At 39.4% G+C, this 72,089-nt stretch overlaps 1 protein-coding gene across 2 annotated transcripts; it reads left to right on the top strand.

Moving 5' to 3' along the window:
• The first annotated feature begins 20,532 nt into the window (after positions 1 to 20,532).
• ICOS (inducible T cell costimulator) lies at positions 20,533 to 58,344 on the top strand. 2 transcript variants are annotated; one of them, XM_047873336.1, is made up of 6 exons: positions 20,533 to 20,607; positions 35,467 to 35,602; positions 51,340 to 51,678; positions 52,742 to 52,848; positions 53,813 to 53,897; positions 56,110 to 58,344. In XM_047873336.1, the coding sequence occupies exons 2-6, from the start codon at positions 35,545 to 35,547 to the stop codon at positions 56,148 to 56,150; spliced, it is 630 nt and encodes a 209-aa protein (XP_047729292.1). In that variant the 5' UTR covers positions 20,533 to 20,607; positions 35,467 to 35,544; the 3' UTR covers positions 56,151 to 58,344. The 2 variants fall into 2 exon arrangements, with proteins under 2 accessions (XP_047729292.1, XP_047729293.1); XM_047873337.1 differs by lacking the exons at positions 20,533 to 20,607; positions 35,467 to 35,602; positions 56,110 to 58,344 and adding an exon at positions 39,173 to 39,591 and having other exon boundaries at positions 53,813 to 54,058.
• Positions 58,345 to 72,089: the final 13,745 nt, after the last annotated feature.

Genomic DNA, 72,089 nt, shown 5'->3' with positions numbered 1-72,089 from the left:
AGCATTTGACAAAAACCTAACATTCTTTCATGATAAAAACACTCAACAACAAAGTAGTAATAAAAGGGAACTTCTTCAACCTGAAAAATGTTATCTACAAAAAACCTTAGCTAACGTGATACTTAATAGTGAAAGACTGAAAGCTTTTCTCTTCAGAACAGGAACAAGACAAGGATGTCTTTTCTAGCCCCTTCTAATCAACATCGTACTAGAGGTTTTAGTCAGGGAAATTAAGCAAGAAAGAGAAATAAAAGCACCCAGATTGGGAAGAAAGAAAGAAAGCTCACTGGCATAGGACATGACCATATATACAGTAAAACCTAAAGAATCCACAAAAAACAATTAGTCTTAATACACAAGTTCAGTGGGGTTGAAGAATACAAGAGCAATATGTGAAAATGGATTGTATCTACTCGAAACAAGATGGAGGTGGGTAGTTTGCCTCTTTTGGAAAATACAATCACTTTCTGATAGGGGTTCAAACTAAGAAGGCTCTGAAGTTGCACATGCCAGGTGTTTGCTACATAAGTGCTATGAAACTACCCTGTGCTTGCAGTATCTTGGGCTTTTCTGTTCAATTTCATGTTCACAATGGAGTCGTCTAGAGGTTTTCAAATGCCAGGGCCTACAGGAGGAGTGTTTTTCTTTGACAAAGTTTCATTTGTCTGCAGTGAGATGAGAAAAACACAAGTGATGTAGTGCACTTTTAATTCCATTTAAAGAACTGTCATTATTTTGCGAATGTATGTTCTTCCTTACATTTCAGTGTCAAACATGCTTACTTCGTATGACTTTGTTATGGTAGTTTACAGTAGGATCTTTGTTGTTTTAAAGTGTATTTAAACTTAATGTTATTACTTGGTTAAGTGAAAAGCTAACAAAGTTCCCTGCTAATTGATCAATTTAGCTTTGAACATTTACTTTGTGAAACTCAAGAGTCTGGGAACCACAGGTGGATGCTACACTAGCTTATCTTTATCCTTCCTGGACTCTTCTTCCTCTTTCTCTTCATCTTTTTAGTTACTCTAACAGGTTTTTCTCTTCAATTATTTTGTCTGTTATGAACTAGAAAATCCTTGAAGGATTTGAGGTTGCTTAACTTGGAGTCTTTTTTTTTATTCTTTTTTTTTTTTTTTTTTAGTATTTATTTATTATTTTGAGAGAGAGACAGAGTGTGAGTCGGGGAGGGCCAGCGAGAGGAAGACACAGAATCTGAAGCAGGCTCCAGGCTCTGAGCTGTCAGTATAAACTCCCATGTGGGGCTCACGGACCTCGAGATCATGACCTGAGCCGGACTCGGACCCTTAACTGACTGAGCCACCCAGGCGACGCTTAGCTTGGAGTGTTAATATCATTCCTCAGAAATAGAGAAGTTGTAATGCAGAAGACATGGACCTTAAATATTTTTAGACAATAAAATAGGAAGAATTGGGTTAAAACTGTTGATCACATGCTTGAGCAATACAAAGGAATTCGTGAAATGGGGCCATTATTAGCCTTGGAACAGCCTAACAAGTTCCAGCTTGGAGTTTTTGTCCCTTTGGAACGCTGGCCACGTCAGTTCACATCTGCCCAAGTCTCGGACACTGGAGCTGGACCTGGTAACCCCTAAAGAATCATTCCAGCTATTTGATTACAAAACATTTTGATGACCTATGCAAAATTTCTGTATGATTTTTACATTATAAAATACATAACTTTCCATCATAAAGAATTTTCTAAGTTCTTTATGTAAGTTCTACAAATCAGCACTGACCCACAAGCTTAAGAAATGTGCTTTGGCAAATGAAGTGACAAAAACAACCAAGCAAACAAAAACAAAAACCAAAAAAGTACTCATAGTTTGAACTACTTCATTTTTAATGTTCTAGTGACTTCACTTATTTCATGATTACCTCATTCATAAAGATAAAAGCTGGTAAACCTTCTGCAGGCAAGCCAATAAATTTTTGGAGAGCCTGGAGTGTTCTTTCTACTCTACAAAGTTATGTATTTTTTCAACACCGGACTTAGAATCACAGAAATGTTTCCCTTACTCTGAATGGCACTCTGCTTTGTTTTTTTTTTTAACTAAAAAATGTTCTTCAACTCTCTATTATTCATGCAGGAAAGGAACATAGACCCACAAAGGTTAACCATCTTGCTTAAAGCAAGGCAATTAGGTTTAGAAGCCAGATTTCCCGATTCCTAGCTAATTGTTCTTTTTCCACAGCATCGCATTGTCTTTCTCAGGATTTCTGCTCTGAAAAAGTAGACTGTAAAGGGAAAGATTTAAGCAGGGTGAGAGAAATTATGGCTTTTCATTTTTGATGGATGCTCTGATTTAGTTTGCAGAAAGGGAGCCCTGGCACTGTACATTTCAACAAGCGGTGTTATTTGATCAAACCGGACTGTGCTCACAGATCTGTGGGGTGTTGAAGCCTGGGGGACTTCGGAGATTGTCCAGTCTAGGAGCTTCCAAATGATTCAAAGCTGCGGAACTCTTTCTTTAAATAAAGCCTTCCATAAAAACCCACCATAAGAAGCAGTTCTGAGTGAAACTTCTCTCACTGAGGTAGGGGCAAAAGTTGCGATCTGTCCCTGGTACCCATGTTGTCCCTGGTGCCCCTGTTGGAACATTGTGCTCTGTGGTGAGCCGTTTCAAGACCAAAGGCCTGGTCTTTGCTCTCATTTTGCCTCTGAGGAAATTGAAGACATACCTTTGCTTTCTTAAGTTATGTCCTCAAGTAAATTTTTTTTTTTTTTTTAGTTTTTTTTTTTTTAATTTTTTTTTTTCCAACGTTTATTTATTTTTGGGACAGAGAGAGACAGAGCATGAACGGGGGAGGGGCAGAGAGAGAGGGAGACACAGAATCGGAAACAGGCTCCAGGCTCTGAGCCATCAGCCCAGAGCCTGACGCGGGGCTCGAACTCACGGACCGCGAGATCGTGACCTGGCTGAAGTCGGACACTTAACCGACTGCGCCACCCAGGCGCCCCTTTTTTTAGTTTTTTAATGTTTATTTATTTTTGAGAGAGAGAGACAGAGACAGAGCATGAGTGGGGGAGGGACAGAGAGAGACGGAGACACAGAATCCAAAGCAGGCTCCAGGCTCTGAGCTGTCAGCACAAAGTTTGATGTGGGGCTTGAACTCATGAACTGTGAGATCGTGACTTGAGCTGAAGTCAGACGTTTAACTGACTGAGCCCCCCAGGTGCCCCTGTCCTCAAGTAAATTCTTAAGAAAGGGTGTGTGGAAGGCACAAATTTGATCCCGTGCAAGTTTGGAAATGTTTTTCTTTTGCCCTCACATTTGCTTAAGGATATGCGAGTTGAAAATTTTGCTTCAGAACTTCAAAAGTGTATCTTCGTTGGCACAGGAGTCTGATGCCATCTGATTTTCTCATTTCTTATGTGGGAAATATATTTTTTCCCTCTCTCTAAACAGAATCTGATTTTAATTTTTAAATTTTCTTAGCTACATTTGGCCTTTACTATCTGTAATTATTTGTATTACGTGTAACCCACAAATATAAGTGTGTGTATGCGCATGAATATGTGCATTCTTTATTACCCTTAACATGTTAGCATTCCAAGTAGTCCTTACTTTTTGGATCTTATCTCACCTATATGTTTCTGCAGAGAAATTATTCACTCCCATAGCAGCCAGTGTTGTTAATCCCTCCCCTGTTTCTAGAGATGAGAGGTCCCTGCTGTTACTGTCCTAGAACCCACTTTAAAAAGCTACCTGGACTTTTTAAACGATCTATAGGTTCAGAGATAAAGGAAGGGCAGATGCTATGAAAACAGAATGATCTAGAGCTAATTTTGAAGCTAGATTCTTAGCAAGATCAATTCTTCCTATTCCCATGTGGCTGTAATGGTAATTTTATGTGTCAACTTGGCTGGACCATAGGGTGTGGAATATTGGACAAACATTATTTTGGGTGTGCCTGTGAGGGTATTTTTGGATGAATTAACATTTAAATTGTTAAACCAGGTAAAGCAGATTACCGTCCCTGATGTGAGACTCAGTCAGTCAGTTGACCTGAATGGAACCAAAGGGCTGACCTTCCCCTGAGTAAGAGAGAATTCCTCCTGCCTGACTGCTTTTGAATTAGGACATCTGCTTCTTCCTGACTTCAGACTTGAATTAAAACATCTTCCTGGGTATAGAGACTGCTGGCCTTCAGACTAGAATTACACTGTCAGCTCTCCTGGTTCTCAGGTCTTTGGACTTGGCTAAAGCTATACCATTAGCTCTCCTGGATCTCCAGCTTGTTGACTGTAGATCTTGGGGCTCGTCAACCTTTATTGTTGCATGAGCCAATTCCATATAATGTGTACACATACATATATTGCATGCACGTGCGCACACGTGCACGCACACACACACACACACACACACACACACACTCTATTGGTTCTGTTTATATGGAGAACACTGACTGATGAGGGAGCAGAGGGCAAGCTGACACCATGTAACCCCCACCCCCCACCGGGATATGTGGGATATTCCTCAGGCACCCCTGACTGCCCAAAAACAAAAGGAAGGGAAAAACAAATTGTTAACTGATAGAGATCACAGTCATGAAGGTCATGAGTCTCCATCAGTTTACAAATGTCTTGGTAAATTACATGAAAAAGGCAATCTTATCAAGACCCCAGCCTCCAGAAACTCATAGACTCAGTTTCCTGGAGCACTAACATCACCCTCTCCTCCCTAGAGATGTGAGAACAAAGGCAAGAAAGAAATGGTAGGTAAAATTAAATTTCCTTGTAACCTGCAGACCACTGACAGGCAGATAGGCAGAGTGAAACATTCCTCCAGGTACTCCCTACTGTCTTCAGTGTCAATGCCTTACTAGAGGGAAAAATAATCTTAGCTTGACAATAGCTAGACCTCCAGTATTTCGTGAGTCTTCTTCAGCATATGAAGTCTTTTAGAAACCTCCTTTTGCTTGTACCTCTGAAATACTTAAGTATAAACCTAATAAAATATGTTTAAGATCTATGTGAAAAAAAACTACAAAATCCTGATAAACAAAATTAAAGAATTAAATAGCAAGTCTTTTTTAGTGTTTATTTATTTAGAGAGATTATGAGGGAGGGGCAGAGAAAGAAGGAAAGAGAAACCCAAGCAGGCTCCACACTGTGAGTGCAGAGCCCTATGTGGGGCTTGATCTTAGGACCATGAGATCATGACCTGAGCCAAAATCAAGAGTTGGACACATAACTGATTGAGCCACCCAGGCACCGCAAGAACTAAAGAGGTATTCATTGATAGACTCAATATTGTCAATATATCAGTTCTTCCTAACCTTGATCTATAGATTCATTCATATCCCAATGAATAGCTCAGAAAGTTATTTTGTGAATATGGACAAACTGGTCCCAGAGTTTATATGGAGAAGCAAAAGATGTAAAATAGCCAACTCAGTATTGAAGGAGAACAAAGTTTCAGGACTGACAATACCTGACTTTAAGACTTATAAAGCCAGAATAATCAGGACAGTGTCTTATTGCTGAAAGAATAAACAAATAGATCAAGGAAGCAAAACAGAGAGCCGAGAAATAGACCCATATAAATGTAGTTACTCGGTTTTTGGCAAAGGAGCAAAGGCAGTATAATGGAACAAAGATAATTTCTTCTATAAATTATGTTGGCACAACTGGTCATCCATAGGAAAAAAAAAGTGAATCTAGACACAGATCTTCAACTCTTCACAAAAATTAACTCAAAATGGAAAACAGACCTAAGCGTTAAACCCAAAACTTTATAAAACTTTTTTTTGGTATATTGAAAATATTTTTTTATACTAAACGTAATTTATTGTCACATTGGTTCCCATACAACACCCAGTGCTCATCCCAACAAGTGCTCTCTTCAATGCCCATCACCCACTTTCCCCTCCTCCCACCCCCCATCAACCCTCAGTGTGTTCTCAGTATTTAAGAGTCTCTTATGGTTTGCCTCCCTCCCTGTCTGTAACTTTTTTTTCCTCCCTTCCCCTCCCCATGGTCTTCTGTTAAGCTTCTCATGATCCACATAAGAGTGAAAACATATGGTACTTGTCTTTCTCTGCCTGACTTATTTCACTTAGCATAATACCCTCCAGTTCCATCCATGTTGCTACAAAGGGCCAGATTTCATTCTTTCTCATTGCCAAGTAGTATTCCATTGTATATGGAATCTTCTTCATCTTCTTCATCCATATCTTCTTCATCCATTCATCAGTTGATGGACATTTAGGCTCTGTCCGCAATTTGCCTATTGTTGAAAGTGCTGCTATAAACATTGGGGTACAAGTGCCCCTATGCATCAGCACTCCTGTATCCCTTGGGTCAATTCCTAGCAGTGCTATTGCTGGGTCATAGGGTAGGTCTATTTTTAATTTTTTGAGGAACCTCCACACTGTTGCATTCCACCAACAATCCAAGAGGGTTCCTGTTTCTCCACATCCTCTGCAGCATCTATAGCCTCCTGATTTGTTCATTTTAGCCACTCTGACCCGTGTGAGGTGGTATCTCAGTGCGGTTTTGATTTGTATTTCCCTGATGAGGAGTGATGTTGAAACTCTTAAAAGATAACAGGAGAGAAACCTAGATGGTTTTGGGTATGGCAGTAACTTTTTAGATAAAACATCAAAGGCATGATTCATGAAAGAAATAATTGATAAGGTAGAATTCATTAAAGTTAAAACATCTGCTCTGTGAAAGACAATGTCAAGGGAATGAGGGGACAAGCCACGAACTGGGAGAGATTATTTGCAAAAAACACATCTGATAAAGAACTATTATCAGAAATATACAAAGAATTCTTAAAATTCAACAAGAAAACAGCCTGATTTTAAAAACGTGCAAAGACTTGTACAGACACCTCACCAAAGAAAATACACAGATGGGAAATAAACATGAAAAGATGCTCCACATCATATGTCGTCAGGACATTGCAAATTCAAACAGCAATGAGATACCATCAGACACCTATTAAAATGGCCAAAATGTGCAACACTGGCAACACCAAATGCTAGCAACAACGTGGAGCAACTCTTACTCTTTGCTGATGGACATGCAGAATGGTACCACCACTTTGGAAGACACGTTGACATTTTCATATAAAACTAGACATAGGTATACCATATAAACCAGCAATTGGACTCCTTGATATTTACCCAAATGAATTGAAGACCAATGTCTACACAAGAGCCTGCACATAGATATTTATAGCAGTTTTATGTATGCTTGCCAAAACATGAAAGCAACCAAGATGTCTTTCAGTAAGTGAATGAACAAACTGGTACATCTAAATAATGGAAGATTATTCACTGTTAAAAAGAAATGAATTATTAAGCCATGAAAAGATATGAAGGAAACTTAAATGAATATTACAAAGTAAAAGACGCCCATCTGAAAGGGCTACATACTACATGATTTCAACAATATGACGTTGGAAAAGGAAAAACTATGGAGACAGTAAAAAGGTTACTAGTGGCCAGGGTTATGAGAGGGGGGTAATGAATAGGCATAGCACAGAGGATTTATAGGGCCTTGAAACTATTCTATATGATTCTATGATGATAGATACATGTCATTATACATTTGTCAAACTGCATAGAAAGTATAGCACCAAGAGTGAATCCTATTATAAACTACAAACTTTGGGTGATAATGATATGTCAGTGTAGGTTTGTCAACTATAACAAGTGTATCGCTCTGGTATGAGATTTTGATAGTAGGGGAGGTTGTGCATTCATGGGGACATGCGGTATATGGAAACTTTCTTTATTTTCCACTCAATTCTCTTGTGAACTTAAAAAACTGCTCTAAAATATAAGGTGTATTAATAAAAAATATGTGTAAAGAAATATATTTGGTATAATATGGGAATTTTAGTGATTATTCACATTTTAGTATGAATTAGTTTTGGGAGGTCTTTTTTCTTCTACAAAGGGGAAAGTAAGCTTTGATAATGAGTAAGAAAAGAAAGATGGTAATTTTAAGACTTAGAGAAACATAATAGCGTCGAACCTTGGAAGGCTAGAAATTAGTAGGTGGTAGGTAGTAGAGGAATTAAAATGCACCAGTGTTAATTTTTTCTAGTTAAAATTTGCTATCTAGGTTTGTTCCTATGTTGTGTGAAGTCATTGTTATGTTTACATGTTTGTTTTTCTTTTATAACTCGATTACTTGCATGTGTCATTTTGTGTCTTCCTTTTCAAGGCTCTCACCCCTTAATTCCTTTTCTTGTCTTATTGCATAAACCAGAACTTCTAGAATAATGTTGAGTAACCATAGAATGATAGTTGAATCCCTGGCCTTCTTTCTGACTTTAATTTGAATGTGTACAGAATTTTAATCTTAAATGCAATGCTCACTTTTGATTTCTGTGAATAATCCAGGATTAGAAAGATACATCCATAACAGTAAAGCGTACTAATACATTAGAAATGGCTATTGAATATTGTCAAATTTTAATTAAATTATTTCATTTTTAGTTTTTTAACTTTTGTTTAAATTTCTTAAATATTTTTATATATACACATGCGTAATTTTCATAGATGTTAAGTGTGTGATGTCTGTACTTTTTACATTTTTACCACACTTTCTGCTATAACTTAGATTAACAACCGAACATGTATCCTTTTTTTTTTTCCAAAATGATATAATTCTTTACACATGTTCATTGCATGCACTCTTTTGGGTTTGGCTTTTCTTATTCAACAATATTTCAGTGGAAATGCCTCCAAGTTAAACAGATGTTACATTTTAGTCTTGCCTCTGGTATTTATTAATTGCATGTCCTTGGGTAGGTTAAGTAACCTTTCTGGCACAGATTTTCCCACCTAAACATGAGGATAATTATTCTTTTCTCTAAGGACTATTGTGAGAACCAAATTATATCATATATATAGCTCTAAACCAGTGTTACTTGATTTCATGCCCAATACAGGGAGAGCAATCCCTTTTCCTTTTTTGGCAGTCATGACCTTTGGTCCAGGAATATGTAACTCAGCAAATGCCTGAGCACCTGCTGAGGGGCCATGAGGGGCCATGGGGGAACCCTGCTTTGGTTCAGAGCAACAGTTTGGGAGCCCCATTTGTCTGCTTCTGAATCCATGCACCATCACTTTGTAGTTACGTTCATTACTTTGGACAGGCTTCTTAGCCTCTCTGTGCATCAGTCGCCTCATCTTCAAAATGGACATAATAACAGTACCTGTTACACCTATCATGGGTGTAAATGACATGATGCATGTGGCGCACTTGGAAGAGTGACAAGCACACTGAAATAGGGACAGGCAAGTAAGGTCTGGGCGTGGGTCTCGAAGTCAATAGGCTTATCTTTGCCATTTGCTGGCTGTGTGACTTTGGGGGTTATTCTGAGCTGTTTAATTCCCATCTTCATCTGGAAAATGAGGATACTGACACCCACCTTAAAGCATTGTTTGAGAGAAATATAAGGTAAGGAGTGGTCAGTGGTGGCAGCCTGTGCATTGTGTATTCAGTGCAGGATGCTTCCCTCCACCCTTGCTGCATATGGTCCAGCCTATGACTGCATGTGCTTTGGTCACCCGAGAATTCTAATCATCCTTCATAGTTCTCACAGTTCCAGACTTGAGTCTGCCAGTGAACTTCCAGAGGGCATGCTCTCCATGAGTTGGCGCATGCCTGTGTCCTGACTGTTCTCTTCAAGTGTTCCATGAGCTATCCCGGGGGTGCTGGGGTCATGGTCTGTTCTCAGTAGCTTTTGTTTCCTTGTTTTGTTTCCTTCCCGCGTGTGCAAACATGCATTTTGTTTTAAATTTCTAGAATTTTCAAGGGCAAGTTTATCTTTCTCTGTACATTACAGATTTACTGCTGGTCAGGCAAGCACAGGAGGGACACTATGAAGTGCGTTTGTGGTTAGAAAACAGAGAACTTGGACCAAGATGAGCCTTGCAGATGCATATTGATATCAACTGGCTTTCTTGCCTTCATTGAATGTTGCAATTCTCCAAGGACATCTCACTTTCCTTCTCAGAGCTCTGAGGGGGAGCTCTCCCACCATTCCCCAAAGCAAAGCAAGACAAAAAGTGCATAGGTTTTCAGGCAGTCATCTCTTTCAACATAATGATTCAAGGGAAGGTATCACTACATGGATTTGCCCATCTCTTCATGCTGAGATTTGCTTGCTTCTGTTAGCAATACAGGGATTTACTGAGTTATCTTTATGAGCCTATACTGCAAACTGTTAAAAAAACCAACAAACAAAAAAACCCCACCCCCAAACCTTTCCTCTTACACTGCATTGCACACAGGCCTATGGAATTGGTGGGTGTTTTTTATTTTGTGAGTTAAGTATGATTCCGCAGCACCCCCTAGTGTCTATATTTGGAAACTGAGATGTAAATGATTCTTGGGACTTCAAAGCAGGAAACCCATAGAAATACATATTCACATATTTTTTCTTTTTAGTACCTAATAATATGAACCACCCTGATACTCCCAAGTATGTTAATTATATACAACTCTTTAATCACCCCATTACTTTGATTTTTCTTTGGGCAATCCAACTGAACAAATAGAAACAACCGGACCTCTCTGCTTTGGCCTCAGGTGTCACTGGAATGTTTCATCTGGGCCACACTTCTGCCTGTCTCCACTGAAGCAGCACAGCACCAAGAAGAGGTGCCCAGTTCTACTCTTTCATTAAAGAAGATTCTGCCATTCAGCCACTGGAGTGAGTAGCGATGAACACAATGGATTCTGTATTCGACCACAGGCAGCTCCATTTTGGTATCACTTTCTGTGCTATGGATGCCACTTTTTTAATTTTTTAATTTTTATTTTTTTTTAATTTTTTTTAACGTTTATTTATTTTTGAGACAGAGAGAGACAGAGCATGATCGGGGGAGGGTCAGAGAGAGGGAGACACAGAATCTGAAACAGAGCTGTCAGCACAGAGCCCGACGCGGGGCTCAAACTCACGGACCGCGAGATCGTGACCTGAGTGAAGTCGGCCGCTCAACCGACTGAGCCACCCAGGCGCCCCTGGATGCCACTTTTTTTTACTGCTTGTAAAAGGAATGATCCTAGCTATCTACAAACAGGTCAAATGGTTCGGTTTCTCCCTCAGACATTCTATAAGGTAACATTAGAGTTACCTTATGTATTCCTTACATAGGTGATTAGGTTTCCCATACTTGGAACCTAACTACTCTTGTACTTTGTCCTAAAGTGATACCATTTTTCTTCCTTTGGTAAATGAGAAGACACACCAGGGTCATCATCCATTATCATGAAACCTGATGGATAGGATCTCTATAGTATAGTACTGGCTTTTACAAAATTATTAAACCTTAACAAGCTGATAAAACGAAACACTTATGCAGTTGAGCCAACTGGAGAATATAGAAGTATAATGGGAAAAAAGAGCGGACTATGTGAATCCCAGCCTCTGCCAGTTGGGATTTTCTTAAGGCTCTCAGTTTTTGTATTTGTAACATGGAACTGCCATGAGCATCACATAAGATAACGTGTGTTAAGTTCTTAGCATGGTGTAGAAACTTACATACATGTCAATTCTCCCATTTGGTGTTATATAGAAAAGGAGAGAATTAAAACAGAGTTTACAGTTGGTGAAGCTTGAGTTGTGGATTTGAATTAACTGATGCTGTGACTTTTAAAAAAGGTCATGCTTACAGGCCTGGACTCTGGAATTCTCTCCCTGGGTTCAGATTCTGGATCTGCCACTTAACAAGCTGAAGGGCGTTGTACAACCTACAACCTCTTTGTCGCTCAGGTTCCTTGGTTGCAAGGCAGGGATAATAGAGCAGCATCTACCTTATCAGATTTCGTAGGGATTACATTATTTAATACAAGTAAGTGTTCACAAAAGAATCTGGCATAGAATAAGCTCTCAATGAACATTAGTTGTTATCAGTATCAAAAAGCGAAATACGTCAAAAGAGCCTAGAAAATGTAGATGATTAAATCCATACATTTCTGCTATGAACATGCTCTTTTAGTAAGTCACATACGTATTTTCTTATGTATGGTGTCAACCGGCACTGCCCAATAGAACAATATTGTAGGCCACTTATATAATTACAATTTTTGTAGTAGCCACATTAAATAAAAGTCAGAAGGAATAAGCCACAGTACCATCACATACTCCTTGATGGGATGCACGGAAAAGGACAATTCTCATCTGCAATTTTCTTGCCCTAAAGCAATAGCCTCAACCCAATCATGAGAAAACATCAGATACACCTAAACTGTGGGGCATTCTGCAAAATAAAATATAAGTACTCTTCAACAGCATCAGGATCATGAAGGACAAGAAAACACTGAGGAAAATGTGACAGGTTGGAGGAGACTAAAGGAATATGACAACTAAATTCTCTATGGTGCCTTGGATTGGGTCCTGGAAACGAAGCAAAACCAGTAGGACAAAGTGGTGGAATGTGAGTATATTTGTAGTTAATCATATTGAATCAATGTTAATTTTCTGGTTTTGACAAGGGATACAGGAGTGCTGATGCATAGGGGCACTTGTACCCCAATGTTTATAGCAGTACTCTCAACAATAGCCAAATTATGGAAAGAGCCTAAATGTCCATCAACTGATGAATGGATAAAGAAATTGTGGCTTATATACACAATGGAGTACTACATGGCAATGAGAAAGAATGAAATACGGCCCTTTGTAGCAACGTGGATGGAACTGGAGAGTGTGATGCCAAGTGAAATAAGCCATACGGAGAAAGACAGATACCATATGTTTTCACTCTTATGTGGATCCTGAGAAACTTAACAGGAACCCATGGGGGAGGGGAAGGAAGAAAGAGAGAGAGAGAGAGAGAGAGAGGTAGGTTAGAGTGGGAGAGAGCCAAAGCATAAGAGACTCTTAAAAACTGAGAGCTGAGGGGGGTGGGAGGGGGGGGAGGGGGGGTGATGGGTATTGAGGAGGGCACCTTTTGGGATGAGCACTGGGTGTTGTATGGAAACCAATTTGACAATAAATTTCATATATTAAAATTTTTTTTTCTGGTTTTGAGAATTACACTATGGTTGTGTGAGATATTAACTTGAGAGGAAGCTAGGTGAAGATTATATGGGAACTCTGTACAGCTGTGCAACTTCTCTGTGAGGCTAAAACTGGCTCAAATATTTTAAAAATTAAAAAGAAACAAGCAAACTTAGCTTTAATGTCTTATTAAACCCAATACATCCACACGTTATTTCAACACATAATCAGTATAAAATTATCCATGAGGTTTTATGGTTTTTTGTTTTTTGTTTTTTGATTTTTTGCACGGTCTTAAAAACTCTGCTGTGCATTTTACCCCATCAACACATCTCAGTGTTTACTAGCGATTTTTAAGTGTTCAGTAGCCACGTGTATCTGTAGGCTGCTATACTGGACAGCACAGGAATAGATGCAGTGATAGGATGTTATTCAAGGGCTCAGTGACTCCTTGGCAGCCTTTCTCTGGGGTGACACCTCTTCCAGCTCTGGTCTTAGGCTTTGCCCTGAGAGACTCCAGAGGTGATTAGTCCCTAGAAGGGGGCTCAGGTTAACTAAGTCTGGTAACATTGTTGTCTGGTCTAATGAGAAAACGTATACTTTGTAAAGAGCATGGTCTTTTCTAAGGAATGAAATGCTCATAGCCCCAGTGCTCTCTAAAGCATGGAATGGATACCACTAGTCTTAACAGGTATCAGAAAATAATGACTTTGGGTGGTATTTCGACATTGAGTAACATTGATTCACAAAGTGAGAATATATTTTCCCATTTCAATTTTCACTTTTTTGGATTACATCAAAGAACAAATCTCATAGTTCTCTATATCTTTAGCACATTACTAACATTTGTTCATCTTAAACTCTTTCTTTCTGGCTAGAATTTAATGCATTATTTGTTCCATTTTATTATTATTATTATTATTATTGTCATTGCCTTTTATTCTTGGCAAGTAATACTGGCTTTCCATTTAATTACTGATATGAAAAATTTTAAAGTTTTTTTTTTTAAATAAAAGGCTTCCTTTTAATATTTTATTTATTTAGTCATTCATCTCTGCCCAACATGTCTTAAACTCAGGACCCCAAGAGTCACATGCTCTTCCAACTGAGGCAGACAGGCTCCCCTCTTTAAGTTTTAAATAAAAACATAGAAGGACAAATTTAGTAAAAACACAAATATTAAGATAGATAATCACAGCCCAAGTGGCATTGGGAAATAACAAAAACATAAACTGAAGCAAAACCCAAGAACAGCAGCAACAAAATCATCCCGTGACTACAAGAATGTTTCAAATTTGGGGAACTTGTAGATCAAGCCTCTGTTTCCGAGGCACCCCCTTTTGTAGAAGCCTCTCAGAAAATACTTAAGCCTAGAAAGGCGGAATGGGGTGTTCTCAATAAATCAGTTCCTTTGTTAAACCCTTCCCTAGAAAGAGGAGTTTCCTTCTCACAGTCTTCTCTTCCTCTGGCTAGTATCTCTTCTTTCCTTTTTTACTTTCTCATCCCCCAAGTCCTTTCTCTGTCCCATCTCACTGTTTCCTCTTTCTTCTCCTATTCATTGGCCAAAGTTCCCTCCTCATCCACCAATGGCTGCTGCCTCTGCCTTTATGTGTTCTGCCATCTGACCAATCAGGGTGCTACATTTTACATTTCATGCTTTCTAGCTTCCTCTGATGTCTTCAGAAGAAAACTCCTGTACACAAAGGCCTCTCCTTGGACATTCTGAATCCCTTTAAGGCTACTTTAAGAATTTCTGGGTTCAAATTCTGGACAACTGTAGGGTGCTATTATCCATAGAGAGTAACCCCCTCCCCCTCCCCCCAAGATGCTTTCACTCTTGACTTCCCTTGGACACAACATGTGGGTTTTCCAGGCTGTAGTGCACACTAGTTTGCTTTACGCACTGCTGGGACAGCACAATGGAACTTCTAGAATTTGGCTTGGATAACTTATGTCCTTGAAGGATTGATATTATTACATTAAATTCTGGGAATTAGGGAAAGCACCACCAACATGAAACTAAACATATCCAACGGGATCGTCAATTTGGAAACTAATTAGGGGAAAGTAATTACTATTTTCCTCTCTCCCACCATAATCACGGATGGAGTTTGATAGGAAGGAAAGAGGCAAGGAAATTTTTCCTACTATGAGACAATATGAGAAAACTCTCCCCCCCCGACCTGAAAATAATGTCGAGTGTTGCATTTAGCATCTTTGACATTTCTCCTTTCTCATGTGTCACATTAGTTGTCTTCTCCCTACATTCAGCTTTTGAACACACATAATACGGAATACCTTTAACTTTTTGTTAAATCTTACAGGCCAGAGTAGAGAAAGTTTAAAGTAATTAAAAAAAAAAAAAAAGATAAACAACTCCTGCATCTTCAAAACAAAAGCCTACTGAGAAAGCTGGTGCCACATAAACCTCACCACCACCAAAGGCCCAGCTCAGAGGCCCTAAAAGACAGCCTGCGGTATTGACCAGTTAACCACGGGGGGCCACCGCGGAGAGGTGTGAATACGTGGGGAGAGTCACGTGTTGTTTCTCTGCTGCTTTAACACCGGCGGCAGCTAACACTTACCTAGCAAATAGAACATGTTCCATACCAGTGGGAGTACTTGACTTGTGAAAACTTGCTCAATTCCCCCAAGAAGCTAACGAGGCAGGTATTGCCACGGTCTTCGTGTTACAGGCGAGAAAACTGAACTCAGAAGTTTAGGCACTTGCCTGTGGGCCTGCAGCTTAGGAAGTCGGTGACCTTTGGGCTGAAGCCCAGAAGATGGCTCCAGAAGCCCAGCTCTCAACCTCTGCACCAGGAGCAGCCCTCTCTGAGTGAGGTACTTAGGCTTCCATGGAGTTTGTCGCCAAGAGTCTGTGAAGGGAATCCAGTTTTCCCATTTGGGAATCCAGTTGTACTCCTCAGGAAAAATTACTAGGCACTGGGGGCAATATATACCACATTTAAGAAGGAGACAAAACTTCTAATTTTATATGTTTGAAGGAAAAACTTGCTCATACAAACTATTGTTCTCATGAAGCCTCACTGAAGTAAATAAAAATGAACAGCTCTGGAACATGAAACTAAAATGAGACAGGATGAAACAAATGACTCCACCAACAGGGCTTCTGTCACATATGACATTCCATTTTTGAGACTGAGATCTTTAAAGCCTTAGCAATTTAGTTTTGATTTTCTTTGAGTTTGTTTTTTAATCAGCCCCAAACCTACTCGATGCTTTTACATTTATTTCTAAGGCAATGTTCCCAGGCACAAATTTCAAAGGGGAATTCTATTGCTTTTTTTTTTTTTTTTTTAAATCAAGTATAGCTGGCATACAATATCCTGTTAGTTTCAGGTGTACATCATAGTGATTCAATATTTTTATACATTACAAAATGATCCCCATGATAAGTGTAGTTACCATCTGTTGGTATACAAAGTTATTGCAATATTATTGAATACATCTCTTATACTGTACATTACATCCCCATGACTTATTACTTTTTAATAATTGCAATAGAAGCCGGAGGTATCCTGGTAGTATTTATGCCTACAGAGAGAGAAAAAAATAAATGTGATTGCCTGGGGCTCTTTCTTTGCTTTGTTCTCAATTGCTGTTTCGACCTCCCTTCTTCATCTCGGGCACTAACCACCCACAAACTGAATAGACCACTAATTCTTAGCAAGCAAATCCTGCAAATTAAGAGGGTTGGGTTAGGTCAGGGTACGGGCATAAGGAGACCCAGCAGTCTCAGAGAAGGCACTATGTGCCTTTGTAATCTTTGTTGGAGTAGCAACACCTAGGGGTTGGGTAGGCAACTGACCTTGACAATCCAAGAATCTTATCTTACCTTATTTTATTATTTTATTGCTTACTGGTCACATCAATTGAATTCTCACATCATTGTGTGAGAAGAGATAACAGACAAAGTCCCAAAATGCCAAGTCCCTGTTTAGAAATGGATGTTTGTCCCAATATTTGGTAGGATGGGTAAGAGCCCAACCATGGGGTTAATTCCCTCAAATGGCTGGCAAATAAATACACTGACAATTTCATTGCCCCAAATGCTGGATCTGATGGCATACATTGATGAATAGATGGGTAACAAAATGGCTTGCCCTAGGGTTTATATCTAGAAGTTGCAGCTACATTATGCTAAAACAATGGATTGACTTTTTGTTTTTTGGGTTTTTTGTTTTATTTTTTTGGTCTTGTGGATAGGGCTTTTTTTTAAATTTTTTTTTTCCAACGTTTATTTATTTTTGGGACAGAGAGAGACAGAGCGTGAACGGGGGAGGGGCAGAGAGAGAGGGAGACACAGAATCGGAAACAGGCTCCAGGCTCTGAGCCATCAGCCCAGAGCCTGACGCGGGGCTCGAACTCACGGACTGTGAGATCGTGACCTGGCTGAAGTCGGACGCTTAACTGACTGCGCCACCCAGGCGTAGGGCTTTTTTTTAATACCCCCCCAGAAGATAAGTCTTTACTTTAGGAGCCTTGGGTATATTCGTTTTCTAGGGCTGTCATAACAAATTGCTGTGGTCTGTGTGGCTTAAACAACAGAAATTTCTCACAATTTTGGAGACTAGAAGTACAAGATCTACGTGTTGGCAGGATTGGTTTCATTTAAAGGTCATGAGGGAAGGATGTGTTCCAGGCTTCTCTCCTTGGCTGATAGATGGTTGTTTTGTTCTATGTTTTCACACAGTCTTTCCTTTCTTCCCATCTGTCCTAATCTCCTCTTCTTTTAAGGACACCAGTCATTTTGGATTAGGGCTCACCCACCTGACTTCATTTTACCTTAATTACTTCTTTAAAAGTTGTATCTCCAAATAGAGTCACTTTCTGAGGGATTGGAGGTAGGACTTCAACATATACATTTTGGGGGAGACACAGTTCAGCTCCCAACTATGGGTAACCTCATTTGTTCTAGGCTGATAGAGAGGTTTAGCTCTAGAGCTAGACTTCAAAATTACAAGTTGAAAAAGTCTGTCTTTGGTACACACAGTCTTTCCCCTGCCAGGATATTGTCTTCATGCTGATGTCACCATCTTCTTTATCCTTTACAGACTCTGTGCCTCTCACTGTTCTATCTTCCTCTATCATAAATGCTCTCTCAAGAGAGAATCTGATATCAGTCATGTATATAGAGGAGCAATTTTAACTTAGGGCAATTTACAGGCTATGTCTTCCTCATAATAGTGTAATGAAATGCTTTGTCTCCATTTAAAGGAAATTCACCCAGTAGTTTGTAGATCAATAGGTGAGGGGGCAAGTGAGACGAAGGACTTTTCCTTGCCCCATCCCTGAAGTAACAAGATGTAACCAGACACGAAATTCATCTCTTTACAAAATTGATCCTTGGGATCAATCCACTGTCACCACCCCCCCCCCCCAAAAAAAAGGGAAATAGGCAGTAAACACAGGTAGGAGTAACTGAGAAAAGATGAATAAAGAGATTATTTGTAAAGGTGTGAGCAGAGTCAAGGAAAGCCAGTAAGGGATGGATAGATATCCCAGGGCAAGCAACAACAAGCCATTACCACCTCTAGATCTGAAGGTCAAGGAGAGGGAATATTTATCAGAACGGAGACAGAGCTATAGCAGTAGCTACTAGCTGAGCTGTTGCTATGAGAAGGCTCCAGGACAGAAGTTACAGTTTTAAAAGGAGGACAGAAGTTACGGTTTTAAAAGGAGGTAGCTTAGGGAATAGTGAACCTCACTTTCCTCCTGCCCTACCGTCTCTTGCCAGAGCTTCGCCAGCTGAAAGCAAATGGAAACCAGAGGTTGAGGAAGTGGATGTGGTCTGTGAGGGCAGCCTCCCAAAGCACAGGGCAGGGTGGGCACAGTCCTTGTCACTCCATGTGATTCACCTCTTGGGAACGGTCCAACAGTGAGAACTAACTTCGGGCTCCTGTTTTCTCCTCCTCTGTTTTTAATGATGAAATGATTTAAAAAAGGCTTCCATTTATCACTGTCACTTATTTAGTCTAAAAGTCTTGTTATACATCCTTCTGCAATGAGTTTTCACACTGTGCCTTGAACACTTAGTTTATCAGCAGTATAAGATGAAGGAAGCATTTTCCTCTCTTTGCAGACTTCTGCGGTTTTTGTCTGTTCAATATTCCTTTTCCTCCTTTCCGGTAACAGCACCTTGGTTTTCCTTTAGGGGCCATTTTCCTCAGACTCTTAGTTAATGTGGTTGGCGTAGGGCTGACCTGGCTTCTGGACTCCAGGGCTAAGCACACGAGCAGGCCCAGCCAATCACAGGCCTGCATGTCCTTTGTCACGGGGATTATTATTATTATTATTTTTAAAAGGCATGTGCTCTGTCAGTGCATCAAACTCATGACTTCTGTTAGTGCTATCTACTCTTTACAAGCTGTCACTTTTGTAAAGCTGGCAGGAGGTAAGCCCAGAGTTCTTTAAGGTCAGGATGAAGCCAATACAGAAAAGAGCAGAAAGGAGATACAAATGAAGACAGAGCCCTGGATCTAGCTGTACCCGAAGTTCTCTTAAACTTACTTTTAATTTCATGAACCATTATTCCTTTTCTTTCCTTAGGCCAATTTGGGTTTCTGTCACTTGTAATAGAAATGCCTGACTAATACCTTCTCTGTGATCTTAAAAATCAATATTGCTTTATGTTGGTTTCTATACATATTGTTTATCATCCAATGGTCTGGGTTTAGTCCTGTGCTTCACTGTTATATTACAGGGATCGTGGATAAGCACTGTTGAAAGTACTTCCAGCAGCAGAAAAGTAAAATGCTGTGCAAGCTGTCAGCCGACATGTTTTGTGGGAATAGAGCCACCTATCCATTGTGAGGAATATCACTTGTTTGATGAAATACTGCAAAATGAAGACATGGGCCATCCATAGGAATATGTAACATTAATTTTTAGTTTTTTAAAGAAAATTTTTAATGTTTTTATTTATTTTTGGGAAAGAGAGAGAGACACAGAGACAGAGACAGAGCATGAGCAGAGGAGGGGCAGAGAGAGAGGGAGACACAGAATCTGAAGCAGGCTCCAGGCTCTCAGGTATCAGCACAGAGCCCGATGTGGGGCTCGAACTCACAAACTGTGAGATCATGACCTGAGTTCAAGTCGGATGCTTAACCGACTGAGCCACTCAGGCGCCCCAATTTTTAGTTTTTTTTTTAATACAATAGCAACCAGTCTACTGAAGCAATGAACATATAGCACATTTAGAAGTTGCTTATTTCTTATTGATCTTCAAGTTACATTAACCTTATTCCAAAGCCTCCTTCCCTCAGTCTGGGAAGGAGCAGAATAGTTCCTATTATGCTTTCTATTTGTTTGATATTATTTTCTTTCTGACCATACATATGTTTCAGCTATTTCCAGAGCAAGTTTTCTTTTTCTGTCCTTCTTTCTTTTTTTTAGAGAGAGAGCGCAAGTGGGGTAGATGGGCAGAGGGAGAGAGAGACAGAATCTCAAGCAGGTTCCACACTCAGCGTGGAGCCGGCTGCAGGGCTTGATCCTACGACCCTGGATCATGACCTGAGACAAAATCAAGAGTTGGATGCTCAACCACCTGAGCCACCCAGGTGTCCCTCCGGGGCAAGTTTTCAAAGCTGGAATAGGTATGTACTCTGTTTGTACTCCTCACATTACTGTTTTGGCTTTATCTGTTCAACACTAAACAATTAAAATAATATAATCCAATCTTTCGTATGATTCTAATGGCTATAAAGAAGATAAAACAACATCTAGATGGTTGGAGTTTGTGTAGACATAGCTTCACTTATAATGGTGGATACACATCTGCGTATGGGTTTGGGGTCTACTGGAGCTTCAACAGGGGCCCTGGTCTGTTTGGAAATATCTGAAAAAAGTGGAGCAGGAGCAGGCTTCCTGGGAAGATACCACTTGATTGGGAGACTGTGTGATGTGCTGTAAGAGTTCTGGTATTTATTATCAAATTGCCCTTAGAAGGCTGTATCAGTATTCACTCCTACCAGCTGTGGATAACAGTGTCCGTTACTTATTTCCTGCACTAAAGCTGAATATTAGGTTTTGTTTAAAATCTTTTAGATATCATTTAATATCCTTTATTTTTATTTATTTTTTTTTAATTATTGAACGTTTATTTATTTTTGAGACAGAGAGAGACAGAGCATGAATGGGGGAGGGTCAGAGAGAGAGGGAGACACAGAATCCGAAACAGGCTCCAGGCTCTGAGCGGTCAGCACAGAGCCCGACACGACACGGGGCTTGAACTCACGGACCACGAGATCATGACCTGAGCTGAAGTCGGACGCTTAACCGACTGAGCCACCCAGGCGCCCCCATTTAATATCCTTTAAATATCACTTAAATATCTTTGCCAACTTGGTAGGACAAAAATGTATGTCATGCTTTCCGTTTCACTTCTGTCTGCTTACTAGTGAGCTTGAACTTTTTCTTTTTAAAAAATTTTAAGTTTATTTTTGAGAGAGAGAGAGAGAGACAGCGAGCGCATGAGCAGGAGAGGGGCAGAGAGAGAGAGGGAGACAAAGAATCTGAAGCAGGCTCCAGACTCTGAGCTGTCAGCACAGAGCCCAATGCAGGGCTGAAACTCACTAACTGTCAGGTCATGACCTGAGCCAAAGTCCGACACTTAATCAATTGAGTCACCCAGGCACCCCTTGAACTTTTTTTTTCTTAATGTGGGTTTGAACTTTTGACTTTCTTCTTTTGTGAATTGCCTACTCAGGCCCTTTATCTACTTTTTAAAGTTAGAGTGTTCTTATAACGACATGTAAGAAGTTTTATATATTGATCATATTGGCCTTTTGCTGTCAGAGTTACAAATATCTTTTCTGCTTTCACCATTTGACCTTTATTTTTAGATTTTTGATGCATGAAAATTTGTGAGTTTTTATAAATTGTATTTATCAAGGTTTTTCCTTTATGTCATTTTCCCTTTGTTTTTAGGCTTACAATACTTTTTTCACCCTGAGATTAAGTCGTGTATATATGTTTCCAAAAATATTTTTTTTTTCTAACACGGTTGTTGATTTAAAAAAAAGATATAAAAGATAGTACACATGAGGAAAATATCCAAGAAATAACCAGGAAGGAATTTATCCTTCTATCTAAGCAGTTAAAATATACTTTTCTCATCCAAATTTTCTCCAAATTCTTTTTATGATTTTTTAAAATTTAATTTTGACTCAGGAATTTTGCCATTTTATATGAGGTTAGAGCCCTACTCTAATTTTTAAAAATAGTTGGCTAATTATTCCTATGTAATAAAAATACATATTTCCTCCACTGCCTTGAAATTTATGTGTCTATCATTTTTTAAATTCCTGTGTTATGTGGATTTGCTTCTGGATTTTATATTCAGTTTAGCTAATTCTTATACCCGTTCTTGGGGCTCAACCACTTTGACACTTCACATTATAGTCCGTTAATTGTTTTGGTTATTTTCAACTTTTTTCCCCCCCAAAAGAATTCTGAAATCATTTGGTAAAAAATTTGAAACTTGAAAAATCCAGTGGGTTTTTTGTTGGAAAAACATTATAAATTTATTTAGAGAAACGGATACTTAAAATCAGATGGAGTCTTCCCAATCAGAAACATTGTGTGCCTCTCCATGTGTTCACACCTTTTGTTATGTCCCTTAGTAAGTTTCATAGCTTTGATATAGACATGTATACTTGTTATTTTCCCCTTATAGTTTTCTAACTACTCATTTTTTCCCTGTCATAGAGAAAGTTACTGGCTTTTCTTGGATTTATTTTGTTTGTGGCTACCTGACTAAACTTATTAATCATAAGACCTTTTCGGTTCATTCTCTTGGATTTTCTTGGTAATCAACTACATAAAAACAAATATCTGATAACTGTTTCTCCTCTTGTAAAAAAATGTATAGCACTTGCTTCTTTTAAATATCTTTCTGAATAATGAAAAACGGTGGGGGTAGTACCTTCCTCCAACCCTTAGAGGATCCCTTCATAATTAAGCATGATTCTGTCTAGTGATATGAGGTAGAAACTTTATCAGGTTAAGAAGTATCCTTCTAGTTATGATACATTAGTAGAGTTTTTAAAATCATGCACGGATTCTGCATTTATTGAAGGTCTTTTCAGCATCCATTAAGATGATTGTATATTTTTCCCCTTTAAGTTTGTGAGAGATAGATTTTCTTATTATGCAATTCTTGCATTTTTGGGAGTAAATCCTATTTGGTACATTATTCCCTTGATAAACCATTGAATTGGATCTAAAAAATGTTTTATTTATTTTTGAAGGAGGGAGGGAGAGAGAGAGGGAGAGAGAGAAAGGGAAAGAGAAAGAGGGAGAGGGAGAGAGAGAAAGGGAGTGAGGGAGAAGGAGAGGGAGAGAGGGAGAGAGGGAGAGAGAGATAAAGAATGGGGAGGGGCAGGAGGAGAGGGAGATACAGAATCTGAAACAGGCTCCAGGCTATGAGCTGTCAGCACATGAGCAGGGAGATCATGACCGGAGCCAAAGTCAGACGCCTAACCTACTGAGCCACCCAGGCATCCCCAAATTAGATTTTTTAGCTTAATTAATATATTCATAAATGAGACTGGTCTGTGGATCTTCTTTGGGTTAACTTTGTTATTTTTTAGCATTGTCAGTTTTGCAAAATAAGCTAACATGTTTTCAGTCTTTACTTCTAGTGGTCCAGATTGAAGCACTCACTTGTAGAATATTTTGGGTTTAGCCCTTTTGTATGGGCTAGTTTCTTGGTTCCATTTTTATTTTCTTCCAAGGTTATTAGTCTGTTCAGTTTCCTATTTGTTTCAATTTTTCTAGATCCCAGAAAATTAGCAGTTTCAACCATATTGTGAAAATGGTACATGGTACTGGATGTTCTATTTTCTTTAAAATTAAAAAAAAAAAATCTTGGTGTTTGGGTGGCTCAGTCTGTTAAGTGTCTGACTCTTGATCTTGGCTCAGGTCATGATCTCATGGTTTGTCAGTAAGAACCCCATGTCAGGCTCTGTGCTGGCAGCGTGGGGCCTGCTTGGGATATTGTCTGTCCCTCTCTCTGCCCCTTGCTGTGCTCGTGCGTGGTCACATTCTCTCTCTCCCCAAATAAATAAAGAAACTTAAAAAAATCTCATCAGGATCTGTGTTTTCTTCGAACATTGTGCTTATATATTATCTTTCCCTCAAAGATAGTCTTGCTCCAGTTAATGATTTTTAAAATAAAAACATATCTTTTATTATGTATAATTTGTTTCCTAATTCAGTATTTTTTGTTTGTAAATATATATTAATTCTATGTCTCTACTTTTTAAAGGCTTAGTTTTTCTTTTGTATCTCTTGATCTAAATGATTAACTCATTAGTATTATTTCATCCTTACTTAATAAAATACTAAAGTTATATGATTATATTTTTGCCAGGTATAGCTTTGGTCATATCTAATATGTTTTGGCAAGTTGTGTTTTGTCATGTTTCCTAAGTTGTCTACAATTGCATTTTACTATTTACTCTTTGACCAAAGAGTTATTGTAGAGAGTGATTTTTGAAATTTTTAAGCAGACATCGTTTTAACACTTAAACTTTTCTTACTAATTTTTAATTTCATAGTGATCAAAGAAAGTGTACATCTTCTGCCTTGAATTATATTGAGGGTTTCTTTGAGTGAATCAATAACAATAATTTTTTTTATAAATATTCCAGATGTGTTAGAAAAGCAGATATATTCTCTAATAGACTAAAAGTTTAATATATATCTAATAAAACAACCTTTATAATTTGTTACTCAACTTTTATCTTTAAACTTTTTGCTTATTTGAACTCTCAAAGACTAAGAATAATCTCTTAGCTTTTCTGTTTCTATTAATTTTCCATATATTTCTGGCAGTTTTCATTTCTATATTTCAATGATAAGTCTTTATATTTGTATAAGAGTACTAAAGCTTTATTGTGATTTTACTTTTTAATAAATATAAAACAACTTCTTTGTCCTGAGTTTTTCTTTGATGATATTTTGACTCCATTTTTTATTTGTTACTGTTTATCATACTTAGACACATCTTTTTACATTTTCCCTCATTTGTCAATTTTATATTCAAGTGCTTTGCCTAACCTATCTGTGGCGGCTTAGTGTTTTCCTGCCAATTTGCATGAGCATTTTACATATAAAAAATATTAATTCTTTGCCTCTTTCTTATGAATATTGTTTCTAATCTGTTTGAATTATAATCCTTGATTTCTATGTGGAGAATTCTTTTTGAATCCAATCTATTAGTGTTTATGCGATTTCTTTTGTTGCTTTTATCCTTGGAATATACTTCTCCATAGTTTTTGTTTTTTATGTAAATTTTATAACTTTGCAATTTATATGCAGTTTATTTTGATGTATGCTAAGCTATAGATCTAAACAGATTTTTTCCAACTAGGTATCTAAATATTTTGGTGGCATCATTTATTAAATAACTGTTTCCTTTGAGCTGATACGAAATGCTGTTTTTGGTGAATACTAAGGATTGGCTTGCTCAAATCGCAGTCTAGCCTCCAAGTGTGCTTTCCTATAATGCAGAAGTGGGAAATCTGGGCTTTCTTGGGCTTTCTGGGCTTTCTTGCAGCTAAGGTTCAGATGTGCCATCACAGGACTTGTGGAATGGCATCAATAGAAAGACATGTGTTTTGCTAGCACAAATTATGGCAGAGGCAGGATAGGCTTAAGTGAGTTGATTCCTGAGCTGATAGCCTCCAACAGTGTCCATGGAAGCTTTTATGATCATGATTGGAACTGTGTAAGGTAGGGTCGGGGAATTGTTTTTAGAAGTCAAAATCTGCTTCTCCAACCCTTCTAAAGATTTTGTAATATCTGGTGACAAATCATTTTCTGGTCAAACTAGAGAGAATGGTTTCTGTTATCTGCAGCTGAACCCTACCTAGTATATTGCTTTTATCAAACATTAAATTTCTATATATCCAAGGGCCTCATTCTAGATACATATTCCTTTCCACTGAATTTTTTATCTTTGGACTGGTATAAAATGATCTAATTATTTTAACCTTACAATATGTTTTAATATATGGCAGGTCAGGAATAAAAAATATTTATTCTTCTGGATGAACTTTTGTATCACTGACAATTTCCTCATAGTCCTCAGCCCTGTTCCTTGGGGATATTGATTCAATCAGCCGTTTGAAGAAACTGCTCATCTTCTGGTCTGAGGTTCCGGGCTGGGCTCACAGTTTCTTGATAACTCTACTATAATGGGTACAAAATAATTCTAAGATTTAAGGTGAAGATTTTGATAATAAAGTGGAACTTGGGGCGCCTGGGTGGCGCAGTCGGTTAAGCGTCCGACTTCAGCCAGGTCACGATCTCGCGGTCCGGGAGTTCGAGCCCCGCGTCGGGCTCTGGGCTGATGGCTCAGAGCCTGGAGCCTGTTTCCGATTCTGTGTCTCCCTCTCTCTCTGCCCCTCCCCCGTTCATGCTCTGTCTCTCTCTGTCCCAAGAATAAAATAAAAAACGTTGAAAAAAAAATTAAAAAAAAAATAAAGTGGAACTTAATTTTCTTTTGGGGGGGCATTAATTTTCATTACTTTATAACTGCACCCAACAAAACTTTGTTTATATTTTTATATCAAATAACTTATGAAAAGCTAACATCAAAGAGTTATGGGGGCACCTGGGTGGCTCAGTTAGTTAAGTGTCCAACTTCAGCTCAGGTCATGATCTCGCAGTTCTGTGAGTTCGAGCCTCACATTGGGCTGTGGGCTGTCAGCGAATAGCCCGCTTCGGATCCTGTGTTCACCCCTCTCTTTCTGCCCCTCTCCCGTTGGTTCTCTCTCTCTCTGAAAATAAATAAACTTAAAAAAAAAAAGTCTCGACACTTCAACACATCTATAATCCGGAAAATGATCAAAGATTATGTGAGGAGAGGCTGGGTCTAAGATTCTTTGTATTTGCAATCTTTAGGCATAGGAAAATGTAAACTCTCAGAGAATGACATAAAACAAAGCCTCCAAGATAATTTTCTACAAGCCTTTGTTCGTTTGTTTCTTTCTAGACACTTATAAGAGCACTAATCTAGAAGCATATATGAGTTCTGATTTTGACTCTGGCATAGCTACTTTGAACAAAATACTCCACTTCTCTGGGACTTACTTAGGTTTCCATCCCTAAAATATGGGAATGGTAACTCTTCTGGGCAAATCATTGGTTTTCAACCTAACATGTAGGCATAGGCATCGTCTAACCTGTACCATGCCGTACAAATGTGAATTAACACATTATCTGTCTTTTACCTACCTTAGTTATCAAGACCTTCTGCTCTTCTTCATCTAACTTTTCAGCCATCTCTGATTTTTCTTGACCTATCATGAATCTAAAACAGTCACTCATTTGCCTTAGTTATCATCACTCATTTAATTTCCTGGTGAACACCACTAACCTTTGCAAGATCATGGCCCTTCTTTTCTTAAGTGGTTCAGCACTCAAGACTGGGGAAAACTCTCGTTATATGTAAATTTTCTATAGCCATTAAAGTCTCCTCAGGATACAACATAGTGATTAAGAAATAAAAATGGACATTGATTAAAAAATATGAGATTAATTTTATATGTCTTAAACTTTCACTGGACTTTTAAAATAAAATGGTTAATGAAAGCTATGAATTACTAGGCTGTCAAATGCTCCTGGGATTAGAAGTAGTAACAGATGTCTGGGCACTCAATACTGTATTGACTCCAAATCCCAGTGGAATTTGAGGCATGGGGATGTTGAACAGAAAGAACTTGTGAAAATTTGACAATGATTCTCAGGTTCATTTGGAAAAACAATTAGGTACCAATGGATATTTTTTAAAAAGAAAAACAAATCAGAAGCCTTGCCTGGCCAAAATTTCAAGTTTATTATTAAACTATTTAATCACTTTTGTCCTTTGTGCTTTAGGTATTTTGCTTCGTCATGCATAAGATAATTTCATAAAACCTTTGCTAAAGAAAAAATGTATTTTACATGCGCACACACACACACACACACACAGTATTTAGTTATTCCAGTGAGGAGAATGATACATGGTCATAGGAAGAGACTTCAAAAGTGCAGAAAAAGACAAAGGAAAACAATGCATCCTTTTAATTTTTTAGATATATATAATTTATTTATTTATTTATTTCAAGAGAGGGAGAGGGTGATCGGGGTAGGAACAGGGAGATAGGGGAGAGAGAATCCCAAGCAGGCTCTGCACTTGTCAGCGCAGAACCCAGTGCAGGGCTTGAACCCACAAACTGTGAGATCATGACCTGAGCAGAGAGAACAAGCGTTGGGCGCTTAACTGACTGAGCCACCCAGTGGCCCCAAAGTTTCTATATATTTTTTATTTATACATTAAAAAATTTTTTATGTTTATTTATTTGAGAGAGAGAGAGAGAGAGAGAGAGAGAGAGAGAGAGAATCCAAAGCAGGCTCCAGGCTCTGAGCTGTCAGCACAGAGCCCGATGAGGGGCTCAAACCCACCAACCGTGATATCATGACCTGACCTGAAGTTGGGTGCTTAACTGACTGAGTCACCCAGATGCCCCTTATACATTTTTATATAAATATTTAAACATTAATCTCATATACGTGTAATACATATAACTTGCCTTTTGCACTAATTATATCCTAAACATTTTCTCATGATTCCATAGAATCTTTGACTTGTACCTCTAGCAATTGCACTTTGATAGTGCTAGGCTCTACTAGAAGTGTTTTTTTTTTTTTTTTTGGCTTAAAAGATGAACATTTATTTTTCTTCTTAAAAACAAAACGCAGATTTTTGTTTTATGCCAGTAGGTGTCATCCGTTCACACAAAGCACAACCCAAGAAACCTAATATAATCTGACTTAACCTCCATAATTTCTAGCAAATTCCAGTGTTGTGTTTTAGCTTATCTGAGCCTTTTGCATGAAAGGCATTAGGTTCTAAATAGAAACTGGAGAAGACGCTACCTTTGCCCTTAGGGTGCTTGCAGAAAAGGAAAGAAGGAAAGAAAGAACAGGGTTTTTTTTTGTTTTTTTGTTTTTTTTTATATTTTTTCAACGTTTTTATTTATTTTTGGGACAGAGAGAGACAGAGCATGAACGGGGGAGGGGCAGAGAGAGAGGGAGACACAGAATCGGAAACAGGCTCCAGGCTCCGAGCCATCAGCCCAGAGCCTGACGCGGGGCTCGAACCCACGGACTGCGAGATCGTGACCTGGCTGAAGTCAGACGCTTAACCGACTGCGCCACCCAGGCGCCCCAGAAAGAACAGTTTTAAAATGGAATAAATTTCATAAACTTGAAGTTATTTTACATCCTAAAAAATATATCAATTACTGGGAGATGGGATTAAAACCTTACTCTGAGTAGCTGCCCAAAAACGGTCAATGATATTGTCATGTTTTTCTGAAAGAGGGTCACCAATCTCGATCCCGTGTGTAAAATTTGAGATGTGTCAAATATAATGAACTATTTTTAAAATATTAGAAATTTATGGAAAATGTGAAATTTAAACATTATAATTACTAGAATTTTTGGCAACATGTAATAATTTTTAAGAGCTTTCGTATCCATTAGATTTTGGTCCTCACACAAATCTTCTGAGGTTATAAATAAGTAAACTTCTGTTCAGAGAAGGTAGACATCTTGCTTAGGGCCACACAGCTGGTAAACAATGAAGTGAGGTCTAGAACAAGAATCTTCTGACTTTATATGGATATTTATATGTATTTATTGCCAAGTGAAAGTTGTCCTTTAAAGCAGAGGTTAAAAATTGATAGCCCCTGGGCCAAACTAGATCTTTAAGTGTTTTGTCTGCCTCCTATAGTACAGGATGAAAAAACTTAAATTTTTAAAATAAGTTGAAAAATTTAAAAATTGGAATATTTTTCATCCAGATGGAGCTTTAAATCTATCTGGAGAAATTCAGAAGATATTGTTCAATTGGACTCCTATTCCATTGTAGCACTGTACAGCTGGATCTAGTCAGCTGCTTCTCCTGTGTGCTCTCCAGTTTGTCCCAGTTTCCACGACTCCCTATTGCCTTATACCAGGTCCGCTTCATTCATTTGTTCCATCTGCCGGGCCCCTGTATGCATATGGGCTTGAGAGTCTTTTGAGTTTCAGTCTTTTGGGAAAGATTATGTACTCATTACAACAGTGCTATTATGCTTCAAACATTTGTTTTGATAGCCTTCACAATCAGGTTAAGAGTCACATAAGAGAAATTGGGGTGGGTATTTCAACCCACATAATATTTTAATTGACTGGGCATTATCTGCTTTATCATTTGGGTAGTAGAGTGTATAGAATGAGGGAAGCAAGAGACTGAAGCTTCAATTCTGGGAAGTATCAACATCAACATTTAGGAGGAGAGAGACATGAGAAGAACTGGCAAAGAAGCCCAAGCTGGAAGGGGTCTGAGAGATGGGTGTTAAGAAGAAGATAGCAATGTTTCTGACCATATATGGGGACCGTAGAGGGGCCTTGATGAAATGTTTTAATTAGGAGGCTAAATGTTTCCTTCTGAGAGTTAGACTTTATTCAAGACAGAATAGATCAGAGTAAAGGTATACAAAGTTGTAGCCTAAAAGAACATAATGGCCCTTGGTTCCGATAACTTAATCAGGAATGGGTGGTACTGTTTCAAGATAACGTATGTATAATATCAACATAAAATACTGTAGCACCAAATGATTCAGAGAGGTCACAGAAGGGAAGGATAGAGCATGTTGGTTGGAGTTGGCATTGTGGAGCTCAGAGATGGGAAAAACAGTTTCAATGGAATGATAAAGACAGAAATCAATCTACAGTAGAAGATCTGGAAGAAGATCTGGAAAGAAGTGAAGGGTAGAGACTGAGTGTGGACATCTCCTTCCTAAGCAAGAGAGTAAGAGATGGCAGAGGTTACAGGGTCTGAGAAAATGTGTTTGTATTTGTGAATGAAGAGATCCTAGCATGTTTATCAACCATAGGAGCCATAGGAAGGTGGTCCAGGGGCAAAGGATGGGACTGGGGACTGGAACCCTGGAAAGACTGAAAGGAAGGAGATACAGGGAGGTGCTTTATGGATGTTTTGAGCAATTACACCATCATCAGAATGAAGGCCTTGTTTGCCAAGGTGACTAAGTTGGGGTATTTTTGTTAAAAATATCAATAATAACACTTTATAGTCACATCTCACACTGACTGTTTTCACCCTTCCTGGAAATGTGCAGTTAGTTTGCTGGGCTTCATGAATTAGTAACTCTTAAATGAGAAATTATTTGGCTGTTAAAATGGAATGTTCTTTTGTTTGCTAGTTAGAGATGGACAAATGATTGGATGAGAGATATATCAGGATAATTATTATATGTATTGAATCAATTTCAGGGTGAAATACAAACATCTTGATATTTTTCTGCCCTCAAATTACGACTCAAAGAGCAAAGTGTTAATTGGTGATTCTTTCTGAGGTCATATTATCCCTTCAAAAGTCCAGAACTATTCACTCATTCATTCAACAAATAGTAATGGAGCTTCTACTATGCCCCAGGCAATCTGTTCAACATTGCAGGTATGGATGCGAAGAAGGCATCTTCTTTGGAATCTAGTTATGGAAGTGGTTGGTAGCGAATGGATCAAGAAAGGCTTCTTTGATGAACTGATGAGTGTGTAAGCAAAGGCCTGAAGAATGGTAGGATGATTTCTTCAGGAGAAGGGAGGTTGGGGTGCTGGGGAGGGGAAGTAGAGATGTGAAAAGAGCTCCTGGCAGTTGAAGGAAGAGTAGCTTGAGAAATTTGAGAAACACCATGTTATTCAATAAGGCTGAAGTGTTCAACGCAGAAGGAAGAAAGAGCAAATATGGCACGAGAGGAGGCCGAACTGGTGCCCTATTGCAACGGGTCTTGTAAGGAGTTTGGGCCGGATCTCAGACTAACAGGAAGCCAGTGGAGAGTGCCAAGCAGAGGAGCAAGGTGAATTAGATTTACATTTTACAAAGATTATTTAGTGCTTGTAATGTGGAGACAGATTGATATGGGGCCAGTGTGGGGACAGGAAGGTGCAGAGAGAGATGCTGGAGGCCTGACCTAAGGCAGTGACCCTGGCAAGAAAAGAAGAAAAACAACACGGCAGACAGCCAGGAAGTAGAACGTGGGGCTCATTGGTGAATTCACGAGGAGCAGAGGGGGCTGACACACAGGCTTCTGGCTAAATAAGGGCCAGGATGGTGGTGCCACTCGGAGGAGAAACCATCTTGATTAGGGACAACACTTCTCTTTCACTGCTTTTCTACTTTAGATTGGCACACCCAGTTTAGGTGTAGCACAGATAACCTTGCAAGTGCTTTTTAACCCCGTTGTTTGAACTCAAAGGTTCTGGTGTGTGGGCTCCTGTGCACATGCAAATATTGCCTTCAGTAAGTTTCAAGCAAAGCAAAAAAAAGACATTCACCTGTGGAACTTCAAAAAAGTAAGCACACAGACAGCATTACCAACCCTGGTGCCCACAAGTCGAGTAATAATAAACATTCCACTTTTAATGCAACAGACTTTCCACTCCCCACCCTCACTGCTGGCATCTGTACACACAAATCAAAACCGTCTTAAGTCATGGAATAAAAAATGAAAAAAAAAAAAAAGCAAACAGAAAGTGCTTCCTGTGGGGTGAAGGGAAATTTTTGCCCAGTTTATTTCCAGGCACATGAAAAGTAGTTCTGTATATTTAAAACCACAAGTAATTGTATTCTTAACTGAGATTTTTGAGAAGAGGCAGCACGGACAGGATCTCTCACAGCGGGTCTCTGACATAAGGCACATTTACATCGAGGCAAGGCCTGCTCACCTTTAACGTCAGTTACCTCCAAGTGTCTTACAAACAGAGATTGTGTTGGTTGGGAAAAAGCAGATTTAGAATAAAAGTGTGCATATCCAGTTGAAATGAGCTGAGCCACACCATGACGTGTGTTAACTTTTCTCCCCTTAAGCTATAGAAACATTGCACCTGATTTTTTTTTTTTTAGGAAATCTCTTTTGCGTTAAAATATTTTCAAACTTCATCTAGGACCTAAGCACCCTAGTCCCGCCAAAATATGAGGCCCCCAAATCATGTTATCAGTGATTTATGGGCAGATAAATGAAGACTGGCATGTGATTAGGGTGTGGTAATTAAGAGTGTGGGATTCAGTTTCGTTGGCTGGGTTTGATTGGACTCCATTACTTACTGGCTGTGTGAGCCTGCACTAATTACTTACTGTCTAACCCTCAGTTTCCTCATCTGAGAAATGGGAATAATAATGAGATCTACGTCACAAAGAGGCTGTGAGCACTGAATGAGATCACTCATGTGAAGTGCAATGTCTGGCACATGGGTAGGTACTGAGTTAAGGTTCATTATTAGATTTCTGCCCTGTTTCCCTCTGCGTAACTGCAGCTGAGTGCTAGAATTTGCGATAGCTTTCATCAGATGAAGCAAGAGCTTTCCAAACTCAGTTCCAGAGCTAGGCCACAACAAGGTTAGAAAAAGTCAATTATTCTCCACTGCCTCCTCTTTGCTGGAAAAGGACTCCAGTACAATGACGGCGGGTCTGGAGGCATTTCCACTTGATGCGTCAGGGAGCACGTGGAAGGGAAAGGAAGGACATCAGGGTAACAGGTTCCCAGTCGCCCAGTGTTTCCCGCTCAGGCTGGCTCAACACCTCAGATAGCTTCTTTCACACCCACTACTGAAGCTGAGGAGCCCTAGAAAAAAGTCTCTCGGGAAATCCGAGATTTAGGTGTGTCACTGTAGGATCAGCCTCGTACCTTACCCTTGGAATCCCTTGGGTCTGGCCGGGTATCCCTAGTTGCTCCTCTGTAGCACCAAACCTGGGTTCTGCTTCAAAGCCTGGACATTGGACTGAAATCTTGGTTGCCCTGACCTACTGACTTCAGCCTTTCACCTGGCTGTCACCTCTGCAGGCTGAGAGTGGATCCTGCCCCATTCATTACTCCCCAGAAACCCAGCCTGGATCCAGCATCTTGGAAGCTGGTTCAGACTTCTGGATGGTTCAGCAGGCTGTGGCCTGGATGGCTCTACTTGCACTGGTCAAGAGTGAGGACTCTGAGCCAGACTCTCCGAATCCTAGCATTGCCACTTCCTATCTGACTTGTGCCGGTACTTTATAACTCTGTGCCTCAGTTTTTCTCATCTGTAAAATGGCAGATTAGTAGTCCCCATCTCACAGAAGGATTAGGAGGATTAAATGAACTAATACACGTATAAAACATAATATAGGGGCGCCTGGGTGACTCACTTAGTTAAGCACCTAACTCTTGATTTCAGCTCAGGTCTTGATCTCATGGTTCGTGAAATCAAGCCCTGCATCAGGCTCTGCACTGTTGGGATACTCTCTTTCTCCCTCTGCCCCTTCCCCCTGCTTGTGCTTTCTCTCTCTCTCAAAATAAACAAACATTAAAAACACATAATATAAACACACATACATAAATAATCCAGATTAATGTAATGTTAGCTATATTCTATGTTTTATACATATTACATCTGTATTATTTTACATTTAGTTTTGTACATGTTTTGTGTTAAGAGAAGTATTCCATATAAACACTTACATACGTAAAAATCTCCTTATTTAGACAATAATTATTATTGTTGTTGTTATTGTCTGTTCTATCTCCCCACAGGGATGGAGAGACTACGGGTGGGCTTTTCAACTTTCTTGCTTTCATTTGGGGCTATCGATACAGAATTTCTGGTTTCTACAGACTGCTGTAATATGCAGAGCAGGGTTTAAGTTGGATTAACATGTGATCCATCATTTGGGGAATTACAATCTACAGTGAATGTGATATAAGTATTTGTCAGACCCTTCTGTCGCTCCTCTTCCAGATATATCTTCTATTTCAATTTCTGTAATAATTTCCTTTATTATTTGTCGTGTTTCAAAGGCTTTCTATCTCTGGAGCAAATAACACAAGACAGAAAGGTGTCAAAAAATAGGCTATTTATCATGTGGCTATTTTCACATCCTGTTATCCCTAATAACTATTTTTTTTAAATTTTTTTTAACGTTTATTTATTTTTGAGACAGGGAGAGACAGAGCATGAACAGGGGAGGGGCAGAGAGAGAGGGAGACACAGAATCTGAAACAGGCTCCAGGCTCTGAGCAGTCAGCACAGAGCCCAACGCGGGGCTCGAACTCACGGACCGCGAGATCACGACCTGAGCCGAAGTGGGACGCTTAACCGACCGAGCCACCCAGGCGCCCCGCCTAATAACTATTGATCAGTGGAGTAGGGTGGTTCTGAGAATAAGCATGGCCTCTGTCTCTGGTTTTATTGGAGCCAGGATGAGGGGAAAGTCTGTTCTCAAAATTATCAGCAATCCATGGATTAAGCTGAACCCCATAAGCAGCAATGCCTCTCAAATAGCCATTGACATCAATCGAGAGAGACACCTCCTTGCCTTGATGGTAAGTGTGACACTACATAAACCCTCACAAAACCCACTTCCTTTCCAGCAAATAGAAAACAGTTGAGAACATGAATTCACTGTCAGCTTTGAACACCGGGGAGGATTGTATCTGTTTCTGGCAAACATGAAGTTAGACCTCTGCTATTTCCTTCTCTTCTGCTTTCAAGTTGAAGTCCTAACAGGTAAGTGGCCCATTTAATATTTCTCATTAAGTTATGATTCAAATGAACATGAAGAGAAACCAAAGGTAGGAAAAGTCAGGCGCCAAATAGAAGGGGTTTCTGTTTGTTTTTTGTGTTTTTGTGTTGTGTTGTTTTTGTTTTGAAAGCAGCAACAATTACAGAAGAGCCCCAAGCACTTGGGCTCAGGGTGTCTGTGGCGGTGCAGCTGCTGAGAGCGTGGAGTTTGTACCGCTTCCTTTGATATTGTGTTTTAAGATGAAGAAAAAGGTTTCATCCGACCATTAAAATTTTAAATTACCTGCTTGGAGTTACCTGTGAGTGGATCAAGTCGAAGAGTGGCTTACTGTTCTCAGAGAAAGATGAAAGGCAAAATGACTTGTGTCAACTGAATGAAAATAAAATAGTCTTGGCATTTGGACTGGGAATTCTTTTTGAAGGAGGAAATAAAATGGAAGGGCTTTGGAAAAAAAAAAGGATTTTGATTTTCATCTTATCTGGGTGATCTTGTGTCAGATATGCCACAGGCTGCCACAGAGGTTTTATTTGACGCTAAGTGTCAGGGTCCCTCGAAAAGGCCAAGGAGTAGTGGATGATGTAAAAAGACTCCCTAGCCTCTGGAGACATTAAGGAAAAACAAGCGACCATTCTAAAGTCCTCAATTCTCTCTCTTAGATGGCGTATGTCAGACTGTTTGAACGATTTAAATAATGCTACCTACAACTAAATTAATAAACGGGTTTCTGCTGCTTTTAACTTGGTACATTTTTGTAATACTTTTATCCTTCACTCTGATCCATGTTCTTGAGGTTGGCAAAAGCAAAGTGAAATGACATTAAGTTGGAAAGTTCTATGAACACTGAAAGTGAAAGCAGAAATTTAGTAGGTATAATCTTATCTAGCTAGACATAAATTTTGCAGTTGTACAAAGAAATAGATTTTACTTTTCTCTCCAAAAAACTAAAAAGCAAAAGCGGATTGGTCAAATGTTTCATCCTGTGGTAGTTCAAGGTGGCCCAAATGCTCTTAAGTAACGAGGACTGAGGAGTGAACGATCAAAGTCTACTTACAAGTTCCGAAGCCAGCTTGGGACTACTTGCTTGTTTTTAAGGCCTTTTCCACAACCCAGTGAAATCTTTTATTGAACAACAAATGAATAGCTTTGGAATGGATATTTATCCATTCATTCATTCACTCATCTATTCATTCATGCAGCATCAAGCACTTGCCAGGCAGGAGGTACTGTGCAAGCTGCTGTTGAACAATGATGAGCAAACCCTTATCATCAGCCCCTGCTCTCATGATGCTAACTGAATGACTGAGACGTTAATCCAGTAATCCCATGAATTAGTGATCACTATAGCCAGAATTCAGAGGATGTCACAAAGAATCCTCTCTAGACTGAGTAGATACGGAGGTGGAGTTTGGAAGCGATATTCAAGTCTTTTCTGTGGACGTGGCACTTGAATTAAGATTGGAAGGATAAGAATAAATGGGGAGGATCGTATGAGAGTGAGGAAGAAGATTCCATACCAGGAAAAGAAGAAGTGCAAAGGAGCTGTAGCAACAGGAAATGAATTAAGGTCAGGAAACTGGAATAAGGTAGATGTGCCTGAAGGAGAGGGGTTTGGGAAGGTATAAGATGATGCTGGAAAGGAGAGCAGAGAGCGGACCATTGAGACTATATGGGCCATTTAAAGAATTTTGGATTTTTTCCAAGAACATTGGCTCAAGTCGTTGAAAGGTTTGTTCTGCCCAAATGAACCCCAGTATGTTAAACCCACTTGGGCCCTTAGAGTTGTTGATAATGTGCTTATTATCAGTCTGATACTTGAATTAATAATCGTGTTATTTCTATGGAAGGATGAATCCAACCTAGGTAGAGTTATTTCGAGTTGTTAGACTAAGCTGGTAAAGAAATTGTGCTTCTAGAACGATGTTCATCTTAAGCTCTAGTGGAATAATACCAGAATTCACTCTTACCACACAGAACACTATGCCATGTGACAGCCATTTTTTGGTTTGACAGGCGGCAAAACAGGCGTAAATGACTAAATGGAGATTCTAAGTTGCTAACAGTCTCCATGTTCAAAATTCCATCACGCTGCATATATCTAGCACCAAACGGTTCTTAAGAGCCTAAAAGAAGTATGTCAAGCACTCGCAGGTCTTTTCTTTTGGCATATTTTTAATCCTCCCAACTAAGTAGACTCTCTCATCCCACAAAAAGGGGGAGTATCTTATCTTCAGGTGATGTTTGAAGAATCTCAGACCAGGAAAGGCTGAGTTATTTGTTACATAGTAATTAGTGGCAGAACCAAGATTACAACACAAAATATACCTGACTCCAGATTTCACATTCTTTCCTCATTGTGTTGAAGTAGCAAGAGCTATAACAAATTTTAAAAGGAGAGAAATTCTCAGGTTTGCATTTGGTTGATGAGTTAATAGGTTGGAAACCTTGGTGATTTCTAGTCTTTAAAAAAATATTTTAATATTTATTTTTGAGAAAGAGAGAAAGAGACAGAGAGAGAGACAGAATACGAGCCGGGGAGGGGCAGAAAGAGAAGAAGACACAGAATTCCAAACAGACTCCAGGCTCTGAGCTGTCAGCACAGAGCCCGAGGTGGGGCTCGAACCCATGAACCGCAAGATCATGACCTGGGCCAAAGTTGGACGCTCCACCGACGGAACCACCAAGGTGCCCCAGTGATTTCTAGTCTTAACCATTGATCTCAGTGTAAAATTTAACAAAGTCATCATCTTGTGACTCTGGAGTAATAGGAAGCTCCTTGTTGTAAAAGGGTCTGGAAAAAACATGAACCTCTACCTGGGTTTGGAAGACCCTCTTTCTACACCTTATGGGCAGTGAGAACCATGTGGGTGACCTTATGAATTCTGATTTCAGAAAGACAACTCTGAAAGCAGCGTGGATGCTGTACCTGAGTGGGAATGATGGATGTGAGATGGTGCCTAATAAATGTGCATGTCTCACGATGTGTTCTGGGAAGTGGCTGGGAGGATAACCCTCAGGTGCAAGTTGAGCCTTGCTGTTGATTCCAAAGCATCCAATCTGTGACCCCTGAATTCCATCACCTCAGGAAAAACAGCCCTTTGCTGCCTGCAGACGGGCTCCCCCCTGAGATTAGAGAGAAGCCTGCTGATCCGAGCTGACCTTCAGCCCCTCCCACAACCCCCTCAAGTAGTCATGTTGGAGTGTTAAAAACCCAGATTGTTGACTTTTTTCCCCATTGATGAATTCAGGCCATTCCCAGTCAGTGTGATGAGCCTGAAAATCTGATACACTTGATTTTATCCCTTCATTGTCATATTTATTTCTATTTCTTTTCCTTTGCTGTTGTATCCTTTTAACTAAGTTTCTTTTAACTTCCTTCTTTGCTTCTGTAATTTGGAAGGTTCACTACAGTTCTTAACTGAGTAGTCATTATGTTTAGAGCATCTTGAGTGCCTATTATTGGATTAAAATAATGACAATGGCCTTGCCTGATGTGCTGACTCCACACTCCCCACTGATCTGAGAATTCCTGAAGGTTCTTCCCGTCCCACTCTCACGCTGTCCAGTTAGCACAACCCCGCCCCAATCTTGGGCTTTGAAATAATAATTGCAGATCATTGCCAGGTTTCCTCTTACAGTATTTCTTGTCTGTTTTAAGGATCTCTTCTTCACACTTCCCTCACCTATTTTCAGTGCCAGCACCCCTCTTGCCATCTGCTCCTGTCTTGTGATCTCTGTTTTGATACAGTGATTAGAAGACTTCTATCATTTTCTGCAGATACCTCGAACTCTGTGAATTCCAGCACGGGTAAAGAAGTCTTTCTTTAACTCTGATGGGTGACCAGTATCTTTTCTGGGAATAGGATTCCTGGACTGAAGTCTTTTCTCTGAATTCTCTGTGGACCCCCATCCACTGTCCGCTGGCTTCTAGGGTTACAGGTGAACAGTTCCATGCTACTCTGATTCTCGCTCATTTGTAAGTAACTTTAAAAAAACCTCTAGGATCTTGTATGCTATTTATTTCAATATTGGAATTCAGGAATTCTGCCAGGGCATGCCTAGCTCTGAGTATTTTCATTAATATTGCTTGGGACTGAGTGAGCCTTTTCAATCTGTAGACTTGAGGGTTTTGTTTTGTTTTTTTTTTTTTTTTTTTTTTTAAATTTTCAGGGCTATTTTTCTCCCCATAGTTTAATCATATCTTTTTCTTTGTCTTTTTCTCTTCTTTCTAGGAATATCTATTATTCTCATGTACGATCTTGAGTGCTGTGTTTTTTCAGCCATAGTGAACACAGTGGCTTTCCTAATTTCTCATTGTTATTGGCAACCCCCTCAGATGAAGTGGAATAGCATAGTTTTTAAATTGCTAACAGCATATTCCCATTTCTTGGTAGAAACAGAATGTAGGTGTGTAGACAGGGCCCGATTCTCATTTTGGTTTTGCTCACTGTAAAGTGTATAAACTTGTTTGACTTAAAAAAAAAATGGCCTCAATATTCGCAGTTGTAAACTGAGCAAAACCCACAACTTATGCTACCTTCTTAGCTTAAGGATAGGAAATTTCTATGCAAAAGGATTTATTAAACTTTGTAAATAAAAATCATCTGTAGCCTTTTAATACCCAAGGAAAGGGCCACATTTACTCATTAAAGGCTCGTCTGTGCTATTGCTATTCTAATAAATTGAGTCCTTCAAATGGCACTTTTTGGTCATCCTAAGTAAAATAGGACCTTTGGCATTTGAAGACTTCTTATGAAAATTCAAAACTAGGGGCACCTGGGTGGCTCAGGCGGTTAAGCATCTGACTTTGGCTCAGGTCATGATCTTGCAGTTCGTGAGTTCAAGCCCCACATTGGGCTCTGTGTTGCCAGTTCAGAGCCCTCTGAGCCTGGAGCCTGCTTCTTTGTCTCCCTCTCTCTTTGCCCCTCCCCTGTTCTCTCTCTCAAAATCTGAACATTAAAAAATTTAAAAAAATTCAAAACTATATTTTAGAAAGTAGAACTTAAGTATTTAGAAAGTATACAACACAAATGAAAACTGTTAGTCAAAACATGATTTTTTTCATTGCTTTAGCCTGTAAGGTTGATCAAAACAGACCAAGATTTCCAAGTTTAAAGAGAGTCAGATGTTGGGGATATGGTCCTCCTCTGGGTCACGTATGACATATTGATGCCTGTTTCTACTTTGCGTGAGACAACGCTAAGAAAAATCGAGTTGACTCTAGGGACAGTGACAGACTCACGAATTTTGGTTCTGTCAACCACTAGTTCTGATAGTAGCTTTTGTTTGTCGGAGCTGTGTTGACATAGGCATGGCACTTTCAACAAGCAATTAGAGATCATTTTAATATAGCTGTTTTGAATTTGAGAAATCAAACTTTTTACAGCCAACGTTTATATTTTCCTAGGACTCATCACCAAAATGCCCATTCATGGAAAACAACAACAAACAAATCCTCTAGTTCACTCACAAGAAAAGTTGTGTCTATGTTGTATTATGTCTAAAACAAAAATCTCCCATTATTTCCTGTTTGTACCTGTTGAATGATAACGAAAGTTTGTATGTGTGAATCCATGTTTTTACATGTCTACAGGCAGAGAAGTTACAGAATAAAAGAAGTTTGTCAGAGCAAAGAGCTAGACTTTGTTGCAGATTCAAATACACAGGGTAGCTCATAGCTTAACACGTGGTTGTTGAATGAGCATATCTAAAGAAATGTGTTCAGCACAAAGTAATTTTATATCTAAGAAATTATTTTAGGTATTTTTGGTATATGATAACTTTTTAAATCACAGAATACATATGTGGCATCAATGTAAATAGTACTTAAAGTACTTGGGATGATAATATACCCAATACATCTGGAAGGAAAAGAAATATCCAAACATAACTTCCCAATCAAGTTTAATGTTAAAAGCTTCTTTTTTTGTTTCTTTTTTTTTTTTTTCAGCAAGTCTCTTTAGCTTCTGGGCTTCAGGTTCTGTGGCATTAGGGGGTTGGACTAGATTACTGGACTAAGAGGCTCCTTAAGAATGCGGGCTCTGGTCTCAGATTGTCTAGGTTCATATTATGGTTCCACCACATATTGGCTCAATAACTTTGGGCCAGTGATTCAAGCCTCTGTTTCCTCAAAATATGAAAGTTTCCTTAAAATAGAAAATCCAACATAAAAGACTGTTATGAACATCAAATTATGTATTGCATGTAATGCATTTAACAGTATTCAAGAAACTCTCAATGCTTATAAATTGTTGTTGTATTATTATTTGGAAACTTTTGAAAGCTGAAATATTTATTTAACTTCCAGACCTATTAGGCTTCAGAGAATTGGCCAGGTAGAATTCAGTTTGAGTCTTTGTCTTTGGACTGGGAAACAAGTATTCTCCAGTAAACAGAATCTCTTGCTCTGCTTTTCTCGTTCTTCTCCTCAGTCCATTGCAGGACATTTGCCAAACATGCTCAGCCTCCATATTTTTCTATGCATTCATTTATTTTATTGAGCTTATAAAATGTTCTAGCTCCTTGGATGGTTTAGGTGACCATACTACGGTTCTTATCCTTGTGAAGCTCATGGTTAAATGAGGAAGACAGACAAAATAATTATGATCTAAGATGATATGCATTGTAAATACATTGGTGTAAACAAAGTATTATTGAGAGCATAGAGATAGGTGTCTTTGTCTGGGGTCTCAGGGACCAATTTAAAATGGTTCTTAAAGAATGCATGGGGGTTTCTAAGAAGACAAAGAAGTACCGGGATATTCTAGTTTATGGGAATAGTTTAAGGATGTGAGAAGAACGGCCAAAAATTTAGTATAGGTGGACCATATATGGTCCACAGATTGTGAAAAGAGCTGGTGTCATGCTAAGAAAATTGATTTTTTACCTCATAAGTAACAATATCATAGAGACTTTAGGCTGGGGAGTGAAATGCTTTTTAGGAACACAAATTTGGAAGCAGCATGGAGGATGGATTTGGAAACGGAGAGACTGCTGCTGAGGCCAGTCAAGAAGCTTCCACAGAGGAGGGAAGACACAAAAATGCCTTGGATTGGCAACAGAAATAGAGAAAAGCAACTGAATTCAAGAGATATCCTTGAGCTAAAGTCAACGGGACTTAGTGGCCAATTGGATCAGGAGAACCAGAGAGAGGGAAGTATGAGGAAGGGGGTCAGACTAGTGACTCCCTTAAATGACAAGGTTTGGGTTTGGGAGTGAATATTGAGTTCAGGTTGGAAATGTTATTCTTGATCTATCAGAGGAAACCAGATAGAGATGTTGAAAGGAAACTGGTGATAAAGGACTGGAGCCAAGGGAAGGGGTGGCTGAGATAAAGGTGAGTGTTACTAGAGTAGAGAGGAGAGCTGGAGCCTTCAGTGTAACAAGCTCACCCAGCCAATGCCTTGTCTATGTGCCCAAAGGAGGGATGGGAAGTAATGTGGATATTCTTGGGTGCCAATAAAATTCTTTCTCCCTCCCCTTCTGTGTAAGAGACGTGGGCTCATTAAATCTCATGTAATTTCCCTGGTGGGGCAATTTTAAATCACTGACAATGAATTAACTAGGAAAGTAACTTGTTTGCAACTTAACTGCTACTTCATGAATATTGCGACAAAGCTTTATAGCATATTTGATATTCTTCTGTTTTTATGAAGAAAGTTTTTACTAGAAGAAAATCATTTTTCCATATTTTTCTTATTCTGTAATAGGATACACACTTTAGAGGACCGAGGGTTGTTTTATCCCCCCAACAAATTTCCTTGGAGAGTAAAAACAATACACATATTTGTGTGCGTGTGCGCGCACATATACACACACACGCACGCGCTCTTTTGGCTTTTTGATTTTCTCCTCACTTCTTCACATCTTTTGTCTTTGTTAGGAAGTTAGATCAAATTGGGTTTATTTTGTTTATCCTCCCTACTCACTTCAATCACTTCTTTGGAGTATGGATGCCTTTGAATAGTAATGTAAGTATAGAAATGATGCGTGTATAAAAATATGTAATCAGGATTCTAAAAGTTTTAGCCAGTAGACTCGTAAAAAATGACAATACTTTAAAGGTGAAAAAAAGTGGTAAATGCATGCTTTTTTAAATGCCAACATTTCTTAGTAAAAGATAAAATGTAACAAACCCTAAATAAACGCTGCAGTTTTTAGGACTTCACCTCTTATGTCACACTCATGTGCCGTGCTAAGCTAAAGTTTATTGTTTGATTACAGAAAACATGTTTAATAAGCACTATCAATAATTGCATACTCAGGAGATCTTATCTTTCTATCGCTCTGAGACCTTTGTGGAGGTTTGTGGTTAGAAGTCTGAGTTAAGGAGAATAAAATAAAATTACTGTTTTGTCTCACACCCCCTGCAGTTGTGTGGGTTTTCTAAAGTGTTTTTGCCAAAAGATTTCAACAGGGGATAATACAACTGCTTACAAGGAGTCCTGGCAGGATGGGTTCCAGTAAGGCCATCTTATACTATAGAAATGGAATGGTTTAGATATTTAAAAAAAAAAAACAACGTACAAAAACTCTTCTGAGCCACAGTACAATTCTCAGGAGAATGATCTTTTCTTCTGATTTGTTTTTTTTTAACAACCTCCACAGTTCCCACACCCAGGGGATACCAATGTTCTTGTCCCTTAAATAACTTGAAAACCTAAAGAAATCACCTAGTATAAGGACCGTGATTTTACTCTTGGAAACATTAGTCCACTGATGTCAAGAGTAAAGTTATCACAATCATAGTTAGCAGCAGTTAACAGGTTTGAACCTCTATTGGGAAGGTTGTACCCTTTAGACATGGTAGTCTATGTGATTAAGAAGACACAATACCTGTTCTCCAGAGTACTTATAATCCAGGAGTGCTAACAAGTAAACAGATATGGTAGCAAAACAAAAACTAATACTTAATATTTAGATTTTAAGACCCATTACTCGGAGTCAAGAGGACATATTTCTATTGTGTTTTAAATAATGTATTAAGTGCTGAAAGATATAGCATGGTGTTTTATCCTAAGTCACTAACATGCTGTAGTTATGAAACATGTGAGTGTATTAGAAGAATCATTGGTCCAGGGGCCCCTGTCTTGGCCATACATTGGGCAATTTTAAAGACTGTGCACTCTGGAGGATCTAAATAATCAACCAGGTTTAAACTTGTCCTCTCCTCTGTAGAGAATCATCAATCATCTAAACAAGTCTTTATGAACCTAGTAGATATTTAAAGAGAAAGAATCTGTTTCTTTAGAGCTCAGAGAGAATTTTCTTTAGAATCTGACATTCCATTTCAGGAGATACCCTTCATGCTTGATTATACATTTGCATGTACTTGCTTCTAGAAGAAAGACAACATGGCATAGCTAATCATGAGATCATGTTCCAGCAATGAGCTATGGAATCCTGGGCAAGATACTCACTTTTCTGCCCCAAGTCTAGCTTGATAAATGTAAATATAAAATGAAAGGCTTAACTGGATCATTTCTGAGAGTCCTTTTGGTTCTTACATTGTATATTCTATTCATCGCCCCAGATTTATAACATCACCGAAATCTACATATTCATTAGTTCATCTCTGTGTCTAATAAATATTTATTATGACTTACTACATACTATAGATGCTATTGTAGATAGTTGGGATGGATTGGTGAAGGAGATCAACAAGGTACCTAATTTTAAATAGTGGGGTAAACCTGATGTAACAGTGGGGTAGCCAGACAATAAATAAGTAAATAAATAAACCAGATTATTTCAGGCAATGATAAATATTTTCTCTTAGTAATAGGACAGAAATGACTTGGGGTGTACTTTGGATTGAGTGGTCAGTGGTCGCTAAAGAAGTAGTAGTTATGTGAAGACTGGAGAGAACATTCTAGATGAAAAACCAACAAATTCGAAGCCCAGGGGACCAGCTTCTTATATTTGAGGAATAGAAAGAAGAGCAGTATGACTGCAGCGTAGTGAGTGACTGGTATAAAATGGTGTTGAAGAGCTACGTAGGTCATGCAGGTCATGGAAACTAGGCTGAGGAGTTGAATTTAATTCTAAGTGAGATTTATATTTCATAAGCAGGGCAATGACACAATCTGCGAATGTTAGAAGATCATTCTGGCTTCCCTGAAGGGAATAGATGGTAAAAGGGCAGAAGTGAGAGCAGCAAGTTAGGAGACTCTTGCAGTCCTAAAGAGAGATGATATGGTTTGGCCCAGTTGAAGTTTAGATGCAGGAGCAGTGGATAGACTCAACCAGACATAAAACAGAAGTACAGGAAGTTAGGCCTTCTTCCCGTAGACAGACTTTAACATGCTCCTGTAAGCTCAGTCTGTAGTGATCACTGTCTCGCTTCATGTGGTTGCCTGCTTCCATTACCCGCCCCTTGGTTGTTGCTAGTGGCACTTCAACTGTAGATTAAACCCAGAATCTTTTCTGCACCCAAGAAGTTGTATTCCCTGTGGACAAATAATCTAACCTGTCTGCATCTTCAGAAAGAATTGGACTTGTATAATTTCTAAGTTTACCAGGTCTAATTGTTTGTGATGCTGAGTGGGGGTTGAACCATGTTACAAGAAACACAAATGTGAAGGAGAACGTGTTTTGGGGAGTCTGAAACACAGACAGACAGTGTCTATGAGAACTTAGATGGAGATGATATGTTAGGGAGGAAGGTGAGGAACTTATCAAAGACTGTGGGAAGGGAGATTTTGGAAGATGATTTTATAAGAAGTGCTATGTAAAAAAAAAAGTAAGCTGAGATAAAGGAAGAAAGAACAGAAGAAAGATTGGTGAGGGGAACTCTCACAATTTTTAACTTCTGGTACAGCAGAGGAACTGATCAAACAGATCTGACACTCAACCAAAATGAACACTGGCTATAAAAATTGGTGTTATGATACCAGCACTCCCAGTTGAATATTAGATCTGGAGATGAGAAGATCCAGGAAGGGTGAAGAAAAGATTCTAGTTGTTTCTGCAGTTATAAGAAACCAATACATTCTGATTTTCCTTAAATTATCTGCCTACCCGCTAAATGCTTTAGCCATGGTTATAGGAATGATCTCCTTTTGATAGTGTTTTTTCACATGTCTCCAAAGGCTAAGGAGCATTTTTAATCAGGTACTGAAGCATATCTGTTCTACAAGTGCCAAAGTAATTATGAAGCACTTGATTAAATGTCATACCTGCTTCTTTTAATTGAAAACATTCAAATTGCAGACTTAGAGTTGTCAAATGGTTTTCTAGACGAAAAGCTTAAGCATTGGTTATGTAGAAACATAAGTCAGGCTTCTTATCACTATCTTTAATAATAAAAAGCCCACCTAGATTAAATATGATAAAGTGAACAAGTCAGAGTGCCCAGAAGAAATGACACTTTGGAATCCCCAGCTACTCCTCTGATGTCAATGGCACACATCCTTGGCATTATCACTCAAGAAAAACTTAGGTAGTCTTCTTAGCCCTACCTAAACACTTTCACAGGCAAGGAAGATAGTCTCATTCAATTTATTTCTCCTGACCCCCCTGGAATATCCCAGTAAGATTCTGGAACAGAGAAGACTATTGGAACAACAAAGTAGTAGCTTATCTTGCAATCTTCTTTGGATAGGTTTTGATCCTGGATCCCTAGTGAGTAAGTGTTGGAAAGAACTTGAAGATGTTTTGGTACTTCCTTATTTCACAGATGAAGAGACCAAAGTCAGAGGGGTACCAGAGTCACAGACTTGCTATGGCAAGGCCAGAATTTTCCTCTCATTTCCTTGGGAATCACTGCGTTGCATCTTCCACTACTCTGCACTGCTGATCATTACCTTTCATCTTGTGTTGGATTGTGGGTCATAGTGTGGGCATGGGGCAGAGAAGAGAAGCTTATGACAAAACATCTTCAGAAATACAAGATAGGGCATCTATGTCTATGTGTTTACATGGTGGCCACAGACACTTTGGCCCCAAGATCTCTGTGGTTTACTTGCTGCCATTCTAAAGTCCTGGGAAAATTTGCTCTGGACATTTTTTTTTAATTTTTAAAATATTTAGTTTTGAGAGAAAGAGGGAGAGGGGAGAGGGGAGGGAGGGAGGGAGGGAGAGAGGGAGGGAGGGAGAGAGAGAGAGAGAGAGAGAGAGAGAGAGAGAGAGAATGAATGAGCAGGTGAGGGGCAGAGAGAGGGAGACACAGAATCCAAAGTAGGTCCCAGGCTCCGAGCTGTCAGCACAGAGCCCGACATGGGGCTCAAACTTGCAAACCATGAGATCATGATCTGAGCCAAAGTTGGATGCTTAAATAACTGAGCCACCCCCCTCCCCCTTCCCCCGCCGGTGCCCTGGACATTTCTAAAGAAACTGAGAACCAGCCCACTGATTTTATTCTCTGCAGGAGAATACAGAGTCCTAAACATCAGAACAATAGTCATGCAGCATAATTTATTTGCACATAAATAAGTCCCCAAGAAAATATCTTTCATTTTAATCTAATGTAAACTGCATATATATCCATGCTATCAGTTATTTCCTTTTGCCTTTTGCTTACATTGTTTCCTCTATTTTTAAAATGAAGACAAGCATTATTTTCCTTCTGTATAGTTACAAATTTTTGTTCTAGAACAAGACATCTATACAGAAGACTGAACATCAGTGCACAATAAATAATTATAAAGCATACTACCTTGCCTGCATAATCATCACATCTCAAGAAATAAAACACTGTCGGCACACAGAAGCCTTTCTACCCCCTGGGTTTTGCTTCCTGATTCAACATTTCCTTCCCTTTATGTAAAACCATTAGACTGAACTTTGTGATATCCATTTAGGTTATATTTTCTATTTAAAATTTTCTAAGTGTTTGTTTATTTTTGAGAGAGAGAGACAGAGAAGGAAACAGAGCATGAGCAGGGGAGGGGCAGAGAGAGAGGGAGACAGAATCCGAAGCAGTCTCCAGGCTCTGAGTTGTCAGCACAGAGCCCTACACGGGGCTCGAACTCACGAACCAGGAGATTATGACGTGAGCAGAAGTTGGACACTTAACTGACTGAGCCACCCTGGCCCCCTGTTTCTATTTTCTTAGTCATTAGGCAAGAAATCACAACATGCATACTTCACTTACCAAAGTTTCTCATTATACATACCTTTACTATTTCACTTTGTTTTTTATTGTTGATGTTGAGACATCACCTGCCAGTCTAATAGTTCCTTCTCTGAAGGTAAAGTGTCTCTTTTCTATGGCTGCTTTTAGGATTTCCATTACGATGTATCTAGATGTACACATTTAAAAAAAATCTGCTAGGGATTTGTTGGGATTCTTGAATCTGGATGATGACTGCACTTCAAATAATTTTTCTAACCTAATTTTTTAGTTCATCAATTCTCTCTTTAGCTCTAATATGCTTTGAAAATATCCATGGAATTTTTAATCATAGTCTGGATTTTGCCAGTTTTATTTGATTCTTTTTCAAATTAGGTTTTTTGTTTGTTTCTTTTAGTTTCCTTTGCTTTGCAGAGGTTATTAGAAGTTTGTCTTTTACTGCCTTAAATGCAGTAAGCCCCGTTGTTTGTTTTGGGATCTGACTATTCAAATATAGAACTTTAAGGGGGCTTTGTTTCTGTAGTCCATTGTTTGTTTTGTTTCCTTGCATGTCTGATTAATTTTTTTGGTGTGCTTGTCATTGTTTTTAAATATTATTTGTGGATAGGATTTGAGGCCTACGATGTAAATCTTTGTTCCTAGAATAGTTGCATATTTACTCTCAATAGCCTAAGGGTAATAATGATCCAAAATGACCCTGAACAAAATTCAAGGATTTAGGTTTTCTGGACCATTGAAGTGATTTGAGCTGGTTTCCTTCTGGTTTAACCATAGTCCAAGAAGGGAACCGTTTGAGATCCCAACTTACTGAGGAGAGGATGGCCATCTAGGTTTCTCACTTTGAAGATTCTGGGAGTTGAGGCATGAAAACAAAAATTTGAACCTGGGAGAACAGCAAACACTCAGAGTAAAAGCAACTTCTAAACTCTGCTCATCTCTCTGAGTTCTGGTTCTTCAGATTTAACCCACCAATTTCTTCTCTTTGCTAAACCTTCTTAAGCCTTTTAATAATATTTTTTAGACCTTTTGTTCAGCAATTTTGGTTGTTTGGGTGTGGGAATTTGTTGGAATCTGGGTGGTCATAACCAAAACACTAGAACACTTAGGCATATTTTCGCAGTCAAATCTCCAAGTTGAAAATCTATCCCCTTGTAATATGGAATCTAAATTAAAGAGATCTAAATTAAAGCCTGTAGATATTAAGAAAAATAAGTAACTGTGCTAAATCTTAAATAAAATTAGGACAATTAGTGCAAGCAGAGTTGTGGCAGGTGAATCCACCTGCATCATGTTTAGTCATATCATAAATTAAAGTTCTTTCAGAAAGCAACATGGCAATACATAGCGCCATAACATGTTTAAACAGTTTGACTAGGTCATAAAAGCAAAGCGCTAAAAATCACCCTAATATTCAACATTGGAATGCTTTAACAAATTATATATTAACATTATGTCATAATATACATACAGTCATTAAAAAGGATGACTGTGACAACTATGTAAGAAATGGAACTTTTATGATATATCATTAAGTGACAATAGCAGAACACAAAGAAATATGTCTATAAAACAAGTGCATATCTGGAAGATAGAGGGGAAATATACACAGATAGTATGTCTATTTCACAATAGGGCTGGACAACTTTTTTTCCTTCAACATTCTTTTTTTACTTGCTATATTCTCTTTAAGAATAAAGACAGATTTCAAAACTTAAGCGAAAAACTTTCATGCTAATAATTTTCCCAATTTCAGTGAGAAACTCGTATAAAAAAAAAGGAAAAAGGAACAGAAGAGAACAGTTACTTATAACTCAGTAACTCAGAATCTACAACCAGACTATAACCATTTTGGCTCCTTCCTTGTGTGACCTCTGTGTAGGTTTCAAAAATACCCTTGGCTTCCTAGAAAGCTTAAAATGTATTGGAAAAAAAAAAAAGAAAAAGAAATTGACAAAAATCTGGTGCCTTACCATTGTCATCAGACCTTGATTCAATTCTCAATGGATCAGATTCAGAGAAGACACATTTCTATCATTTGAAAATGATTCATCTGTTGTTTTACTCTCTGACAGGAGGGTATAGTGTAAATATATATTTATATGTAATTGTTCATTTTTTAGTTTAAGCTATTTTTCACTTTTTAAAGTTTTTTTGTAAGTTACATCATTCCCCAAATTTCATCCCAAATCTTCCTTTGTTTGACAAAGTGCTAATCCTCCTTCAATCTCAATTTTAAAAATCAAAAGGGCATTATTTGATTCTATAAACAAAATTAGAACCCAACCCCCCACCTTTATTGGAACAGTACTCCCTTCCTAGCATTAATTCAGATGTTTTACTACATATTTGTTTATCATCTGTCTCCAATATAAAAGCATAATCAGATAATATGGTGCCTGCCCTGTGTAAATATATTTTTTAATATATTACATATTATATGTTCATATGTAACAAGCAAATTTCTGGTCAGGTTATTTTCGAGGGCAGAGTTTTATTTGTTGTCCTGTTCTTTTGGTTGTGAAATTCTTTCATTTTGGTGCAATAGAGGTGACTTTATGAAGCGAAGAGATAAATTTTGTGCTCAAATACAACTAATAGAGTAACATCTTCATAAAACGTCACTTTTGCTTTGTTTTCTTCCCTTTTATCCAGGAGAAATCAATGATTCTGCCAAGTCCGAGATGTTTACCTTTCACGATGGAGGCATACAAATTTCATGCAAATTCAGTGAGATTGCCTTGCAATTTAAAATGAAGTTGCTAAAAGGGACGGAAGTTCTCTGTGATCTCACTAAGACAAAAGAAAGTGGTAACACGGTGTCCATTAAGAATCTGAAATTCTGTCAAACTCAGTTATTCAATGACAGTGTCTCCTTTTTCCTGTATAATTTGGACAATTCTCATGCCAGCTATTACACCTGCGAACTGTCAATTTTTGATCCTCCTCCTTTTCAGAAGAAGAATATTAGCAGAGAATATTTGAATATTTATGGTAAGACACGGTTTTCATCTTTCAGACTTAAGAGTACGTTCCCATTTAACAGCTTTTCTCACTAATGAAAACAACTAAGCAAATGACTATTGTTTAAAGTTTATTTATTTATTTCATTTTGAGAGAGAGAGAAAGAGAGAATCCTAAGGAGGCTCCACACTGTCAGTGCAGAGCCTGACATGGGGCTCGAACTCACTAACTGTGAGATCATGACCTGAGTGAGCCAAAACCAAGAGTTGGATGTTTAACCCACTGAGCCACTCAGGTGCCCCTAAGCAAATAAGTATCGTTTGTGGAGCTCATTTTGGTGCAATTGATGGCAATAATTTATCATAAAAATATGCAAGGGATAATTTATTATTAATAATTAGTATTAATCAGTAATATGCAATTTGATCACGTAGACTATTGAGTTAGAAATAGGTTATGTTGGGGCGCCTGTATGGCTCAGTCGGTTAAGTGTTTGACTCTTGATTTCGGCTCAGGTCATGATCTCATAGTCCACCTTCTAGAGATTCTCTCTCTCCCTCTTCTGCCCCTCCTCCTCCCACTCTCTTTCTCCCTCTCCAAAAAACAAAAAAGAAAAGAAAAAAATAGGTCATGTTGTCTTTAAAACGCATAGGCCATTAAAAATCAGGAAAAAATTTAAGACAATTACCCAAATCTGTGGCCTAATGGCCATTGGCTCTAGTCATGTAAAACTTAAGGTTTTGGTTAGTGTTGGTTTTGTGGAATCAAGTGAGGGGATTGAAAGCCATAGTTTTATACCATTACTTTTCCTACTTAGTCTTCTACAAAAATATAGACAGAAAAAGTCCTTCCTAGTCACCACATTTGTAATCATTTATGTGCATAGAATCTTTCAGGTTTTAGTTTTTAAATGCTTGCTATAATACTGAGATGGTGTTATATACTGTGCATTGGATTCCATGATTGTAATGAAGGCAAACTGCATTTGATTAAATCACTTTTTTGAATTTGGTAAAAGAACTTGTGATTCGGCACCCAAAAAGGAGATTTGTTTCTCACAGTTTTTCCTTAACGTGTCTCCTTTCCAATCCAGAATCACAGATTTGCTGCCAGCTGAAGTTCTGGTTACCCATAGGGTGTTCAGCTTTTGTTGTAGTCTACATTTTTGGATGCGTATTTCTTTGTTGGCTTACAAAAAAGGTGAGCAATGTCTCTATTTTTCTCGCCTCTGCTTTCCTGAAGAATATCAGTAGTTATTTACTCAAAGCACCTACTGTTCTTGCCAGAGTGATTTGATTAACAGACATTTTCTTTTCCATAAGATAGGTCTACTAACTACTAACTTGGAACAGAAGCTTATTCTATAGCTGCTTCATTCTAAAAAAGGATTTGAGGGCTTATGGAAAGAGCTGTTATTATTATTATTCCAAAAAGATAAGGGAATTGGGGCCAAGAAAACATAAAAAGTCAGGACGAAGATTGAAACATAAAAATAGATGCTTCTGACTTCTGAGAATCATTAAATATGGGCTGCAAATTTGATTCTAAGTTTCCAGAGTCAGGACAAAGATGAAACAGTTTCGTTTCACTCAACTTGTCAGTTAAACAATCAGTGAGAAAGTCTTATAAGGTGTCAGTCTTAGCTGAGAAGTAAATGGCCAACTTCTTTCCATGGCTAAGTTGTTAGGACTGTTTTTGAAGAAGACCATAGAAAAACTAGGCAGAGAATTCAACAATGACAAAACAATCTCTCTGTGCTGGGGGTGTTATTTCCAGTCTTTCATAATATAGGTTCTCAATGAGAGAACTTACACCATTCTGCATTTTACACAGGTATCAGTGGCCAGACCATGGGTGTATCTGTGCCAGAATGGAATTCAAAAAGAGAGATAAAGAATAGAGTGAGATAGGGCTCGCTATCTAAATCTACAAAAGAAGGGAACAATAAAAACAACAATGAGGGAGGAAATTCAGCAGAAGGGTCTTTTTATTTAAAGCCCTTTTCATATTGGTCTCCTACTTAGCTGGAAGTCAGGAGCCTACACCACATGCTAACGCTTTTGTCGCATATCACTTCAACCAAGAACAGAAAGCAGTGAAAAAAGACCAGGGATGGAGATGAGGAAGAGCAGCTGACAAACCATGTTTCTGACTTCTCTTTCAGAAGTATCGATCCAGTGGGCATGACCCTAACAGTGAATACATGTTTATGGCAGCAGTGAACACAGCCAAGAAACCTGGACTCACAGGTATGGCTCCATCGGGGGGTTTGGGTAGAGCAGAGTGTTCTTCACATTATGCTTGGAATTTTAATTTTTAATTTTATTTATTTTTAAAGTTTATTTATTTTGACAGAGACAGAGAGAGAGAGAGCAAGTGAGCATGTGTATGAACACAAATAGGGGAGGGGCAGAGAGAATCCCAACCAGGCTCTGCACTGTCAGCTCAGAGCCTGACGCGGGGCTCCATCCCATAGAACTATGAGATCATGACCTGAGCTGAAATCCAAGAGTCAGGTGTGCAACTGACTGAGCCACCCATGGGCCCTTAATTTCTTATTTTAAAGGAAGGCCAAATGTCTCTCTGGCCTCATTTTAGTCTTTTCTGTGGAAATTTGAATTTTTCACTTCAAGTTTATCCTTTTCTGCAGTACACTGCAGACAAACAATGTATTTGTAAACCACTATTAAAAAATAAACGAGCAAAGGATCCATAAAACCACTATTGTATCACCGCAGTTTTCTAATTGGTATTTCAAAAGCTAGCATGATTCTAAGTCTTCCTTGGTAAAAAGTTCTCTAATTCACCTGATAAGCAGTTATTGGAGATCAGTGAGGTACAAATTGCTGAGTAAGGAGCTGTGGGAGATGCAGGGGTATATGAAGGGTTTTGGACAGAGATTTGGAAGAGAGATCTGGGCTGGTGCTACCAGGGGAAGGAGGAGTTGCTGGTGAGGCTCTTGCTATTCTGGTGAAAAGAAGGTGGAGGGCGAGAGGGCCCGGATGGCTGCACAAGGCCAGTTAGGTGCGACCTTTGACTTTTCCCATTCAGAGCGAACACTGTCAGTTTGAGGGTCATCAAGCTGAGGAGCATCTAGAAAGTTTGAAGCATCCCTTATGGAAAATTTGTAAGTCTTATGCCTTTGAGGTTGCGACGAGAGGACATATGTGATGAGACAGAAGGCCCCGAAGTTCTGCCACCATTCAGTGGTAAAGGACTTGTATAAAAAGGATGCAAACAGCACCTGTAATCATGGAATTAAAGCATGAGAAGGGATCTAAATGCTCCTTCAGTCTATCTCCTCATTTTTTGGATGAGAGAAGTTGATGCCCAGGGTGTTCAGTGACTCTTTTGGTTCCCTGGAGATTTCCCACCATAGCTTTGTCACTAACAAAGAGCATGCATTTCATTACTTGCCTATTAAAAAAAATCTTTTCGTTTAATCCCTGTGTGTGTTATAATGTGTCTGTTTTAGTTTGGATCCCTGAAAAAGCAGACCCCGAGACAGAGACTTGGGTAGAAGTAGTTTATTTAGAAGGTGACCCCAGGGAAAATGGATGAGCGAGCAGGGAGAGTAAGACAGGCAAGAAGGAAAAGCAAATGGAGATTGCACTACTGAGATCTCAGCTGGAGGCCACAGAACCTCTGAGGAATGTACAGGTGTCTCCAAGAATTGTTCTTCTGAAGGATGGCAAGTGGGGTATTTATCCAGTGGATCCCATCCCCACTGGGTTGGAGTTGCCTGTAGGGTCCACGAACTTTCCCTCATCCATCCTGGAGCCATGCTCTATGCTTGGCTCCCAAGTCTACAGAGAAATCCCTGAGACAGAAAGCAGAGTAATGCATGGTGGGACTCTTGTGCTAGAATGGACAGCATGTACAGAAGTGTCTACCCCGGCTGTGGCTGGGATCAGAGCCAGGCTATTTCACATCCCACCTACGAACTGTAATCACTGAAAAAGGCCATAGTGTAAGCTTCTTGAAGGTAGGTGGGTCTCTCCTCTGTATTCTGAAAACAATATGCATACACAAGTTCAAGCAGAGCATGTCTCAGCACCTCTGTCAAGTATTTATTGCATGATTATGTAAGTAGTACCAGGCCACATGATCTGTGTTGGGTAGAGAGAGGGGAGACTCAAGCAAGTCCTGGTCTTCACTCTGTAATGTCATTGGGAGAGCTGATGTGTTTACATAGAGGGTAGAATCATACGATAGTGTCAAAAGTCCTCAGTTGTGAAGTCGAGAGTTCAGGTCATGTTTATTACAGGAGTTAAGAGGAGGCTGGGTAAAACTTCACGGCAAATATGGAGCTGGTGCTGAGTCTTGAAGCATAGAGTTTGGATGGTGTGTGTGTCTGTGTGTGTGCATGTGTGTGTACAAGAGTCAGATGAAAGGGGCAAACTTGTTGAAGGGAATTGGAACAGAGTGCCTTTAAAAATGTTGTGCTACGTTTTGTTATAGGTGTGACTCATAATTTGGAACTTTGTGGCACCCAGGCATGAACCACGTGGGCCAGGTCCCCTCTGACTTGAAGCACAAGATTCCCACATCCCCTGGACCACAGAGAGTCAGACTTGATTTGAGTACATGCATCTTCTGCTGGTGTTCTGTTCAATCTGGACTAGTGACTATCGGTCAACAGGGGTTTTAAAAGGCTGCTTCGGTACTGTTGGGTTATCAAAAACACCCTCTTGCAACTAGTTTTACAGAAAGCCCAGCTCGTGTGTGCTCAACAAATAGACCTCACTGGGATGGAATTCCTATCTTCATATCTGCTTCTAGCAATGCACCAGCCAGGAGAACAAACACATCTCCAGATATTTTTAAAAGATGCCATGGGTACCGAATCTGCAAAGCAAATGGGCCGTCAAAGGCCAGTATCTCTCTGCACTTCACCTATAGACTACCTCTTCTTCCTCTAGGGCTGAGCATTCCTTTTTAGCCACACAGTAGGGGAAGGTGCTTCAAAATTATAGCTATTTTATTTCTGAGGTATCAACATGTAATTGTACTATTATAACAGGTTAGTACACAGTACTCTTTTCCAACATCTGAACCCCAGTCCTCTATTCCCAAGAGTTTAGACGCCTTCTTCTGCCTTCAGTTTTCCTTTTTAAAATACTCTACATGACTACTTGACAGGCATTCTGTTAAAAAACAATTTTTTGTAATGTTTATTCACTCTTGAGAGAAAAAGAGCATGAGCGTGGAGGGGCAGAGAGAGAGGGAGACACAGAATCTGAAGCAGGCGCTAAGCTCTGTGTTGTCAGCACAGAGCCCTACACAGGGCTGGAACTCACAGACCATGAGATCATGACCTGAGCCAAAGTCGGCGCTTAACTGACTGAGCCACCCAGGTGCTCCGACAGACATTCTTGAGTAGGGAGCTTTATCTACATTTTCGCCCTCTGCTGCTCAATAAAACACATATTATATATATTTAATTGTAGCCCAATGAATATAATTTGCCTATATTTTCCCTACAAGAATATTTTTGTTCCAGAAAGACCTCTTATTTTCCCAAATTCAGTTAAAATGATTTACTTTGTTGACTTGTTTCTACCACATTAGTGGTAGAAAACATTGCCTAGAATCAGAAGTGACTTTATTGTATGAGTCTGTTTTCTATCATTATCTATGTTTTCATGGTGCTATTAATTCCAAGCGAGGCTGTTTCTATAGGTCATCTTAAAATTGCAAACAAACAAACAAACCCACAAAACCGTCTTTCACTGCCCAACATTGTCCCGGGGGTTAGAGCCAATGATCCATTTAGTGGAAAGCTGTAGTTCCTGGAGGTCACTGACAGACTATAACCCAGATGACCTCCTGGCTTGACAGGTTGAAATGGCCCCATCAGCCTGGAGCAGCCATCCAGACCTGGGTGAAATTGCAAGGCTCGAGAGACTCCTGTGAGCCAAGGACAACCAGCTGCTCTTGCCCCCAGAAGCTGACGTCACCCTGGGGACCATGGTGAATCTGCCTGCATTTGTACCTCCAGGGTCTTGGAGGAGGCACAGATGTGCCAGGGAACATCAGCAGGATTCCTTCTCCTAGAAACTGGCCCTGGCCCTTCTAGATAGTCTTCCTTTGAATGCAATTTGGCTGGAAAGATTCTTAAATACATATAATATGTGATTGGTCTTAGCTGGAATATTTTCTCTGCTTCCTGTTTGCATGCCCAATGCTTCTGAAGCAGCCAATGTATGTGCAACAACATTTTTAACCTTAGGTAAAGTTGGGCTATTCAGTAGTTTTAAAATTGGTAGGTGCCTGTGTCTAGGTTACTTTAAAAGTGAGACCAGATATGTCATTACGCATACTTATATTCTTGTAAGCGTGCGTAATGATGGATACGTACAGTACAGTACTGCATTTGTAATTTGAATCAAGTTTGGTGGTGTTTTTCCAGCTGACTTGGACAACCTTGTTGGCTCTGCAGAGCTGTTCCCTGAGTTGTTTGCAGATTTGGGGGTGGGGGGTTGGCGTGGGGAGTACAGCCTTCATTGGGGTCCACCTGGCCTGGTTTCCATACTGTGCTCTAAAGCATCCTCATCTTCAGCACTGGACATTTCGAAGTGGATTATCAAATGATACAATTTCTATGAAATAAAGACTTGTTTTAAGAGGAGCTACTCATGAAATAGATTTTAGCAGTAGTAGGAAATTAAGGAATAAACATTTGATATTCAGCAACTGAAAATACTCAGAGTGTTTTCTTGGGGGAAGGAAACGGTTCCCTTAGGTGTAGCTAGCACTTGCAAATTTGACCTTATCTTTGAAGGTGGTTACATGGCTCGGAACAGTTGCTCATCATTTTTTTTTTTTTTTTTGTAAATATTGGAATAACCACAAACTTACATAAAAAAGTTGGAAGTACAGCAGAAGAACTCTTCTTTTCCTCATTAAGTTTCTAGCCTGATGCCCTATCACCTCTGGACATAAGTATTTTCTACAAACAAGAACACTCTTTTATCCAGAACCACAATGCAACCATCAACATCAGAAAATTAACACTGATACATGGCGGCCATCTCACCCTCAAGCTGTATTCGGGTTTGTCCAGGGGTCCTCCTAATGTATTTTATAGCAAAGGATTATGTTCACAATCCCTTTTTGTATTTGGTTGTCATGTCTTTGCAGTGTCTTTCAGTCTAGGCAGTTTCTCAGTCTAGACTTTCATGGCCCTGGCTCTTTTGAATATTACAAGCAGTTATTTTATAGAATGCCCCTTGCTTTGGGTCAGTCTGATGTTTCTTTCTTTTTAATTAAAAAATTTTTTGGGGCGCCTGGGTGGCGCAGTGGGTTAAGCGTCCGACTTCAGCCAGGTCACGATCTCGCGGTCCGTGAGTTCGAGCCCCGCGTCGGGCTCTGGGCTGATGGCTCAGAGCCTGGAGCCTGTTTCCGATTCTGTGTCTCCCTCTCTCTCTGCCCCTCCCCCGTTCATGCTCTGTCTCTCTCTGTCCCAAAAATAAATAAAAAACGTTGAAAAAAAAATTTTTTTAAATGTTTATTTAGTTTTGAGAGATAGAGAGGGAGGGAGAGAGAGGGAGGGCCGGCACATGACAGGGGAGGGGCAGAGAGAAAAAGGGAGACACAGAATCCAAAGCAGGCTCCAGGCTCTGTGCTGTCAGCATAGAGTCCTATGCGGGGCTCAAACCCACGAGTTGTGAGATCATGACCTGAGCCAAAGTTAGATACCCAACCGACTGAGCCACCCAGGTGCCCCCGATGTTTCTTGATAATTAAAATCGGATTATCGACCTTTGGCAAAAAATAACCCCAAAGAGTTGCTGTGTTTGTTTTAACTGCATCCGGTCAGGTGGCTTACAATCTTGATTTGTTACATTACTGATAATGTTCATTTTGATCCCTTAATTAAGGTGGTGCCTGTCAAGCGTCTCAACTGTAAGATACTCTTTTCCTCTTTGTAAGTTAATAAGTAGTTTATGGGGAGGTGCTTTGAAAGCTTATAAATCTTCCTTTTCTTGTCAAATTTTCTATTTATTCATTCATTTTTTTAAATCTGTATGGTTTCTTGTTGTATTCAATGGGTAAACTTTTGTTACCATCATTTTATTTTGATGCTTAAACCGTCCCATTCTTGGCCAGAAAAAGCCTATTTAAACGCCTCTTGTGTCTTTCTACCACATCCTCATCATTCTTAGCACTTTTGTGCTTTGGGGCATGACAAGATACTCCAGGCCCAGCTAGTGTTTTCCCATCCCAGGGCTAGCATCAGCTGTGTCTCCAAAGAGCCCTTGTTTCTTTGAGTAGGCAATGGTTATTCGAAGCCAAGATCTAGGCATTAGTAAATGCTCATGACTATTGGGATTTCACTGCTCCCAGGCCCTTCAGTGGACAGAACCATGATACAGATGCAAATATAAATGCAAATGTGTATGCGTATATATTTACATTTATTATTTGAGTATAGTTGACAATGTTACATTCGTTTCAGGTGTACAACATAGTGATTCAACAAGTTTATACATCATGCTATGCTCACTACAAGTGTAGCTACAATCTGTATCCAAACATCGCAATTACAAGATCATTGACTGTACTCCTTATGCTGTGCCTTTTATTCCCATGACTTATTCATTCCATTGCTGGAAGCCTATATTTCCTATTCTCCTTCACCCATTTTGCCTCCCCCCTCCCCGCACTCCCCTCTGGCGACCATCAGTTGTTCTCTGTGTTTTATAATATATATTTTAAACATAGATGTAACTGTACATACAATACATATAATATATAGAAAGTGTATGTATATATACATCTGCATATACATATACCCATTTATATCTATATTTATTTAACAATCTATATATGTTGAAACACATGTGTTCATACCCATGCCTTTAATTCCAATATAGCAGTATAACATTTATTCCAGATTTATTCTTTTCTATTTTTTGGCCCTCTTAGTACAGTGAGAAACCTGACTCTTATCATCTTTTAGTATTTTACTTATTTGTTCAGTCTCACAGCATGAAACTAATCTCCCATTTCGGCTGTGCCCCCTGCCCAACATAGTAGCTTCCTCCCTCTGCCTGGACTGTGACTCCTCATTCCAGGTTGCACAAGCCTAGAATCAGCTAGTTTGGGTTCTGACTCCTTGAACTGGGTTTTCCCACTTCATGGATGCCCTTCTTACCTTTTTGGGTTCTACCCTTCCAAAGTGGGTCGTTCCTCCAAACTCAGCTTGGGTCCATGGTGGCTCCCTTGCACTGGGGTGACTCCCTTAATGGCCTGTGTTTCACCCTGGCTGGCAGAATTTACCCATCGTGTTAAGTTCCAGTTACCCACAGTGATTTCTGGTTGATCTTTATTGGCATCAATTCCTTCCCTGTCTTACATCCTTACATCCCTATTTGTGTTTCCTTTACTTCTCACATAAACTGCTTCCTCTGGAATTCTTATCTCAGCCTCTGCTTCTGGGAGAATTCTAACTCAGACACTTCTTTGCCCCTCCACGCCTAAGGGGAAATGGTGGTTTTCCACTGACACTAGTCCCAGGTGCTTCATCCTTCCTTATTTGTTCATTGATTCCATCTAACCTTTTGGAAACAATCCACTCATTGCTCTCTTCCTTTAACCTTTAAGTTATCACCTATTCTGTGGAGACTGACTGAACCACGCCCAAATAGGGCTTGCACCTCCTGCTGTATCCCCTGTCTGTGGCCAGTGCCCAAGGACACACAGTTTTCCTAGGATCTGGCCTCCTTGTTTAGGAATATCAGTTTGAATTCTGAGGAACAAAATTCTCCACCTTGTCACATGTTTTTCTTTATTAAATTCACAAGAGGGGACCACTTTTTCTGGGTGTGATCCACGTCCTCTTCCTACTTTCAACACATTCCATTTTGCTTTTCTTCTGTACTGGGTGAGTAAGATTTCCTAAGGTGCCATGGGAGATAGGTTGTGCTCAGGCTAGTTGTTAGTCAACTTGGTTTTATGGCAGTGAGGAACTGGGGAATTTGAAAGTTTCCAGGAGAGTGAATGTATCAGTCTCAACATTTAACCTCCTCCAGGGTCTGTGTTCCAGTAAAATGAAGATGGTGAATTCACCAACTCCCTCCTACATGAAGGCAAGCTACCCCTTGGATGTCTTTCACTCTATACCATTTTATTTTCTATCTTGTTGATTAGTGTTTATGAATTCAAAATATGAATCTTAGCTATTCTCCACCTTGCCATATAACCCATCTAAGGCAGCGAGACAGCCTGTCATCAAATATAGAATTAATCCCTAATACCAACCCTTGTAAATTCTTACTTTCTTGGTCTTCCAAGTCTACCCATTCTTGTGTCATTTCAGTGACATGCTCTGACCATCACTAAAAAATCATAACTTCTCCCTTAGTTTTCATGGCATAGTGCTTATGAATTTTTCCATTTTCAAGAAGCTAATAGAGATGGTTAGGCAGGTTCACCAGGAATCTGATCTCTGCAGGTAGAGTCAGACAAAAGCCTCCAACTAAACTATGGGCATCCACCACTGACCTCTCTCCTTAAGAAAAGGCATCCACTGAATATATACAATGGAGTGTTACTCAGCAATCAAAAAGAATGAAATCTTGCCATTTGCAGCAACATGACTGGAACTAGAAGGTATTACGCTAAGCAAAATAAGTCAGTCAGAGAAAGACAAGTATCATGTGACTTCACTCATGTATGGAATTTAAGATATAAAACAAATGAACATAAGGGAAGGGAAGCAAAAGTAATAAAAACAGGGAGGGGATCAAAACCTAAGAGCCTCTTAAATATAGAGAACAAACTGAGGGTTGCTGGAGGGGTTGTGGGGGGGATGGGCTAAATGGATAAGGGGCATTAAGGAAGACACTTGTTGGGATGTGTACTGGGTTTTTTTTTAAATTTGTTTTTTATTTATTTTTTTAGAGACAGAGCAAGCTGGGGAGGGGCAGACACACACACACACACACACACACACACGTGTGCGCACACACAGAATCTGAAGCAGGCTCCAGGCTCTGAGCTGTCAGCACAGAGCCGGACGTGTGGCTTGAACCCACGAACTGTGAGATCATGACCTGAGCAAAGTTGGACGCTTAACCAACTGAGCCACCCAGGCACCCCTGAGTACATAGGATTTTTGTACATAGGGTTTTGTACATAGGGGATGAATCACTGGAATCTACTCCCGAAATCATTATTTCATTAGTGCTAACTTGGATGTAAATTACAAAATAAAAAAATTAAAAAAAGAGAAAAAAAAGAAAGGGCGTCCATTGAGGCGGGATTAAAAATGAATCTCTGGTTTCACAGAGTTTTTAGTCTTCATGTTAATGAACAGTATAATGGCATCTCAGTATGGTTCTTTGACAAAAATACTGAATTCTACATGTGACTTCTCCTTTGTATGGTCTCTCTCTACTCTTTTCTCCTGGCTTAATGGTGATAGTTCAAAATGCCTGCAGCTTGTCTCATGGACATGGCACTCTTCCATCAGTATTCCAATAATTTGGAAGTCATGATGAAATGTTCTCCTTGAATTCAAGCTGAATTCAACTTGAATTCAAAATGCCACCAAATACTCCTTTTCTTGTATCTAAAACATCAGGCAAGCTCCCCTGAAGCCCCTGGTATAAAAGCAAGATACCTCTGGGCCAACTCACGTTACTCTGAAAGAAATGACGCTTCACCACAAATAAATTTTAACTGAAAATATAGCTCTTCCCAGTCTTTTGAGAATATACCAAAATTCTCTCAAATTTGAGAGTGTCATTCTCAAAGCACAGCAAAACTTCATTAACAAAAACGCTTTTCTCCATTCTCAGTGCCCCTTACATGCCTGCAGGCAGCTCCTAAAGCAGCTCCTCCCTCCTTTTCTTCTCCTGAATGAAGTCTTCCACCAGCCACCAATACAACTCTTCCATCCGCTCCCCACAGTGTCCCTTTCAAAGCACCTGATAAAATAGCTCTAATTCACGTTGTCCTTGTATAGGTTTCCTAGGGCTGCTGCAACCAAGTACCACAAACTCAGCGGCTTAAAACAACACAAATTTATTCTCTTATGGTTCTGAAGGCCAGACGTCTAAAATCAGTTTCACCAGCCTAAAGTCAACCTGTTGGCAGGACTAGTTCTTTTGGAGACTCAAGGGGATAATTTTTTTTTTTTTCCTTTTCTTTTCCAAAGCTTCTCGTGGCTGCCAGCATTTTTTGGCTTGTCACCACTCCAATCTCTGCTTCTGTAGTCACACCGACCTTGCCATTTCTGTTGTGTATCTCCCTCTGCCTATCTCTTATAAGAACACTTGTGATTGCATTTAGGTCCCACGTAGATAATATGGGATAATTCTCCATCTCAAGATCCTTAACTAATCCCATCTACAAAGTCCTTTTTGCCATATCAGGTAATTCACTGATTAGGGATTAGGACTAGGATATCATTCATAGACTTATTTAGCTGACTCAAGTCCTCTAACCACCAGGGTTTTTTGGGGTGGGAATCCCCTATGAACCTTTCTTTCCACTCCCAACGCGGGTCTCTATACTTAGGGCTCCCCATTCTTCCTCTACATTCTCTTTTGGAAACTCCATACCCTTCCTTGTCAAAGCACCAGAGATCACTTCCTTTAGACTCTCTTTATACAGCGGGCCATGTTCCAACTCTGAGTCCTGTGGTTGTAACTAGTTTTAGACTTCAACCCAATGGATGGCTGAGGCTCACTACTCTTAAGAGAGTAAGTGCTGGGATGGAGAGGGGACAGGCCAGTATGGACTTTAGTCCTTTAGCCAATGGTAAACTCAACTTTGTCAATTCTAGTTTCCTTTCCATTACACCCACCAAAAGGAGCTGAGAACCATTGTTTTGTTTTGTTTTGTTTTGTTTTTGCTAGTTGGTCCATTATAGTAAGCACATCCCTGAAGAACAAACTACAGTCTGAATCCATGTTAAGAAAGGACTCAATTGTCCCACGTGAGCAAGAGCCCACCCTATCCTTTATGTCATTGGGTCCAAATGACTGTAAAATAAAATTTTTTTTCTTGCTTTATTGGGCAGGGCCTTCCAGAGTCCTAAAAGAAATTGAGATTAGCTTTTAATGGCTGTTCACTTTATTATTGGGAAATGGGCTAGACTTAATGAAATTATTTTGGGTCAGAGTTTCCCCTCTAATGGAAACCAGGATTGGGATCCTCTATTTGTCTCCATTCCATAGTATCTACTAAATGCTGTGGGGTTTGAATTTATTTCCTAGCAACAGTCAAGAAAGATGGCTATTTCTGGGAAACACTCCTCTTGTAATATAAAGAAGCCCAAGTGAGTGAACATGAGAAATTTGGGAACCATTGTCAGCCTTCCAGTTGAAGCTTGGATCCAGTCTAACATTTCTCAAACAGTGCTTTGAGAATAAATCCTATCGGTATGTGAGGACCCAAGGAATGACTTAAAATAATCAAAGTGCTTCTCTATCCCTCTCTTCCCTGCCTAATCCCACTCTCTTACCTTAAAGAAACAATTACTTTATGTTAAATTCTGGATTTCATGCAAATGTTACAGAAATCCAACTGCCTACATTTCCAAATGTCTAGAAAAACCAGTTTTATATGAGTGAAAGCAAGGTCTGAGATTTCAAATCTGATCACAAAGGAAAAGCATTTATAAAGCTCAGCGGAACAACCACAGAATCTCCATAGGCAGTCTAATGATAGAATTTCCAAGGATCCACAGTCCAACTTCATAGATGGTCCAAAGAAGTAAAATGATTTCTCATGGGCACATTCTCAGTGGGTATCAGAAGCAGAGTAGAAACTGTACATTTTATTTCTGACACATTGCTTATCTCATTTTCCACTTGCTTTATCTCACCTAACTCAACTTTCCATACCCATTTTCCTTTCCCTAAACATTCATTCTCCCCTCTTAGCTCCTGTTTGCTGTCACCCACCAAGACAAGACTGAAGAGGTTAAAGAAGGAAGATGGGTGGGCAGCAAACGGAGGAAAGCCTCTATGAAGAAAGATGGGTCAATTCCAGTTTCCTTTTCAGTCCTCTTCCTCTTCAAGACTAGTCGCCATCTCCAAGCCCCCTGTCTGCCCAGTGTTCTCCCAACACCCCACTGTGTCCCTGACACAAGAGACACTGGTGTAACCTCCTTCCTCATCCAAGTTCTAACCACACACGAGAAGCTCTGGCCAAAAATTGGTTTTGAATGAAAGGATCAGTGAAGATGAGGGCTAGATCCCCAATTTCTGGGACTCAGACCCTATCCTTTTCATCCCCCGGTAAATCCTTTCAGTTTATTGGCATCTCTGCTGCTCACCATCTTTGCTAAAACTTGAGAGTTATGCAATTACTTCATCTTCACTTCAGCAAGAAGTAACTTGCCAGCACTAACCTTGGTCTCTGAGCATTCTGAGTAAGGGAAGTGGTTCCTGTCAGTCATTAAACTTTCGGAGCCCTAACCTCATCAGAATCTATAGTTTACTCTGGTACCCCAACTCCCACCTGTGTAATCCACTTACCTAACTACTAACCTTCAGGCTCTGGGCCGGCCACTGGTTTGGATATATGGAATACATATAATAAGAATGATTGAAAAGATGTTCAGCAACACATTTACCAGGCTAATGCAAATTAAAAATATGATAATGCTACCCACACCTTGATATGCCTAAAATGAAAGTATGGAGATAGATATGGACCAACTGGAACTCTTATTCATGGCTAGTGGGAGTGCGAACTGGTAAAACCACTTTTAAAAAGTTTGTCAATTTTGTATAAAGTTAAGCATACCCTTACTGTATGATCCACCTTCCAGTAGTAGGAATCTTCCCCAAAGAAATGAAAATACATGCCTTCCCAAAAACCGGTATGAAAGTGTTCATAGCAGCATTTATTCATAATAGGTGAAAGTTGAAAACAACCAAAATATCTGTTAACTGGTGGTATTCAGGTCAAAAAATCATGGTAGCTTTACACTTGTGATAAATAAGGAAATGATCCATTTAGGCATTAGATTTAATTGTTAGGATCTCAACTGAGACTTTCAGAAAGAATTTACAGAAAAGAAAAATGAACTCCTCTAGACATACCCCAGGATTGAATTACAAAAAAAAATGGAGAATGAAATTCTACTCAAAGCCTGGAACATCCAAAAGCTGAGCAAAGATAGTAGTCTTTGAGGATATAAGGCAGAGAAATAAGCTTTCACTAGATTCATAGGAAGAAAATATTCTGAAACATTCATAGGAGCTTCAGTTTAGAGGTCTACTGAGGCTAAGACTCGGTAGTCAAAACAAAATGTAGAGAGTAGGGTAATATCTTTTCTAGGAAATGGGTTTCATAGGCTCAAGCAATTCTACTTCAAGAGATAGGAGTAGCAGCCATTATATCATAGGACTGAACATTCTTGCTCGGAAATGGGTGTGGAAATGATGGTCTAAATAGATACCATGCTAGGTATGGCACCACAGCCCCAGAAACAAAAGACTTGAAGGGGAAAAGGAAGTAAGATCTTGTGACAGGTACAGTAACCACTGTAAATTTCTACACTTTCTAAGAAGGCTACGATGTCTTCAACACCTCTCTCCGAGAAAAGCTCTTGGATGCTCTTAGATTTTCCCCTCAGGAGATTAACCTCTTGGGAGAAATTAACCTCTTATGAGAAATATCTCCCAACTGGGTTTAAATTTATAGTTACGAATTTTAGATAACTGACGTCAGCTGACTGGCATCGTGGAAAATCTAAAACTGAGAATTTCTCCAGTACCACTGATTTGCTGCCATGATCTTTGGACACATTAATGTGGATCTAGACTAAAGTTGTATTCAGAAGACAGTTTCACCTGAGATGAGCTTTCTAGGGGCCGGGTTTTGCCTTATTTTAAATTTCGTGAGTGTAGTGCTGCTGCTGTGATAATCTATGTGTGTCTTTGGCTCTTTAAATGTTAGGGAACACAAGAAGTATGCTAATTTTAGTGATTAAAAACTGAGGCAGCAGTGGTTCAAAAAACCCAGACTCTACCAGATATCTGAGCCTAAGTCCTTTTGCTGAGCCTAAGTAAAATAAGGACTTGAGGAGAAAGAATTAAGGATGTTAATCTTTTCACACGTTAAATTATTTGGACTCTAATTTGCAAGAGAATTTAATCTTTGGACTTCAATTTCTTCTGGGAATTTCACAATGGGAGAGAGTTTATATGCAAATTTCAGGCACCTTTAGGTTGCTGTAAATTTATTAGTGGAATATGTTAGTGTTGCCATTTTAATCATATTGTCTAACCTCTGGTGAGCTATATTGGGCAGTGTAGTTGGGTATAATTTGGGATGGGAAATAGAAGAGGGAGCAAATTCTCAGCCTCGGATTCAGTGCAGATTTGGAGTTAATCTAATGAATGTACTGTCTGTTGGGAGCATTTTTATGCTTCTCACTAATAGTCACAGGAGGATAACATAGGAACAGTAGGTGGTATTGAGGAAGCACCTTTCCCATGAAGGTGGAAACAAGATTGCCTTGATGAATGGATGATCTCCTCTCTTTCAGAGGATTGTCACTCCCTTGGTTGTTATAATTCATGGTGAATCTCAAAGACTAAGAGAAAAAAAAAATAAAGAAAATGATGCGGGGAACTCCCCCTTCCTCAATCTTTTTTTTTTTATATGAGGGTCTTTAACTAACATCCATGTCTTTTACCCATCTTATTTCTTATTCCACCCCTTCTGATGGTAAGAGATATCTGTTAGTCCACGTTGCTCCATTTGACAGAACTGATTTATTACAAAATTCCAAAAACTGGTTGCTAAGTTATATTATTTTCTCCCCAACCTGGCTCAGTATGAGGCAGAGATCCTAGACAGTGTTTTTTTTTAGCAGATCCAAGTTTTTCCCTTGGGTGAGCTTTCTTAAGGTCTAACTGGGGTATGACTTGGAGGTAGTGTAGTAGGGAGTATCAGTACAACTTTTCTATTATGTAAATTAACCACACATTCCACTCCAGCTTTCATAATAATGTTTAACATTTTGATCTCCAGTTTTTCTGACTGCAACTGAGAGTCTATTTCTCAACTGGTTTTCAAGGCAGGTGGGGAGTACAGGTGTTATTTTTTGGGGTTCTCTCAAACTAGAAACATCAGTGCAAAATTGCAAAGATGGTAAAGAGTAGGGTTTGCCAGAGACAAGTCAGTGATCTGAGTTTGCATGACAGTAGTGAGAAATAGTTAGGAAATATATCTGCCCAAACATGGGTAATGGGTTTAATTTTTTCTTTTTTTTTTAAGCAAATGTGGGAAGCATTGAAGGTATTCCAGCAGAGCAGAAATATTCCAGCAATGTGTTTTCCAAAGATTAATTTGGTAGCAGTTTGTAAGTAGACTGAAGACAGGTGAAAGGAGATGACCAAGAGGAGAGGTTATGGCTGAGGAAACAGGCAAGAAGAATGGTAGTTTTATAGAGGTGTAACTTGGCAGGTAACTCTCTGTTGAGGGTGAAGGGAGTGCAGTTGTCAAAATAGTGGAGTTGTTCAGCTTTGGAAGTTCAGAGCAGGGGCTGGCAAGCTTTTTCTGTAAAGGGCTAGAAACATGTTGTAGGCTTTGTGAACCACACAGTCTTCATGGCAACCATTCAACTCTGCCACTGCAGCATGAAAGCATAGCCAATACATAAATGAATGAGCAAGGCCGTGTTCCAATAAAACTTTATTACTAAAACCTCCATCCCACAAGCCCTGGTTTACTGATCCCTGATTTACAAGGATATAACATCAGTGCTGGTTGTTAAACTATCACCTTTGAGCTCTAAACTCACCCTCTGTTCCCTGCCCTGGGATGCTGGGGCTGGGGACTCTACAGAGCACATTTCTATTTTTCCAGCTGCTCCCTATGAAGTCTGCAGCAGGGAGAAGGGATACACTCTTCCTGTTTGGCTTGCTGTTTCCTGTCAGGTCATCATCACAATGGTTCTTCACCTTGGCAGCTGCAGTTGGTTCTAATTTCCAGTTTGTTCCCATACTCCTAGAACCAGACTATAAAAGAGCTGCCTCTGCACCAGCCTCCCAGCAGCCCCTCCACAGGAGTTTGAGTCTGGCATTATGAGGCACCTCTTCTGAGCTCCTAAGGCATCAGTACCGGCCTTGCAGAGCTCTCTCCCCAGATCCAAGATTCTAGGTCATAACAACCCTAACCTCTTCCCTCTGTCCCACCAGCACTATGAGTGGTAGACGCTTCCTACAGTTACTATTTTTGTGTTACCTGAGAATTGCCTTTTGCCTTCTCTTTGAAGTTTCCCAATGCCTGTTTAACTTATTTCTTGCATTAAATCCTTTCTATTGGAATAACTGGTATGGTTATATAACTCTGATGGCATGCTGATCAATACAGAAATACATTCTGTATAACATAGGAATATACATAGGGACATAGATAGGAAATAGGAGAGATGTAGCCTTGAAGAGGTATATGTTGAGCCTACTTGTAGAAACAATGAGCTTGAAGTATTGACAAGTAAATCACTTCTAAATTTCTAGCTGGTAATTGGATATTGAAAAAAGACATGGATGTATTATTCATATGAAGGTGCTGTTTCTATGAGTGACATCAACAACTAGGAAAGTATAGGTAGAGTGGAAAAGATAGAAAAGGGAAACCTTTTCATTTTTGAGAGAAATGGAGAGGAAGGAAAGACAATGAACATGACAAATAAATAATTGCTCTGGAGGCAGAAGAGAAACCTCCAGAATACAAGACAAGAAGAGTGAGTTTTAAGAGAAAGGTTGCAAACAGAGGTAAATCATATAAATATCAAGGGAGATTACTGGAGACTTTCCAAGGGTAGTTTCAATAGAACAGCCAAGTTAGAATAGAAAGAACTTTAAGTGAAGACATTTGATGATGAAAGGAAGATGGGCTATTATATAGAGATCTACAAGCCTAAATAAATCAAAATTAATTGATTAATCAATCGAGTAATTAAACTAGGAAAACTTGAAGTTTTTATGTAGAGATGTTATTGGTGATGAGAGGTAGTGGGATATGCATAGGATAAGGGAATAATAAATACGTGGGATACATATATGGAGAAAGGTGGGAGAGGATAGGTGGCATAGAGAACCCAACTGATAGGAAATGTATCTGGCCCAAACATAAGTAATCTCCTTCTCGGACATTAAGATACATTTCCTATCAGGAGGAAAGAAGCTGAACTTGTTTTTGAAAATGGACAGTGTCCTAATTCCTTGTTCCTGTGTTAAATAATGGGACCAGACACATTTTCCTATTCCTATGTTAAACAGTGCCAAGACCAAGCAATAACCAAGGCTGCTTGTTTAGGGAATACGTGTTCATGGATGAGGAGACTGTGGACCACCCTGTCCAGATCCCTCTGCTCTGGCTGCCGAGGAATGCTGTTGGCAGAAAGCCTTTATCTGTCATTCCCTTCAGAGTTTGCCTCAGCTGCAGAAACCTGCCTTGCCCATTACTTCCTTCCAGAGGTAGCCCATGACCAGTGATGTGGCCCAATGGGGGACATTTCTGATGCATCATTTTAATCACATAGAGCTTCCTATGGGGACTGACAGAGACTAGAGATCACAAACTTACTTCTCCCCCTAGCCAATCTGGCTTCTTCTCCCTTTACTGCACAGGTGTTGATTTTAAGGATACTTCCTAGTAACCATCCTGAATATTAAACTATGCCCCAAAGTCTGCTTCACAGAAAACCCAACCCATAATGCCAGCCAAACAGCTTACTTCAGGACTTGCTTTAACTTCTATGCCCTACTGTACCCATCAAATCAAGTTACTTTGTCATAAATTCTGCCCAGCCTCAACCGGTTTCCTGCCTTGGGACCCTTACCTTAAAGTCATCCAGCCTGAGCCCTAAAACTCCATAGATAACTTCTTTCAGTTTTCTATTTTGAGATATTACCTTGACTATCTTCCCTTATTTCAGTAAGTTTAACAAGCTTAGCTTTGTTTGATTAACAGGTTTTTCCAGGTCTTCTGGAGAATTGATAGCTGAAAATTTTCATCAGATGTCATTATTATTCCCAAGTTTTAGAAAGCCTGGTTGCTTCAGGGAAAGAGAAAAAGTTTGGAAAATATGTTTTGCCTAATATAATAAAGAATCAATCAAAAAGTCCCACATTTCCTGTCTTGACTTGGGATTTTGCAAGGAAGAAAGATCTTCTTGGGGTGGAGAGATGGTGGGAGTTCTATAAACTTAGGCTCAGATATCATGGAATAGGACAGTTAGAGTCAATAGTTACCATCTTTCTTTTAGAATTAGTGTTCCTAGAAGTTCTTATCCCTCTGATCAATTTGGGCTCTAGAGGAAGTGGAGTCCATGATATCTGCTTTGACTCAGTAGGCATGTTTTCCCTTGGGTTTGGGATGGCCCCGATTCTGAGCATTTTCATCTCTCAAGGGCTTCTCATCCCACCTCCACCATCCTACGCTGCTTGCGGGCTCAGCAA

The sequence above is a fragment of the Prionailurus viverrinus genome, chromosome C1, assembly GCF_022837055.1.
Source record: "Prionailurus viverrinus isolate Anna chromosome C1, UM_Priviv_1.0, whole genome shotgun sequence".
NCBI classification, from domain to species: Eukaryota; Metazoa; Chordata; class Mammalia; order Carnivora; family Felidae; genus Prionailurus; species Prionailurus viverrinus.
Note: the sequence above shows the minus strand (reverse complement) of the source record. Positions and strands in the feature narration are given on the sequence as shown.

Bases quoted from the DNA above. Each gene is read 5' to 3' on its own strand.
- ICOS (XM_047873336.1), top strand. From the start codon at position 35,545: ATGAAGTTAGACCTCTGCTATTTCCTTCTCTTCTGCTTTCAAGTTGAA. The intron at 52,849-53,812 runs GTGAGCAATGTC...CTTCTCTTTCAG, and splicing joins TTTGTTGGCTTACAAAAAAG to AAGTATCGATCCAGTGGGCA. The intron at 53,898-56,109 runs GTATGGCTCCAT...GTTTTGTTATAG, and splicing joins CAAGAAACCTGGACTCACAG to GTGTGACTCATAATTTGGAA.